Below are 54,725 nucleotides of genomic sequence, written 5' to 3' on the forward strand. Positions count from 1 at the left end.
TTTTCTGTACCTTTGGAGAAGCTGGGAATGCTGGCCCAGGGCAAGACCTTACACTGGCCATCGAAGGATGAGGGAGTGCTGCATCACCCCTCCAAAACTCGTCTGTAGTATGCAATCCTGCTGCTTACTGGGAAAATAAAGCATTAAAATAAGAATTTTTTGAGTGTCAGGGAGCTCAGCCCCTCACAGAAATCTCACTCCCTGCATTGTGCCATGCCCAGGTGGGACAGCTTTAATTATAGCCCTAATTCTTCCTTTTGACAAGCAGATGGAAGAAAGAGGGATTGTCCAAGGAGTCCAGGATTCATCAGCCGCAAGCGGGATGGGGTTTTTAATGGCCTGAGACTTTGTTTACACAACTTCCCAACCACAGAAAATGCTTGGGAACTGTGGAGGTCTCCTGTGGGCACCAGGGGCTCATTCTCCTTTGTTATGGGGGGATTGAACTAAACAATATTTTCAACTTGCCGGGCCTCTTCTGAGACATATTGTGAGGTTGTTTTTGAAAGGATCCCCTCTTTCTATTAGGATTTGCTCACTGTGGTTTTGTATTCTGGTCTTGGTGTGTTACCTAGAGGAGAGCAGGCTCCAGGGACACCTGAGAGCCCCTGCCAGGGCCTGCAGGGGCTCCAGGAGAGCTGCACAGACCCTGGGGACAAGGCAGGCAGGGACAGCACCCAGGCAATGGCTTTAAATGGACACAAGGCAGGGTTGGACGGGATCCTGGGGAGGAATTATTCCTTCTGAGGGTGGGCAGGCCCTGGCCCAGGGTGCCCAGAGCAGCTGTGGCTGCTCCTGGATCCCTGGCAGTGCCCAAGGCCAGGCTGGATGGGGCTTGGAGCAGCCTGGGACAGTGGAAGGTGTCCCTGCCCATGGCAGGGAGTTGGAATTAGTTGGTCTTTAAGTTCCCTTCTAATCCAGATAATTCTGTGATTGTGTGATTGGCCTGACACTGGGGTTCACTGGCACTCAGCAATTCCCAGTTTGAAGCAGACACACAAGGATGTGGAAGAAACAAAGCAGGAAAGGTTTGGGTGTTGTTGATCACGGGCCAGCCGGGGACAAAGCAGAAGCCCTGCCCAGCTGCAGATGGCATTTCATCAGAGGCACCAGTCAGGCTCCAGGAGCTGTGCTCAATTCACAGCACCTACAGCAATGGAAAATGAATTTGACAGAGCACTCTTGTTTGTTTTCCCAGCTCTGATGTGGCTGCCCTGGATTCACCCGAAGCTGCCAATGCAGCGAGTAAGTGTAGAAAATTATCTGAAATTAAACTTCCAGACAGCTTTCCCCCTGCCCACTCCAGCTTTGCCCCAAGACTGTCTGAAAGATGCTGCCTTGCCAGTGGCTGGCACTCAATTCTAATTTTAAACTAAATTGCAAACCCAGATGACTAACCAGATCCATGAGAAAACTTCCAAGGGGTATTTGTGAATCAGCACTCATCAGGACTCTGAGGATTGAATTTGCTTTTCCAAAACTCAAGATTCAGACTGGGGGGATCCATGGTTGAATCCTTGTCTGCCCTTTAGCACCAGTAACAAGAGGATTTCACCTTATTTGCACCAAAGTTGTCAGTAAGTGCAGGGTTTGTGCATCCCAAGCTTGCGTTTTGCAGGCATTCTGCTCCTTCCCTGTGCAGGCAGAAGGGAAACTGCATCCCTGGGGTGCTCTGGAGAGAAAGCCACAGCAGCTGACATTCAGAGATGACAGCCCCGAAAAGGAGAGGCAAAACTGGCAGAGTTTCAGCCAAGGGAGGTGATGCCTTCAGCAAAGAGCACCATTTGCAGATTCTCCAGGGAGCTGGGGAACAAAGCCACTTTAGCATAACCCCTTCAGTCCCCATTTCAAGGTGGGCAAACCAAACCTTCAGCCACAGAATTAATCTGAATTGCAACCAATTCACTGGGGGAAACACAACACAAAATCTAACCTGGTTCTGGGCAGTTTTCATCAGTTTTTGTGTTGCCCCAGAAATAGCAATTCCCACAAAGTCAAATGGCTCCTGCATAAGGAAGTGCCAAGAGCCACAGGAGGAATTTTAAATTTTCCATCCAGTGTACCCTGAAGCCTACAGACTCTGGGTATCTCTTGGTGATAGAGAAGAACAGATTCAGCACATATTTTATCTGTCCTCTTCCCACATCTGCACCAAACTCCAGAACAGGGTTCTGTTCTCCCTCAGCTGCTGATAAACACAAAATAAAATCTGAGATTGGTTGGCTCTGCAATGACCACCAGGCCCAGATTTTGTATTTTCAGGCTTCACAAATGCCAACGACTCAGTAAGGCTGAAGACCAATTTACCTTCATTATCCATATTGGTACTTAAAATACATGGATAAGTGTTCTTCCTGATCTGCACTGGGAGCTTTCTCACGTGATAAATACATATAAAACCCAGCAGAGGCACTGAATTATAATCATTATTATTTTTATTCCTATTCCCATTCCCATTTTGCCTGTGAGGGGGCTGGCAGGCAGCAGGACCCCACGTTCAGTACAGGGCAGTTGTCCTTTATCATCCTCCTCTTTACTTGTGGCTCCAAATTCCCCCACACAATTTTGTGGCTCTCTGAACAGTGGCACCACCTCCCTGGCCAGAGAGGAGCTGCCCTGGAGCATCAGCCCCTGAGCCAGGCAGTGCCACTGACAGCAGGAGGTGTCTGGGGGATGGCACAGGGGGATGCAGTCACAAAAATAATGGTGGGAAGGTTGCTCAGACACCTGAAGGACTCAGGTGTGTGGGGAGGTGGAGGCTGTGCTGAAACTGCATCCCTGGAGGGGATTCTGCAGGGCACAGTGAGCCCCAAAACAGGGAGGGCAGGGAGCTGCTGGGGCCAGTGCAGAGGAGGCCATGGAGCTGCTGCCAGGGCTGGAGCCCCTCTGCTCTGGAGCCAGCCTGGCACAGCTGGGGCTGCTCAGCTGCACCAGAGAAGCTCCAGGGACACCTCAGAGGCCCTGCCAGGGCCTGCAGGGGCTCCAGGAGAGCTGCACAGCCCCTGGGGACAAGGCAGGCAGGGACAGCAGCCAGGCAATGGCTCCCAGGGCCAGAGGGCAGGGACAGATTTTGGCACATTGGGAATGAGGAATTGCTGGCTGGGAGGGTGGGCAGGCCCTGGCCCAGGGTGCCCAGAGCAGCTGTGGCTGCCCCTGGATCCCTGGCAGTGCCCAAGGCCAGGCTGGATGGGGCTGGGAGCAGCCTGGGACAGTGGGAGCTGTCCCTGCCCATGGCAGGAGGTGGAACTGGAAGATTTTTAAGGTCCCTTCCAACCCAAACCAAACTGTCCTGGGATTCTGTGACGGGCAGCAGCCACTTGTCACTGGTACCTGTACATCCTCTGGCAGCAAGGCTATGGGGAGAAGTGTCAGTCCTGCCCTGGTCTGAGATAAAAGGAAAGTTTTGCAGCCAAGAAATCACTTAAACATTCTGGAAGTGCAAAATTACATGTGTTACAGCAAGAAATACTTCTGAATTTCAGCAACTGTAACCCAGAATTTACAAGTTTAATTTGTAGATGTGACAAACAGCAGCATATTTGATGGAAGTGGAAGGAAAAAAACCCCAACAAATCAATATTGTTTAAATAATACACTCTATTTTATTTTGTCTTAAAATAGTTTAACCTTTATGCTACAGACTTGTTTCAAAAAACAGAAGGTCTCATCTTGCACCAAAAATATATATATTTTTATATATATATATATATATATAACACTCTGTTTTATTATTATTTCTCTCCAAAGACCATTAAATACTAGATGGAAAATGAGAACTAAATAGTGAGTGTCGAGAAGAATCGAATTTTATTTTTAACTAGAGCCGCACATTTTAAACATTTATATTCCGAGCAATGATTTGTCTTCACTACAGAAGATTGCTAGCTCACACTCCAGCAATTCAGGAAAACTGCTAAACCCTGAAGGGCTCGAGCCAATGCACACTGAGGTCGATGGGCAGCCCCACACCGACCCCAGTGGGTTCTGCTCCAGGCCCCAAGTGCATTGGTTCACAGCCATACAATGGCTAACTTCTCTCTTTTCTGCTGAGAAGAGCAAAAACCACCCAGGCACGTTTTTGCTCTTTTTACAAAGAAAAAAAAAAAAAACCCAGAAGTTTAAAAAAAATTAAAAAAAAAAAAAAGGAAATAAAACCAAACTATTTTCTACCTATATCCAGTGATTGCTTTTTTCAGATCACTAGCCTTGAAATTTGTTAAGAGAAAATACATAGTGTTTTAAATAAAAGAAAACCTGCATCGGACTACCATACATGAGCTGTTTAAACAAACACAGTGCACAGTTGGAGGAAGTCTGGTTAGGAGGCAGTTGTTTTTATGTACACGTGGAAGTCACATCATATACAAACTGCAAAACAAGGAGAGATCGTTTGCATTTCTCACGGAAGGGCTGCAGACGGGGTCCCTGCAGCTTTCCTCACAACCACTCCTCAGGAGACTCTGTGAAACGGGAAGCAGCAGCCACGGGAGGCTGTTCCAAAGTTACCTTTACAGCAGGAGTGTGAGCCCACAGCTGATGGAAAGATGAGCAGAAAGGATGGGCAGAGCAGCACGGGCCCTCTCCCTGCTGCGGGGCCAACAGGATCCATCCATGCTCCCCTCCCTCCCTCCCTCCCTCCCTCCCTCCCACAGAAAGGAATTGGTCACTGAAAAACACCACAGGTATTTCTCTGGCCATGCAGGACACTTATGTTCAATGTTCTAGAAAGCTGGAAATGGGAATATCAATCCTTACCTAGCTGATGTGTAAAGTGCAGCATGAGCTGTTCTGCTTACGGAAGAAACAGATGTTTGTTACTAAAGACACCCCCCTGCTGGGCTGTTTTACCTTTATGGGACAACACAGGTAACTCTATTTGAATTTTTTATTTTGCCCACAGATAAAATTAAGGGAAGCCAAATAAATTTTGAAAACCAGCCAGTACAAAAGGAAAGCAGAACTTCCCATGTCCTGACCACCCTTTTTCAGCTTCAAATAGTGAAAAATCTAATGGCAGAGCTGTACAAAATTCCCAATAGAAACATCTGGAATATGAAGGAATGTTTCAATTGCACAGTAGACATTTAAGGTGAATAATAACATCTTGTCAAAGTTTAATCTTTGGTTTTTGCCTTGGGAAAGGCTCAAAATGACAGATGAGGGGCAGGAATTTCCATGTACACCACAGAAACTGCAGCCCGCTCAACTGAGTGGTTCCACTGATTTTGATAAATATTCTGGTAGAAGTAAATATTCTGAATCTTGGCATTTCCAAAACTAGCAGGAGAGGCATGATTGAACGCCAGGGAAATGGTGCAGATTATTAATTTAAAACAAAAACAAAGTTAAAAACCACAACCTTAGTTTGTGACCCTGATCCTGCAACATCTTTCAGGACAGAGTTTTAAGCACTTGAGTGGCCCCACAAATTCCACGAACAGGTCCCAGCTGACCACCCCTTTGCCAGGCTGGAGCTTTGGAATCTGCTTGGGATTTGTTTTCTGTTTTCTGAGATGGTGAATGACACAAACAAGCAGCAGTAGAGATGGGGACTGTGAGTAAAACATTTAATTCCTCTTCTTCATCTACTCCAGGCAAAACTCCGATAGAGGTAATAATAATAATAAGCTATAATTAAAAAGGAGATGGATGCTGGGCCTTTTTATTACCTTGTCCTGTGCTTTTGCAATGTTCAGCTGTTCCAAAGTCACTACTATTACTATTTTAGCCATTCCAAGCTGCGGGAATTGACCAGTGAAACACAGTAGTCAAGTGGACAGAAGACTCAGCACTGAAGAGTATAAACTATAAATTACATTGAAAATAAAAAATGTTTTAATTAAAAGCTGTTCAGTGCATTTTTATGGGCCATTTGCATTAAAGACAATCCCTCCTGCTGGTAACATAACCAAATCAGTTTGGGTAAAAATACTCCTGGCCCAAATTTTGGAAGTGTTGAATACCCCCAGTTCCACTGAAATCAGTGAGGACACAGCATTTCTCAAAATCACTGATGCTCACACAGCAACACACTAACTTCTACTAACAAACTCAAGATACTGATAAATTAAAAAAGTCCTGGAGTCGGGAGGTGGGGAGCGTGGCAGGACGTAAGTTTGCACGCAGTTATTTCGTTAGGTGTACACGCACACGTTAGTAACTGCAGATGTGTTTTAAATTTGGTGCTGTTAATTCTGGGCAGGAATCCTCCTTGGAGAAGGCAAAACCCTTTGAGGTGACACTGAAATCAGACTACATTCCTGTGTGGAGGTGGCGAAACGCCGTGGGTTTGGGCTCTTGGTGCCAAGGACGGGGCTCTGGAGGTGATGGTGTCACCGCTCTGTGCCAGGGAGGGCGGGAGGGAGGGGGCAGAGCACAGTGACACGGCCTTACAGGAGGTATTTGCGCCTGGTGTCCTCGTCCAGAGTCAGATCCACCACTTCTGGGGGCGAGGACCAGTTCTGCTGGGGAGCCACTGCTGTCCATGGCTGCGCGGGCTGGGCGCTGCCGAAGGGCGAGCCGCGCTTCCAGGAGGCCACGCTCTGGATCACCCCTCCCCTGGGATGCACACACCTGCGTGAGGAGAGGGACACACACAGCCTCAGGGACACTGCCCAGCGCACACAACACACCCCCTCCTCCAGCTGCTTGTTGTCTGGTCAGCACTTCCCTCTCCAAACTGGACTCTCCACTTGTACAGTCCGCGGCACCTCAAATGCCCAGTGAACAAAGCTGGATTTAAATTTGGGGATTAAATTATTCCAAAGGAATGCTAGTGAGTGTAATGTGATCTGTCGAAGACATCTTTTTATGAAAATCCTTTCCTTAGGATTTTTTCATCCTGAGAAGCTGAGAGGCCTCAGGAACAAATGTAAACATTGATTATCTGCTGCTGTGGAATGCAACAGGTGCATCTGTCATTGGTCTCATTGGTTGTTTCTAATTAAAGGCCAATCACAGTCAGCTGCCTTGGACAGAGAGTCTGGGGCAGCTGCCTTTGTTATTCATTCTTTTCTATTCTTAGTTTAACTAACCTTCTGAGATGAAACTTTTTCTTCTATTCTTTTAGTATAGTTTTAATGTAATATATATCATAAAATAATAAATCAAGCCTTCTGAAATACGGAGTCAGATCCTTGTCTCTTCCCTCAACCTGAGACCCCTGTGAACACCATCACAGTGATTCTCCTTAAAAAATATGTGCATGGATCCCAGTGATCTTGAGGAAGCCTCCGCCACCATGTGTAATCCCATGCACAGTTTCCTGATGCAGCTTTACCCACTGGACTTTTTAGAAAGTCAAAAATCTGCAGTGAGGCTGCCTAAGAGAAAATGAAAAGTTATACTGCAATATTAAATCAAAGCCATATTAAAACAAGGAGGTAATGATACTTACATTACAATAATTGCAAAAGAGATCTTGCTAATTATGTTATTACAGTCGTTATGCCTGACTTTTTTTCTTTTGGTCTTTTTAACTGAAAATTACAAACTCTCTGGGAAATGCTCACTGACAACAGTTCAGCCCCACTTCAGCAAAACATTTCATCTTTAAGTGACTGCAGCCAACGAGACTAAAAGGTGTATTTGAAGATAAGGCTCCAGTGCCCTGCTGAAGCACGATACACAGGTACCTTCCACACAGCATTTTTACCTATTATATCCATAGTAGATACGTGACAAATGAAGCTCAGGTTAAGAGCAATTAGAAAAAATAAATGCAAAACGAAAGGTAGAATGATTTTGTGTATGATGAAGTGATGACAGGAATTTATTAGAGGCTTTAGGATGATCACTCAATTTCCAGCTGTAAATCCTACACAGGCATTAATAAAACTTGATATCTAGTGCTACAAAATTCCAAAAATAGTTTTGCTCTTGTAAGCACCGGTAGTGGCTGCAGCTCCTCCTGCCTGCATGGATAAACACGAGGTGCTCTGGCTGCTGGGGTAACCTTTTCCCATTTCTTTGTGGAGGCACGTGTATTTCAGGGACTCCAATTTCCTGCACTGATCAAATATCCCTGACATTTACGTTTTATTTATTCCAATTTACGCCCGTGCTATTTATTTTCTCCAAAACTACATAGGTTATGCTCAGCTCTCTTGGTTCTGGTTGGAGTTTTGTGAAATAGAATAAAAAATCTCATTCTCTCAGCTGTAACTTCTCTGAATATAAATGTCTCATTGCCTTCTCAGACACGCTGCTTAGGTTTAGATGTGATGTTCAGAATGGCTCTTTTATTACTTGTTCTGTCATAAAAACACATACTTAAAGTATATATCTACAAGGAATTAGCAATAAGATCCTGGAAGTCTAAAAAATGTATGGGATTTCTTTCTTTTAAAGCTCTCTTTTAAGGAGAAGTATTTTTAAGCTTAACTGGTAAGAAAATCTTGTAGGCAGAGCAAATTAAATATGATGTTTGGTCTCAGGAACTGTGGTGGACCATTCTGAGAACAGTCCTCAAGTGTTCAGGCAAAGCTAAGACTAACTTCTCTTCCTGAAGATTATGAAAACAAGCCATAAATTATCTCACAAAAAAAAAGATACCTCTGAAAAGTAAAAGTGATTTCCCTCAAACTAGTCACACAAGCAGCCAACAAAACATTGAGTCGAACATGCTTCCAATCTACAGCTAAGGGAAGATACCAAGTAAAGGCAATAAAAAGCCCAAAAAACCTCCTAGGAAAAACTAGAGGAAAACTGGTTTATATGCATGTATGATAAAAAAAAAATTCTATTGGTGAAAAATTAAACAAACTGAAAAATAGGACTCGGTGTCCTAAGCAGATGCCAAGGAATATCCCAATGATGAAAAACAGCACCAATTCACTTAGAATCTGAGAACTACAAACAATGGACAAACTCCAGGGAGTCACAACTCACACCAGACATGGATTAGGGAGCATGATAAAAACCAGGATCCAAACACCACACTAGCTAAGTGTGCAGAAATTACTGATCAAAAACCTAACTCCTGTCCAAACAACAACCCTGCCAGAAGCCCATCAATACTTCATAACTGCAAGCCTAGACCTGCAAGAGAAATAAAACTCTAAATAGGATTCAAACAAGTGAAATGTGTGAGTGAGTATTCCAGGGAGGCAGTAAATACAGGTCTGCAGGAGATGGGTACAGGAACAAAGGAAAGCACAGGAGAGTGCTTTTAGGCTGATTTGCTGAAATAATTTCAGTTTTTATCTACCAAAACTCATTTTAAACAGCAGCTCTGCATTTAGCTCATGTTTGCATTCCCACAGAGAGTGAGTGTTATTGAGGCAGCAGCATGGAAAGCTTTCAAAGAGGGGCAGAGGCACAAGGGTGCTGTGTGCAGAGCTGCACAGATTTGCAGCAGCAGCGTTCAGGGTGAATCCACACCCTCAGCACCAGCACAAACGCCCTCCCAGCCCTGGGTGCTGTGCATCAACAGCAGGAGAGCTGCTGCCTAAGGAACTACCATCCTCCAAAAGAGCTGGCCATGCAGGGACCTTCTCACTGCTCCAAAAGCTAGGATTAAATCCTCTTTCTGGACCTGAAAATTTCCTTTTTTTCACATCCAACAGCACTGGGCTGTGCCCACATTATCCACGAAGTTTCCTGCCTGGGAAATTGGGTCCTGGACACTTTCTTTCTTCCTTCCTCAAGGAAGATGCAGTGAAGGGACAAGGAGCCCTCTTCCATGTTCCTCACACCCTTTTCTGCCTCCAAGCACCCACTAGGCAGCAGAAAATTTTGGAAGCAGCTTGTCTGTGTACTGTTTTAACTTGGTTTTATTCCACCAAATTCACACTCCACACTATTAGAAAATGTCAGTTTTGCTTAACTGCTTCATAATATTTTAAGCCAAGGAAAGACTACAGACTAAAAATGATGAGTAACATAAAAATAAATACCTACCAGGGAGAACAGCTGCACAGGTTTCTGACTGAGAGAGAAACCTCTGGCACCCTTACCCTCACTACTTTGACCTATCTTGAAATAAACCCAAGATTCAAAATTATCTGATTTTTAACCTAAAGGGGATATCTTATGACATTAGCCATTGAAAAACTTATAGTATTTTTACCCCTGATGACTAATTAAATAAAGTGGAAGCTGTTAAAAAAACTTAATATTTCAAAAGGAAATAAGAACCCACACTAAGATTTTCACTTAGTTATTTGTATATTCATGTATTCCATTAAAATCTGAATTTCTGATGTATGTACACTTAGTATCTCAATATTTGGTATTTTTATACCACACATCTTTTAGCCAGTTACAGTTTGATATTGAAACACAACTTTAATCTGAATAACTATCAAATTGGTCACTTTCTAAAGAAAAACACATTCCAAAATCACCATGACCAGCAAAACAGAAAAAGAAAAGTGCAACACTGCTGCCTTTTGGGCATCACTCATGGATGGGTAACTAGAAAAGTGATGGTCAGTAGTTTTTTCTTTATTGATTATGGTATCTCAGACATTCTGATAAAATGAAATTAACATTAGAGCAAGAAACAATAATTCATACCTGGCATGTTCCTGAACTCCAACAATCTCCACTTCGCTATCAGAAGAGGCAATGTTAATTTCTTCATTGGCCTGGGCATTGCCACAAGAGGTTTTGTCACCTGCAAGGAAGCCTGGATCCAAACGACCTAGAGATGGGGAAAATGGGAATACAGACAGTGTTTAGCAGCTTACGTGACCCAGAAATCAACTGGAAAAGGAGTTCCCAACCTAACAAAAAACCAAGTTTTTAGACCAAGTTTTTCAACTCACAATTAATCACCTGATACAGGAAAATCACTGGGTTTAGCCAGTGTCAGCAGCTCTGGTGATGGTGCTGGCACACAAATGTGAACAAAGCCTGACTGTTGCACCAAGAACAACCAGAATTTACAGCTGAAATGTTATGGCAGTCAGACAGACTCTCATTATAAGAGTCACTGTCCCTAAACCTCCTTGACATTAAGAAACAAAACAATGTAAGCAAACACAATGATACTATAGCAAAAAAAAGTCAATAAGCTGGACAGAAGCATCCACACATCAAGGAAAATTGATTTAATTTCTTTAAATAAAAAACTAGGGGAAACTGGTCAGCAAAAAAACACAGCAAACCCATCCATTTCTGGCAGTGCTGCTTCACACATCTGCTCTAACATTATTACAAATACTTGAAAATAAAAAGTGGTTTATTTAATTCCCATATGCAGCAGGGCTGTTTTTTCATTACAGTTCCTCAGTGACATCCAGTTTGTCAGTCAGTCAAACCACAAGCCCTCTCTAAATACTCACAGCAAGTGTGGTACATCTCTGCCTTTTCTGCCAAGTGCTGCTAAGAAGGTTCTTCACCCCAATTAGTGAATGTGTTGAGTCATACAGGATAATACTTACATAGGAAACACAAAGCAGCCGAAATTATTATTTCTCCCACAGAAAATAGATTCCTTGAAAAATCAGTTAATTAAAAGATATAACTTCTACTCTTTTTTTTGTCCCTCAGGAAAAAGAGAAAATTATTAATTCCACTGTCTCTCTTTATCATTAGCCTGAGGGATGCTGGGCAGCCTTGAAGTAGCTGATCCTGCCTACTTCTGAAAAACCACTTGGTCAGCTGTACTACACAGGGCAGAGTCATTTGTTGAGCAGGAAATTTGAGAGTAGGTGAATATTTTATGTGTGTCTAGTTTGAGTGGACACCTCCACAAAGATGAGAGGAGGAGGAGAAGCAATAATGATCCACAGGATTTCAAAGGTGTGTGAACAAGCAGAACTGATTATACCCCCAGGGACATTAAATGGAAACAGAAGAAATTAAACCTGAAACAAGTGCCAGGGAAACTTTCTAATGAGTGCTTTAAGCATGTGGGAAAGATGCAAGCAAATGGAATCACAGAATGGTTTGAGCTGAAAGGGGCCTTAAAGCTCATCCAGCGCCACCCCCTGCCATGTGCAGGGACACCTTCCACTGTCCCAGGCTGCTCCCAGCCCCATCCAGCCTGGCCTGGGACACTGCCAGGGATCCAGGGGCAGCCACAGCTGCTCTGGGCACCCTGGGCCAGGGCCTGCCCACCCTCCCAGCCAGCAATTCCTCATTCCCAATGTGCCAAAATCTGTCCCTGCCCTCTGGCCGTGGGAGCCATTGCCTGGGTGCTGTCCCTGCCTGCCTTGTCCCCAGGGGCTGTGCAGCTCTGGTGCAGGAGCAGAGAGCATGCTGTGTGTGCCACTTCTGGAAAGCCAAGACCCTTGGTGACTGGATCAGGGTTAGCAAGGGAAGGGAAAGGAACACATGTGCTGCCAGGTACCCAAAGGAGGAATTTTCACCTCACAAGACAAAAAAATATTGGTCAGCTGAACTTAAAACAAATTAATAGCCCAGACAGTCTCTTCTTAGTATTGCAGTTGAGCTGAACACTTACTGGCAAACATCACTGACTGCCAGAAAGCCCAAAAATGGGTCATGGGTACTTCTTGAAGTGGCTGGGCAGACTGTGAAACATGAAAGGAAAGTGCTCAGAGGCTTTAATTCACTTCCCAGGGGCTTCACATTGCCAGAGGGTAGGACTGGATTGGACATTGGGGAGAAATTTTTCCCCATGAGGGTGGGCAGGCCCTGGCCCAGGGTGCCCAGAGCAGCTGTGGCTGCCCCTGGATCCCTGGCAGTGCCCAAGGCCAGGCTGGATGGGGCTGGGAGCAGCCTGGGATAGTGGAAGGTGTCCCTGCCCATGTCAAGGAATGGGAATGGGATGGCCATAATATTATATAATAAAATACCTATTAATATAATATCTATTGTTTTACTGCCTAATCACCCTTCATTATCTTGTCAGGGCAATGTCTGGCAAAGGAGCAAAGCAGACCAGCTCCCGAACAGCCCCAAAAACTATCCCCAGAGGTATAAACTGGAGTCCTAAAAGAGCTTCCACATATTACCACAGCTTTAAGTTCAGACAACAAAAAGACAATTAGCAGTAGCAAAACCATGATTAGCAGAGTAAATACTGCAAGAGTGTTAATCAGGATTATAGCACAGACAGACAGATTTACAGCCTCTGGCCATACAAATTTTATGCCCACGCTGTTAATTTCTTTGCACAAACATTAGGATGACGCCCAAAGTGATGTTTTGTTTGCCCTACGCCACCAGGGCTTGCAAAAGAGCCCCAAATATTTGCCCACGCACAAAGATGTGATAGTGCAATAAGATTTTTCACTTTGACAGAGCTGCTGATGTTGCTGTTTTCTCATGGGAACACATTCTTTTAAGTCTGCTAAACAAGATGCTGGCTGAAGATTACACTTGTGAACCAGATGCAAGATTTGAAAATTCTGCTTTCCCAATGTGCAGCCCTAGAGCTGGCAGGAAAAGGGCAGCACTGGCAAAGGTGCAGTCAGATGTGTACTGAGGCTGCAGGGAAAGGTGTGTGCAGAGCAAACAGAGATTCATCCTTTCAGCTGCTGACATAGCCATACAACCAGGACCAAATCCATATCAACATTCCCAGGGATGAAGAAGTCTCTTGATGTTTCCAGTTGTCTTTTACCTGCAAGTCCTCTTGGATATATGTGGAGGAAAGAAAAAAAAATTCTACCTGCACTGCAGCATTTCAAGAGAAAAGTGGAAGAAAGCTTGGTAAGAAACATTACCTTTTATTTCCTTACATTCATTTGGTATACTTATCCATTAGTGCTATGTAATACAGGTGATTTCAGCTGTTCTAATTGTTTAACAAATCCCTTAATAAAGAACTGGGATTTCTAGAGGTCAAATAGCTATCAGTCAGCTGCTGTCCTGCAAAAAATAGCAGTGAGCTTGGAAAACAAAGGCAAGCTTCAAAAACAACATGGATGGAACAACATCCAGCCATGGACCACAGAGAAAATGATGCACAGAGATTCTCATACTCAAATTGTGCACTTGTAGACTCCATAGTAATGGAGCATCTCTTTACAAAGCACCACCTAATTGTGTTTCTTGAAGCCTTGGAAACAGTGAAAAGCATCTCAGAGCCTCCACAACACTCCCCATGTGGGTGCCCTGTGGCAGGAGACCTTAGGGAAACAGCATGAAACACAAACCTGTTGTGCTCCACCAGGCAAGATTTATGTGTCTAATGCAGCCTGAAATCCTAACATGGGAGTTAAGAAAAGAAGTGAAAAGGAAGTAAAACATTGGCATAAAAAGTTGTGATAAAGCTGATAGAAAATTATCCCTGCTAACATCCACAACACTGTCCAATTTTCTGAGTGGTATTGGAAATGCAGATGGAATATGGGAAGAATTAATGATTGTATTTTACAGATACAAAGAGAAAAACAAAAAAAAAAAGTTTAAAAAAACCCCCATACACAGGCAATCCCAATCCTGAAAATGAGATTAGGACCAGTTGACTAGCTGGTGGCATGGGTTGTCATAATCAATCATTCAGTAACAAGATTAGGTCACTTTCATTTAAAAAAAAAACACTACCAAAATCCCAGATCTAAGCTCCCTGTAGTAATTAGAAGGAAAAGAAGAAGAAGAAAAGTAGTTAAGAAAATTAATGTCAAAAATATATTGCAGGAATATTTGTCAATTTTTATCATTTGTATTTTGGAGTAAATGTCAGATCTTTTTAATAAGCACCCATCCTGTTTTCTCACAAAACCCACATAGGGAGCTTTTACAGCTGTATAAATTACAAAAACACTGAAAGCAAGAAAGGGAGACTCACCAACAGCACTGCAGGCACAAATGTCAGAGAATTTAAACAAACCTGTATCAGCACTCATTTCATTCAGCAGCCCTCTGGTTCTCCAGGCAGATCCTGAGTCTTGGTTTCCCAAAGAATTATTGTGCTCTTGAACTACTGCAGCCGCCAACAGATTGTCCACATTTACCACTTCTGGGTCTGAGTTTGTGTCTGATATATCATAGTGAGCCACCACAGGAGGTCCATCTGCAGGGGAGAAAAGCAACATGGGTTAGAAACCAGCACAGACCTCAAAAAGTACAAATAATTTGTTTAAGGATTAATGCAACATCCTACATGAAGCTCTTAAAGTTACATAGTGGTAAATTGTATGAATTATTAAACTTCAGTTAATGAACATAGCCTGAGATTACAGAGACATTTGACCTTTGCATACACAGAAAACACAAGTGTCAGAAACACACGTTTATCAGAGTATCAGTTATTTGTGTACTGTCTTTTACATTAACACATAAACATCTCCGTATCTGACAAGGTTACATTTACAGTCTTTAAAGGATAAAACCTCCAGTTAAAAAAAAAACATCATCACAGGACATTAAATTGGGCAGACAAGATATTTATCTAGAGAATTTTACAGAAGTCAAGCGACAGCTTACATTATTATAGGGTTGATTGAATAAAACTAACTTTTTCATAAAACTGATCCAGTGACAATTAATTTAACATTAGGCAACTTTCTTTTCATAACATTCACCTGTCAAGAGCAGGAGAATTTTTAAAAATTGCGATTTTTTTGGTGGTGTTTGTTGGGGTTTTTTATAAGGTCAAGAATAACAAGAAACAAAATTATATTTTACAGTGATAAATATGCTTTTCATTCAACATGACTGTCATTTGAATTTTTGGCCACCATAATGAAGGAGAAAAAGGGAGATAAAACTGCTTACATGATTCTGTCCTTGAGGAATAACAAAAAAACTATTTTTGATCTGTTTTGTTAAGACCAACTAAATTCTTTGTGATGAATGAAAATAACTTTTAACTGGAAAGCATGCTAGAAACACAGGAGGGTCAGGAAAAAAACAGGCAAATTCAAGGCAAAGATTGATGTGGAAGCAGAGAGAATGGGTAAGTAATGCAATTCTGAGAGGATGGGAGCGTTTCAGCTCAAATGCCTTGCCCCATCTGCAGCTTACTGACTCAGTGTGGATAAAAGTGGTTGGAGCTCCCGCTCCCCAAATGAGGATCAAAACTTTATTTGGAGCAAGGCTTCATCCACACAAATGAGCATGAGACACAAACACAGGCTGGGCCAAGGCTCAGCATCTTGGCAATTCTTTAACTCCAAGGAGGTTCTTGGAGTTCTGCAGCTGAGCATCTGCAGGACCTTTTGTTATGGGTGTGATACATGGAGGGTACAACTTGTATGGGATAATATAAAATAATCATAAGCTAAGAATGTGTTCAGGAAGACAGGACTTTCAGAGTTACAAAATGACTAATGAATATTTTGAAGTGATAAAGAATAAAATGAAAAGCCTTAGGAAAAACTGGTTTCTTTTCATAGTTTTGAGTGGCTGTTGAAGACTGAAAGAACATGATGAACTAGAAGTTTCAAATTTACTTCTCTGAAAGGCTGTTCTTCTGAGGTTTTTAAAATGGATTTTAGTTTTAGGGGTTTTTTGGAGGGAATGTTTTTTAGTAATGTGGTGCCTGAAATAAAATTCAACTGACTATTTTCAGAAACCCCTACTTTGTGATTAGCAACACAGCTCATCAGAGAGTGACATTTTGCTTAAGTCGTACTAAAGATCAGTTTTGCAACAAGGTATGAAGAAATTCGCAAAATATTTAGGCTCAGACCTGCCTCCAAAACAACAGTTCCATGAAACAATGTTACATTACAAACTTAAAACAGACCCAACAAAAATAAATGAGTAGTTAAATGCCAATGTATTAAAGACCAAACTGTTCGCAACATGAAACGCTGATGATTATGACTGGAACAGAATTCCTGATAATTAACTGGAAGGCAATCTTTGTCTTTTTAAAAGGCAATTACAAAATAATGGAATACCGAGTTCAGAATTAAGCTGGCTGATGTTCAGTTAATTATTTGTGACAGCTGATGATTAAATTACATGCAGAAGTTAGGGCTGGACTGAATCATGGGAGGCATGTTTTCTTTCAGTCTTATCATCAGAGTTCAGCGTGAACATATATAATGTGAGCTGTAAAAATAAACAGTCGAGTGCAGAAGATACGAGGGTCAAGTACAATATTGACTATTTGACCATTTTTTCAACAGGTTATCTAAGATTTCAGGAGCTTGGGACTGTTCCCTCAGGCTTTGTTTCTCTCGCTTCTGACTCAGACCTCCAAAAGCAGAAGCGAAATTTGATTTTTAGATAGACGTGTCCACACGAGTAAAATTGTATTTGGACAAAAGGCACCAATAGTCTCAAGTCAAAATTGTACCACTCCTACATGTATAATCATGCAAAAATGTATCATAAATGTATATACATGCAGAGTGATATTCTCATCACCTACCCATAGAAATAACTTGTGTGAAAGTCTTCATCAGTAGGAAATACAAGCATAAACTTGTTATCTGTAGCTCCACTCTTGTATCTTCCACACTTCCAAAGAGCACACCTTATAACTTAGCTTAAATTCAGTATACATCAAACAGACAAAAATATTTTCAATATAATTTATACACTGTAATTATATTTGTCAGGGTAACAGCCACCAATTTAACAATCTGGAAAAAAGAACCCCAAACAAGATGCCTATTTACAAAGCAAGCACAGCAGAGATCTGTTTTTGCAGTTCTCAGCCTTGCCTTTCAGGATCAGATCTGGAAATTTGGAAAGGCCCCCAGCACCAGGTTTATCTACACCTATCACCAGTAAATGACTGACAAAGCCAAGATAATGGCCACCAGACTGCAACAAATCCTCAGATACCCCATATTTACAAAAAAAAAAAAATAAGCATAAATGCTCACATGTGTTAAATAAAAAGTCAACAAAAACCAAACAAAACCAAACAATAAAGAAGTTGCAGGCAACAACAACTAGATGGAAGTTGCAGTGAAGGCATATAAAAAAAAATCATATAAAAATCCTCTGTTCCCAAAAGCTGTTTCCTTTTCAGGGCTGCATGGAAGGGACAGGAGTGGTTAAATCTGGAAATAAATAATACTTCCCTAGCCAAGTACGTGACCATCCAGTGATGTGATGCAAAGTGAATGAATGGTACCAAGAAATAACGACAATTGGCTTCAGCTAGGAAATAAAGTGAAAAAATGCTTTCAGGTTGAAAAGGTAAAAAGAATTAACTGCAAGCATAGGTTTAATTCATCATCTTTTCTTTATAATAGAGACACTACACATAATTACTGACCCTAACAGGATTTCAAAAGATTAAAAAACAGACATCAAGACAAACCATGCCAGAACCAAGACTTAATGTAGAACAGTCAGGAGGTTCCCTGGTCAGTAATTTAAAGTATCTACTTTAGAAAAATTACATCTTTTGAGAACCCAAGGTAGCTGGAAGAAGTACATTTCCCTGGTGACAAGCACTAATTCATTTCTAAAGCAATGAATGCTTGAAAAAGGCAAGGCTGAAAGTTAATAAGTACCAGCAGCAAAATACAGCTGTTGACATTTAATGCTACAAGGGGGAAGGGAAAGCCTGCTTTTTTCTCTTCCCCAAAGAATTCAGAGGCAGAGGTCATCACGAGGACAGCATTTCCAAGTGTCCAACTCTCCCTTAATTTACACAGCTCATCACAACTAATTCCACTCTGAACAACTGAATCAGAACTCCCATGCACAAAAATCCAGGTCTACACAAACCAATTCTCATTTTCAACTTGCAACACAGAAAATTAAAACACTTCTCATCTGCTGCCTGCTCCCTTGCTTTTCTTAGAGCCACATCTCAACACTCAGCAGCCTAACCCACACTGTAAGATCCACACTCCTATTATCCCTTACTTCATTATAGCGGCAGCACAAGCAGAAAGGGGAACTCAAGCGTAAAATTTCAGCTGTAGGTTAAAAGCAGCCATTCCATAAGAAGCACTGTCCCTTTGCACTGCATGGGCTGCTTATCGCTGCAAAGGAAACACAAGATATTCACTGGCAGAACCTGAGTGGGGAATCAAGTCCTTGAAACTTGTGGAGACAGGCTGGGAGCTGAGGGTGTTTGGGCTCCAGGGACACCTGAGAGCCCCTGCCAGGGCCTGCAGGGGCTCCAGGAGAGCTGCACAGCCCCTGGGGACAAGGCAGGCAGGGACAGCACCCAGGCAATGGCTCCCAGGGCCAGAGGGCAGGGACAGATTTTGGCCCATTGGGAATGAGGAATTGCTGGCTGGGAGGGTGGGCAGGCCCTGGCCCAGGGTGCCCAGAACAGCTGTCGCTGCCCCTGGATCCCTGGAGTGCCCAAGAACAGGGCTTGGAGCAGCCTGGGATAGTGGAAGGTGTCCCTGCCCATGGCAGGGGATGGAATGGGATGAGCCTTAAGGTCTCTTTCCACCCAAACCATTGTATGATCACAAGTCATTATTTCTCTTCACCTTTCTTACATTTAGGCATGCTGAGCAGAGCCCATCACCTAAACTCCTTCACGCTGCAGCCAGAGAGAGGAAGTTCAGAATCAGACAAACTTAGCCTGGAAATTGCAGCTTGGAGCACCAAGAGCACCACCTTGCTCATCCCCATCTGCCCTCCTTCCCCAGCAAACAGAAAAAGCTTAGACACCACCTCAGCCCAAGCACCTCAATTTTACAGTGCTCAAGTTCCACAAGATGAATTCCAGCCTCAGGGATGGGATTTAAAATTTGCAACGTTTCCTCTACAAGTAGAGGAAAAAACCACTGAAATCTCCAGAGGACTATCCCGACTAAAATAAATCCAAAATTAAACCCCTAATTTTGGTGGTCTGAGCTGCTCATTAGTGTCCCTGCAAGGAAGAGACACGGAGCCATATTTAGGTATGAAAATCACCCCAAGTTTTCAGACACAGAGACCAGTACAGTAATAAAAGCAACAATAATTACAGCACTTTGTTCTTATAAAAAGCTCTCCATTGGTGTATCCTGGAGAACTCCGAGGTGGTTATTAACCTCCCCTGTCCACGAGGGAAACTGAGGCAGGCAGCAGCCTGCAGCTTGCTCAAGGCTAAGGAGCAGAGGAGCTCAGCGTGGCTGAAAACAACATTCCCCTCCAATTACTGGGCTATTTTTAACTGCTGAATGTTTGAGGAGTTTAGAAGCAGTGCTTAGGAATGCTTTTGGGAAAGGTGCAAATGCTAAAAAGGCTGCACTGGGAGACAGAGCCTCTGCCAGCCTCAGCTCCATCTCCTGGCTGCGAATGTGAGCACTGACGGCCGCAGCCTCACTACTCTAAATGAATTTATTTCTATCGAACAAATGAGAATACTGACATGTTTTAGAGTAATTAAAGACCTAAGAACGCCCTCATTTACACTGTATGCTTAAATTTAACAGATAGCTCTCATTTACTTCCAGATTACACAAAACATAAAATTGACTTTATTACCTATATAAATTTTAAGGTCAGATGACCACAATCAAAATAATATACTGATACAAAACCTACAGGGTGAAGTGACAGCCTTTTTGTTTCAGATAAGCAATACAAACCTGGAATTAATTAAAACATGACCCAGACCTTCCATTTCAAAAGTATGTGCAGCTCAAATGGCACAAACTACCTTAACCCTCAAATAATTCCCAGAGGGGAGTGGGGGGCTGGAATTTATGCTTTTTTGTGTTGTTTAGCAACATGGAACACTTCATTGCTATTTAGGTTTATTTATTTATTCCAGGTTACAGTAGTTACATTTCAAAATTTACAGGGTAAAGCAAATAATACATTGTAAGTACAATAAAAAACAATAGCAGTGTAACAACATTCTCTCTAAAATCATAAAGGGAACTTTATCAGTGAATCCACTTTCCTGACATTTTCCTTTGTTTCACACAGTAAAGCTTTTCTGTTTGGTGTTTCTTTTAACCATAATAATAAAATAAAATCAAAACAACATGATCAAACTATTATTTGTTCTCAGACTGGATACTTTTTAATATATCACAAGAAAAAAAAAATTCCAAAAATTCAAGTCTTGCTAAACAACATTCATACTTTCAGGCTTTTTGATGACTGGATGGAAAATATCTTGGATTTAATTTAGCAAATTATGAATGAAGATAACAAAGCATTTTTCACTGTGCGTTAAGCAAAGGCACATGGAATATGGCTATGGATTGAGAACACTGGGAAGTGGAATTCACTTTGTATCTCTTTACAGGAGTTATTTTCTGCGACGCTGCCTAACAACGCAATAATCATGGTAGCAGGTATATCAACCAGATCTCTTTCCCAGTTTTACTTGGAGAAATGTCTCAGGAGGGTTTTGGAAACCGCCACATCCTTACATAGCCATGGTAGTTAAAGGAAGTAAATAATTTCCTGTGCTAACACAACTTCCATTAGGAAAAGGCAGATAACATGCACCCCTGCAGAATATATCCTATTTTCCCCAGCACAAGCTGCACCTTTCCATGGAAGGACTGATGCAGCCTCTGATGGTCCAGACTAATTCCCTGCTCCATTGCTCTACACTTGAAATCCCTGCTAACTTATTAAGCCTATTTTTCCATGTGCCTTCATTTTGCTGACCTAACACCAAGCAACTAATGAAATTTGTGAGAAACTTCTGGCTTCGTCTTTCGCAAGGTACTGTCCATCTCTATCAATCAGCCTGATTATTTTGGCTTCTACAGTACAAATCACACAGTGCATTTGTTCTAACACATGTAACTGCAGTGGTCACAGTGCAGACCTCCATTATTTCAAAAACATCTACTCAACTGGCCTGATTCACACACCCCCATCAGGCTAAGGCTCCCCTCAAGGTCAGCTGGAGGATTCTCTGGACAAAAAACTGCAGAATAAGTTCAATTTTTAATGAGATTAAATGCCAGCCCCATTAAAACCAGTAGAAAATTTCTACTACTATCAATGGGGCTAAAGTTTAATTCTTAATGCCCCTGAAATATTATTTATAAATTTATCCACATACAGTATGTGGATACAGAAAGAGACAAAATACATTAAAAGAGAAAACAGTGATAATAAATATGTTCTAATTTGTAACATAACTGCCAAATATAATCCCCTTTCATTGAAGTTAAGATTGGTTTTTCAGTCTTTACCCTAGCAGCTCAGATAAAATAACCCAACAATCCTACACAAACACTAAAAGACACTGAGCTTAAAAAAATAAATGTGTATTTCTGCCTGAATTATTTTGTCCTAGTACTGTTAAAAATGACACTGAAAAGTTTTAGACTTTGACTTTTTTTTTCCCTGCACTGTTATCTTTGCAATAGAAAATCTGAAAAAAAGTTTCATTGCCTTGAGTTTGTTTAATGTATGTAAATTTTTTTTCCTAAATAAAACCTGACCGTTCAGACATTTATCCCTAAAGACCTTCTTCACCAAACCCCACTGAAAGGAGCATGAATGCCTTGGGAAGAACTTGCAGGCAAGCCTGCAAAAACACTGCACACTGAAGCCCCTGGACTTCCAGGAACTCCTAAAAAGGGACTGATCCTAGAAGGAAGTCCTTTTACTGCAATGTCATTTTGACATTTAGTGAAATTTAAACTGAGCCTTTTTATAAAGGCTTACTTCTTGTGCACGTGCACAAAAACATGAAACCAAAACCACTGTGTTTCACCTGCTGCTAAATTCCAACTCCAGGGTTGTAAAGGTGCCGCACTGTTCCCAGGCTGGAACAGCTGCCATATTAAAAACACATAATTCAATATTTAAAGTGATAATATAGGAGCTGAACCAGAGCAGCTGTGGCTGCCCCTGGATCCCTGGCAGTGCCCAAGGCCAGGCTGGATGGGGCTGGGAGCAGCCTGGGACAGTTGAAAGTGTCCCTGCCCATGGCAGGAGGTGGGACTGGATGAGCTTTAAGGTCCCTTCCAACCCAAACATTCCATGATTCCGTGAACAGGCCAGTTAGGTTTAAACTGGCACAAAATCCCTGGAATTACACCAGTCTACACCAGCTCACCTGACTCGATGCATCTGACCTTTCCAAGCCAAAAGTAAAATTCCTTAAAGAAACTAAAATGTTTCTTCACATTATTCTGAAGTATAAATCCTGGGGCAATTAGAGAAACTCTAAACTTCTGTGGTTCTCCATGTCTGTGCAAAACTCCTACTGATTTCTACTTGTTAAATATGGTGGTTTTGAAGTAGTTTGATGAGATATGAGCATAAACACACATTCAAAGTGTAACTCAGGGTTAAAAAGTAGATGAGCTTTCTTCCAATAGTCCTAAAGTAAGTCTTAGATAAGTCAGACTGTTTCCATGAGATACAGAATGGGTAAGATAAAAATTTATGTTAAAATTTCATCTGAAGAAATTTTAACTCCCTGAGGGTTTCTAGTCGAAGCCCTTTGAAAATAAGAGCTTATAATGGAAATCATGACAAACTCAACTGCAGCCATGTCATAAAAATATAGTGAAAATTTTCCCAGGAGGCAAAAAATATAAAATCTGAAACTATGTGTTGGGAACCTGTTTTCTCAAAGAGATGCCAAAGACTGTCACACACAGTTAAAACACAGACTCATCACTAGTGTTGGTATCTGGAGGTTGGCTCCTCCTGGATTCAGAATTCAGAGCAAGAGGAGAAATGCTCCTGTTTATGGGCAAATCCTTCACCAGGCAGGTTATGCTACACCTGAACTACAGAAAGGTGGGGTGCCCCTCTCGGTTTCAGGGCAAACACGCTCCCCATGTGGAAAACCAGCTCATGGAGCAGTGGAAAACCAGCTCATGGAGCAGTACCCAGCTGTGCACATCAGTGCACACTTTTCTTTTCAAAGGAGAGGGTTTGTGACAAAGCTGAAGATTTGGCTCCAGTTGTGAGCCAAGCCCAAAGAGTGAGGAAAGGAAATATTATTTACCACTTACAAAACAATTTACAGCCACTGATCTTGCACAAGTGTTTTTAGCCTTCAACTAGGTAGTTTTCGGGGGGAAATTAAGCTGAAGTTATATCTAACAGGAACTGTTCCCAGTCTTCTGGAAGCCTTGAGATAATTTTATCCTAGAAAGAGTACAGCTTTAAAGTTTGTGTGTTCAACTTCTGTCATCTTCTGCTTATTCTTTTATGCTCACAGCTGTTTGCATTGAAAATAACAGTTAGCAGTGATGGAAAAAATAAAATGTTTAAATTTTTGCCTCCAGTAACCAAACACAAATTTTCGTCTATTCATACACTGAATTATTTCAATATTTTTTCTTGTTTTTTCTTTTTTAAGAACTACCTGACTAAAACATTGAAAATTTGCAGAAATTTCACTGGCTACATATGTAATTAGGTTATTATCCATTTATGAGATACATATGTAAAGGTGTTTCAGTCTGAGACATAAATAAGTTCAACTGAACTCCTTACACAATTTGCTCTGAAATACCTAATTGTTCCATTTATACTATTTTACAAAAAATACTATGGGCATGCTTACAGACATTCACATTAAAATAAACCAGTCACTGCAAAAAGCTGCTTCTGCATGCACGGGAAGATTTGTAAAGTTGTCATGCTTTAGAATATTCTGCTCTTATTATCATCATAAAGAGATTTTTTAATATATATATATATTATATATATATTATATATATATATATATATATATAATCTATGAACACCAGATGGATCCACTTTGGTGAGGGTTGTTTTATCAGCAAATACTCTTCCCTGAAGAATCTTTATAAACAGATGAGGATAAGCTTTTAAATTGCAATCAAACACAGAACAACTTGTTTAACTTTTACCTGAAATGCACACAATTTCAGACACGGGAGTTTTCTAACAAGTTCGTATCAAAATCTTTGTATCAAAATTATGCATGAAGGTGATCTGAAAAGACTTTATCCCAGTACTTAAAAATTATCTCCTGCATAGTCCTTCAAACAGATACTCTGAAAATAACACAGGTCTCTAACCTAATTTTTTAAATGAAGGCATCATATACTTAAAAAAAAAGTCAGTCTAGGGCAAGAATAATGTTAAAATACCAGTGTAGATATTATACTGATAACAAAAAGTATTTCTTGAGTTCCTGTTACAGGTTTGATCCAAACTGTCACATAAATTGATGGAAAAACTCCCATTGACTTCAGGGAGGGTAAAAAAAGCCTGACCTACAGAAGATACTGTGGTTACTCCCAACAGAAGAAAAAGAAAGTAAACTAAAATAATTAGGGGAAAAGTGACTGTGGTTTAAAAAGCAGAGTAACTGAGCTAAAGGAGACCTAAGTGTTTTCTTTACTCAAACTGCAGGCTTTCATTTTCCATTGTAAAAATTTTTATTTCATTTTCATTAGAAACTTCTATCAAGTTCTACCTGATTAAAAATATACATTTTTTTGGTAGCTACAGAGAAGTTACTTCACATGAAGGAAGGCCTTATTGGAGAGGTGACCCAAAAATCCCTGTGTGTAGCAATAATAGTAAGAATTAAATATTTCTAATATATAGTTTAAATTAATCCTACTTTAAATATTAGTTTCAAGCCTGCCTATTCAGGATAACTATTAGTACAAAAAAAGAACTGACAAAAACAGTAAATTCTTGCCTCACTTAAATGAACCTGACGCTGTGGCATTCCCCATCACAAGTAAAGAATGATTTCAGTGGTGCTCAGGCATGGTCCAGTCTGACCCAGGCCAGCAGCTATCAGACCACCACGGTGTTTGCTTATCAAGCCTTCCTTTAAATTCCTGTGCCAAGGCTCAACCCATCCCTGATGGCTGCTTATCTGAGGGCAGACAGGATTGTTTTTATTCCAGTGTGAAGGATGTGGCTGGGCTGCATTCACAGGAGGAAGCAGCAGCTGCTCTGTGTGCACAGGCTGGGGTGACTCATCTCACCCCAAGTTATCTCTTGGGGACCAGTGACAAGCCAGGTTAGGGACAACTCATGGGAGAGAAAGACACTGCCTGGAGGCATCCTCAGTGAGCCTCATCTCTTCCCACTGAGGCCCAGGGAAGAGCAGAGCAGGGACCTGGAATTGGGGAGATGATCTGCACACCGAGCCGTGCGTGAGTGTGCCTGTGTGTGCTCACAGGGTAAGGCAGCCACCTCCATAAATACACCCTGTGCAACAGAGCAGTGCCATTGATAAAAACCCTGGACAGAGACTGAGCTGCTGAATGGGAGACAAAAAGGAATTAAATCTGCTGGGCACGCTTGTTATGGACAGCCACATTTTTAGCGTAATCTTATTTATTAGTTCTGCCTAAAAATCAATAAGCTAACGTGTGGCATGGTCAAGCTGCAAAACTTGAGAGTAAACAGAGAGTTAAGGAAATGTCATGGGTCTGGATCTCTAGAGTGATTTATCTCTTTAAATATAAAACTTATTTCCTTATACAAATGTTTTAACATGCAAAAAGGGCATCTGGATGAATACCCTGAATGCTCCTATTGTAGCAAACACAGCCCTACTGCTTTTGGGGTATCTAGACATGGATTCTAAGTTATACTGTCCCGAGTTTGGTGATGAAAGCTTAGGGTGGCATCCCCCATACACCTTTAAAGGTGTTCATTTATATGTGTGTACTGGCACATGCAGGTGGGTATACTGTGATTTTTTTTTTAAACTACATATATTCACTATAAATTAAGAAAAACAAACAATATCGTGGTAATAAAACCCAAAAGAGAAAACAAAACAAACACATACAAAGAGAAAAGCAAACCTCGTTTTTAGCAGAATCCAAAATAACATCAAGATTGCAAACTCAGATTTATTTTTCTTTTTAATTTTTTTTTTTTTAAAGTTTATGATTTATTCAGATCAGGCTCTGCCATATTCCCATTCTCTGGAAAGACTGGTGTAAAATTGTTATTAAAAGTCACTGGAAACTCCAGCGCGGCATCGGCATTTTGATAGCCCACGTACGAATTAAAGGGCTGCTGAGGAAGCACTTGGCTATCAGGCATCTGCACGAAAGCCCCTGACTGGGTGGTAGGGGGGATTCTTTGGCCAACTAGTTGGATTTTAGGTTCCCTGGGCTCCAGTTGCTGCTTGCTTTCTTCGTCCGTGTCAAGGTGGGTTAGCTTTTCTATCCACATGCGGAATTTCTCCTCTGTCTGCCTCTGCATCTCGGCAAAGCAGTTCATGGCCTCTTCCAGGACATTGCCTATGCAGTTCCTATCCCACACGGTGCCCCTGTCAAGCAATCCTGGAATTTCCCTGGTCGCTCCTCCAGATCCCCCAGCACGACTGAAGCCAGCTTTAAAGACATTGAGGCCATTTGATAAGACATCATTAAGTAACAACATAATATTGTTTATTAAGGCATGTTAACTGAGGAAAACAACTTTTCTAATTCTGCCCCTTGGATACGACAACAGGAGAGGAATTAGCATATATTAACCAACAGTATTGCTCTTATAATAAAATTTTACACCCACTGAGGTTATAATAGAAATTTTGGCATCATTCTCAAAGTCTCAGACAATTCTGTCACAAAGGTCTCTTTTTTTACCAAATTACTCCAGTTCCCTTGCAGTTTGTTTTGAATTCAACTGAAGGTGTCAAAAACATTATACAGTAACATGTTTAGTTCTATTAAGCTGCAATCCAAAATGCTATTTTTTAACTGACAAACCTGAATAATTATGTGTACTTTGCTTTCACGCTTGGACCCTTTTATAAACGGGCTGTCAAACACAGGTGGAATTGGCCCAAAGCCCTTGGCCTGATTTTGGGAAGCACAGAGAATGAGGAGAACACAGGACACAAAACACAAGAGCACGGGGGGGTTATGTGAGCGCTACGCTGGCACAGGAGGGGAGAGCATCCTCTGCCAGGCGTGATGGACACGGCTCCATCACAGCACAACCCGCACACCACAGAGCCCTGAGCAGCCTCACACCAGCCAGGACCCTGCCCTGAGCCACCATTCCGACAGCCAGTCCCAGGCAAGGCTGAAAACAGGGAATGGTTGGAAGGAAACTGTTCTGCTTCCAGCTATCCATCAAAAGGACAGTGGAAGTGTCTGGCTTTGGGATTATCAGGAAGAACTGCAGCAGCCAGAAGAAAAGGCCAATCCTCATGGCCTTACTCTACAGATCAACAACAAAAGGCAGTCGAAATTATATTTTAAAGTCTAGAGTTCACTCAGGAATCATCTAGGAAGCAATAAACCTCAAAGAAAATGAGGCTCTGTACCCGCTTGAGGAATAATAAACAGTATGTGCCTGCCATCCAAACACACAAATGTCACCTAAGGTAATACCAAAACAAGACAAGCATCATATTAAACTCCACAAAGGTACAGAAGATGGTAATTTAATATCTAAATGTGAAACCTCTAGCCTAAGAATAATACAAAATACCCTAAGAATGAGAGAAATCATTGCATGACCGAAGTAAATATTTACTAATAAAAACCTAAGGCACTAAATCTTTATTGGGATTTCACTGAGTACACAAAATTACAGTATCACTTAAACACTACATTCTTTTTGGGAACTGTTTAAATGAGGTATACACAGATCCTACAGGAACAGCTAAACTAAGCCCTGGGTTATTCTCTCATTTCTGAAGGGTAGTTTTTAAGTCTTTCTTGCCCATCTGTTTACCTATCAGACATGCTGGAAATTCAGCATTCAGGTCCTCTGCTAAAAATATTTACTTTATACTAATTTACATCCCTCCAACTGCATTTTAACGAAAACAAATTAAGTAAAATGGTATTTTTTTTCTAAAACATGGCTCCTTTTGTATGTTCAATAAAAGAAGTATTTCTTCTGTTCATTTACTTCTAGTACTGAACATCCAATATGATTCAGTTTCTTTGCCTCTAGCCCAGACCTTAACTTAAACTCAAGGAACTAACTTACAATCTTTCTGATTTCCATAGACATTCAAATAAGTAATGTTAAGTTTTAATTGCAATTTAAATAAAAACTATTGATGTTGATAAGTGAGACAATCTTTTCAAGTTTTTGAAGTTAAGAATGAACTAGAGTGGTCAAAGTTGACAAAACTGTTTTGTAAACTGAATAAAGTATGTATTGAAATATATATAGCCCTGCAATACAAATTCTAAAAGGCATCATAGAGTATGATAGAGTATCTCAAATTTACAGCAGCAGCAAAACAATGTTTTAAATGCTTCCTGTGCAGTTACTACAACAAGCTGCATCCCATCTTTTTGTTATTTAAAAAAAAATCCCCAAGCCTAAAAATGTGGTTTTTACATATTAAAAATGCTAGCATTTATTTAATTGGTCCCTCTTCTCCCTATAAACTTTAAACTATAGTTTTCTAATTATGCTTAGTTTAAAGGAGAAGAAATTTGAGGTCACAAAGGGGTCAGAATCAAAGATTCCTCTCTCATTTTCAAGACGACACCTCCTGCAAAACAGCGCCCAACAAATGTCCCAATGTTGTCATTTTATGGGATCTCTTAAGTACAATCTAAGTAATAACCAAATCCAAAGAAATTTAATTTAGTAAATCTGGCAACATAACAATGTAAGATATGCTTCATCTTCATTCTAAGTAGCAATGGTTGGTTCCTCTGTGTTATTCTACTGCAGACACTTCTAAATTAGAATCTTACAGCAAATCATTCTTAACAGACTAATTATTTTTCCTATCTATTAACTATAATTGCCATTCAGAATTCATCCTTTGCAGATGCTTTATCCAAGATCTATGCACAGTTCTTAGGAACCTATCCCCATCTCTTTGGGTTTACTGTATATTTTAAAAGACTTGCCTTTTTTTTTTTTCAACAAAGTGAGATGTGGCTTTTTCAACATTAAGCCTCAAACTTTTTGACAGATTTTCGTGATAGCCTAAAACATAAGTAATTCCCATTTCAATTCAGATTTTTCTGAGTTGTAGAAACCACAATGGTGGTAAAATACAAAACATTTTTCTATATTACTTGAATATTTAAAAACCTCTTGCTTCTTACAAAAGTTAAGTGTTTACACAGCAATAAATATTGATTCCCAGACTTGTTCTCATGCCAATTTCATCCAGAGTTAATTTGCAGCATTACTTGGGAATTGTTTAAAGGAAAAACTTCCTACTACAGCAGGAAGCCTAGCAGAATCTATTTCAGGACTCCCATGCCATGTTTATGTGGTGTTGAAGAATGGCAAAATTTTAGATGCCAACAGAGAGGCTCAGTCATTAAAAGGTAAAAAGTTGTTCCTCATCTGCAATAATCCAAAAATCACAGCATTCCCTGAAACAAAGAGCCAAAGATTATGACTGCTCATGCCAGTGAAAAGGCTCTCTGGAGCACCCCTGAAGTTTAGACTGAACCTGTATTTTCAGGTGTAAATTAACACCACAGGATGCATTCACAATTCCATAACTTGCACTGTGCTGAGCTCCTGTGCAGCTCACAGTACTTGTTTTGAAATATCACCAGTAAAATCTCAACTCTTCAGTCTTCCTTGAGGAGAAAAACAAGCCTGGCACTAATTTAATCCACAGTACCTTTAAGGTCAGCAGAGAGACCTGACTGTCTATTGAACAACTGCTCTGTTTGTAACTTAATGGCGTCATCATCATCATCATGTATTTCACTGAATATTTTCTTTACCTTACAAATTTAGCCAAATGTATTTCAGAGCCAGTGATGTGGATGGTTTAAAAAAAAATATTTATTTAAACTATTGCACTATTTAAATTGAATAGTTGTAGTGACACAACATGAAAGGTTACTGTATTCTCAAATGTGGCAATTTAATCTTTCAGATCACACACAAGCAAACTGCCTACTGTTAACACTACCTGTGTTGACAGCTTAAGAGTCTGTGTAATTTCTGTAATGAGGGCCAAATTACCTGTCACTAAATTTTTTTAAGCATCTCTGTTGGCAAAGCTGGGTTTCAGGCAACAGAAGGCTAAAAATGAAAATTATATGCAAATAAGTGATTAAGTAAGTAACCAAGACTGCAGCTGAATGTCCAGACACAGATTAAGGGGAACACATGCTGCCTGTAAAAAACCTCTTCTGCATCAATGTGTACAGGTAATTCTTTTAAAAGTAAAGGCAAAAGCTTTCCATGTTTATGTCCTGAAACTGAAGTCAAACCTTTCAGCTTTCCACTGTGTGCAGAGAGCACGGGCAGAATGAAATTCCAATAACGCTTTTTGACACCCTGCACTGTCTTCTATCTACACTCAATTCGGCCCCTCAATTTTGAGGCTATTCGCAGTGTTTTGCTAACTGCCCTGAAATGTCTTTCTAGCCAGAAAAAGGAACGGAGCCCTTTGCCAGCTCCAGGCAGAGGGATGGCAGATGGCCTGGGAGCTCCCGCAGGGATGGAGCGCCGGGAGTCCGACCAGACTCGCAGCTCCACCGCAGCTCTCACAACCACAACGTCTCCTTCGCCCAAGAGCGGCACAGGATGCGTTTTTTGGACGAACCACATCCTTATCTCTACAGAGGGTATTTTTCCCTTGCACTTGGAAGGCATTCCCCACAAAGCAAAGCCATCTCTATTTGAAGGAAAACCGCAATGTGGCAGGCACACATCGCACCCCATTGCACCAAGGGGGCAGCTCCAACCTTTTAACGTTTTAAACACAACTCGGCAGCGAGCAGATGACACGTGCTATGAAATCAGAATAAATGTTCCTGTCCCTCCCTCAGGATGGTTTGGGCACTCTTGTACTGCAGGTAAAGCTGGGCCTTGGTGTAATCATCACTAATAGACAAGCTCTTGATGTGATGGGATCCTTCCACCAAAAGCATCTCATTCGTGGTCAGGACCGAGAATCACATACAGAGGCGCCCAGGGATCCACAAACAATATCCTGGAATGGCCCATCAGGTCCCCACAACGGCCCTCAGAAACCTGAAAATACCATGTGGTGCCATTCTGGGTCACAAGGTACTTTTATGACTTAAAAAAAGAATGTGACCTGAGAGACTTATTCTGTGTGTTTTGGGGTTTTTTGAGAGGTGGGGAACAACCTGTCCCGAAAATCAGTGAAATAGTTATTCTTCAACAGGCTTTAAATTAGGATTGAATTGCCCAAAGTGTAAATATTATAAATAAAAAAGCAAAAACTCTGACAGATACAAGACTAACTACTAAATTGGTAAAAATAATTTTAGATCTCTACTAAAAGTTTACTACACAATATTTATAGGAGGATACTATGCCTTTTCCAGACATTCTAATAATAAACATATACTTCCTTTGTGCAACCTGCTTCCTAGCAGGTGTGGGAAAAATGCCAGTTTTCATGGTGACAACATCATCCACCATAATCAACTCAGTTAAGTCAGTTATTTGTAAAATCTGTTGCAGTATTTTAAATAATTAATCTAGAAAGCATTAGTTCAGCAACTGAATATTGCAGTTTTCCTTTAAATGTTCTTGCCCTATGTAATGTTATTTTTCTCAAAAAGAAAAAGCTTCTAGCACAACAGGCAAAAAGGCATGTAACCCAGTAAAAATTGGCAAGCAAAAAAAGTTTATTTTTATTTTTATGGATTTTATTTCTGATTGCCATATGATGATGGTTCTATGGTATAATATGCTGCAAGAATAATTCACACAAAATCCTGTCCACAGCACTTGGACTAATAAAATAACAAAGACTCGGCAGACAAAAACCTTGAAGAATTAGACTTTCTTCTGCTAATAAAATGACACTAATAAAATGAAAAGAAGGCCCCTATAATTTGCTGCCTTCCATCTTAACACAGCTGCATCAGAAAGTTTAAAATGTAGAAATTATTGATCCTAACAACATAGGAAAATTGTAACAACTTTGTCTAAAATATTGAAAATTTAGGTGTGAATATAGCTTGGGCACCTGTGTAATCATATCTGTATCCTAAAATAGGTGACCAGCTGCAATCTGAAAGAACTTAGAATAAGGCTAAGCAGGTATGTCATGCACTGACATGTTGAGCTGAAAGCACAGAATAAGTGCAATAATGGCCAGGGCCTTACTGGTACACAGGCAGGAGGTGTGCCGTGCCATTTCTAACACAGCTGCCAAGCCGTGGGCTTTTTATATTAAAGCAAAGCTGGCCACTTATCTTAAGAATTAGATTATCACCATCTAAGGGGATTTGACAGCACTGACATGAGTTCATATAGGCTTACAAAGATCTGAGAAATCCAGAATTCAAAGGTAGTCCTTCCTCCCATTTACCATATCTACTCTTTGTTGGTGTGCAAAAGTGCACAGGAACCTCACAGAAGAGATTTTTTTAAATTTGCCCACGTCTTGTTATTACACTGCAGTCTTCAAATTTACACAGAGCTGCAGTTCTCCTGGGTTTTTCTCAAGTGTCACTCATCTAACTTAGCATGACAGCTGAGAAAGGATGTCAGGCGCGTTACAGTTCAGTTTAAAAAACATCCTCTACCTGGTATCTCTGCAGTGATTGTCTTGCTGCTCCCTGAAACCTCTTCGTCGTCGTCTGACGAGCTCGTGCTGGAGTCACAGGTCAGGTCACTGTCGCTGGTACTGCTGTCCTGCAGCAGGTTGTACTTCTTGCGAGCAGCCGCCTCCCGCTTCTGCCTCAGCAGCCGGATCCTCTCTTTGTGCTTTTGGCTCCGGTGACCCTTCACCTTGGGAACTCGGCCGTTCTGCTTATCGCTAGACTGTCGGTTTTTCTTGGCAGCCATTGTTGAAGTCTCACTTTCGGACCTGGATCTCCTGGATTTCCTCCCGACCGCAGCTCCGGACACTGCAGAAGGATCTCCCTCCGCGGCGGCTTCAGCTGGGCAGGGCTCGTTCTCCTCCGCGGAAGACAACGTGTCTGAATCGGCCAAGTGCCCGCTGGAGGAAGGCGAAAGCATGCAGTGGTTAGAAGAGTCACTCTCATAAACTCGGCCGCCCGCTGGCTTGTCGCTCTCCGTAGATGCCAGCTGAGACTCCGAGGAGTCCCGCCTCAGTTCCATCAGCAAGCAAGGCATGGAAGAGAGCACTGCAGAGTCTGCTGCAGTGGGCGCACTGTCCTTCTGAGGCTGTGTCTCAAGTTCTATAGGCCTGTCTTCATCAGGAGCAGTCTCTTGCTTTTCAGAACTCTTTGGTGGAATTTCTGAATCAACAAGTTCTTCTGCTTTTCCTACTGCCTCCATCTTCATTGCAGAGCAAGGTCCTTCCAGTCTCAAAGCATTGAGCACGTTGTCTAGGAGGCTGGGTGAGCTAGACGTGGTCTCCAGCAATGCAGCACCCTGCACAGGAACAGAACAGGAGGAAAGAATTACACAAGCAGCTCAGCCTGCTCTCCACAGTGTTACCATAAACAACTCACTGCTTTTGGTTGCAGACAGAATGGGTTTACAGAGCCCCAGAGTGGTTCCGGTTGGAAGGGATCTTAGAGATCATTCCATTCAATCCCCCTATGCCATGGGCAGGGACAGCTCCCACTGTCCCAGGCTGCTCCCAGCCCCATCCAGCCTGGCCTTGGGCACTCCAGGGATCCAGGGGCAGCCACAGCTGCTCTGGGCACCCTGGGCCAGGGCCTGCCCACCCTCCCAGCCAGCAATTCCTCATTCCCAATGGGCCAAAATCTGTCCCTGCCCTCTGGCCCTGGGAGCCATTGCCTGGGTGCTGTCCCTGCCTGCCTTGTCCCCAGGGGCTGTGCAGCTCTCCTGGAGCCCCTGCAGGCCCTGGCAGGGGCTCTCAGGTGTCCCTGGAGCTTCTCTGGTGCAAGTGAACTCTCTCCCAGCCTGGCTCTACAGAAGAGCATCTTATTGCTCAGCATCATGTTGGCTTTCTCAATTTACCAAGTGAACTCATCGTTTTACACCAAATTATTCTTTCATTTACACACCCACGAAAAATGGTATAGGAGTCACACTGAATGGGGTTCCCAGTGGAACCATTCTGCATGGGAACCTTATATATCAAAGACTTATTAAATAAAGAAGAGCTACTGAATTGTCAGAGGCACACTACAGGCTCTGGCTCCAGAGGTGTCACACAGATTGCTCTCACCAGAGCACCACCACGCTGGTGAGTCACACAAAGATGTTTTAGGAATATCTAATACACCACTCAGGAAGTCCTTGATTGTCTCCCATACAAGCCCTGTTTATATGAGAACCTCAAGGCTGATTTAGTTTCTCTCAAATCTGCCAGGAAAGAAGCATTAAATAGTAGGGGCTGCAAGCAAAAAACATTATCTACCCACACCAGTATCCGACATTTTACTTCAAGTCATAATTTAATAAATTGCATTGCTTCAGTGCAAATAAAAAGACCAAGCTATTTATCTGATTGATAACTTGCACATTATCTACCCAAAACTACCTGAAGCAACTTCATAGAAATTTTCTTGGAGAGATCAACAGTTACCATTCTGTCTTCGTTATTCACACTTTGCCTTTCACCTGAATTTTCTCTTGGAATACAACACAGAATAAAGATTCTTCAATTACCACATTCACTTACAGATGAATGGCATGGAACAAATCCTTTACAGCTTCAGAAGTACAGTAAATTATAAATTTATGGCACTTCAAAAAACAAAGTGTAGGCAAGAAAACGCAGCAGTGAGATCTTATCTGAAAAACTACATTTCTGCAGAGGCGGCCAATCAGCCCTTGAGCACCCTGAGGAAGCAGGGATGGTTCAGAGAGATTTTTCTGTACCCTGAGAATCCTTCTTTGTTTTCCTGATCCATCCCAAGCTGCCTGCAAGCATGTAAGTGTACACATGTATGTAATACACAATATAAGGGTACTTCCCTGCTTCTAAAGGTGCTGTGCCGAGCTCAGCACTGTCCTGTGTGCCCTAACCCACTCTGAAACTTTTTTAGAGAATACTAAAATAGAGTTCATGCTTCCTTCAGGCTAATGATGAACTGCTGTACAGGGCAAGGAAATGATGAAAACACTCATGGGAGTGAAACACCAGCTAAGGAAAGAAGGGTTGGTTAATATCAGACATCACAAGAAAGATGGACATGGCAAGAACAAACCTGCTAAATATGAGGAAAAAAACCCACAAACCTGAAAGCCCAAACAATAAACTCAGCATATCCCTTCCAAAAACCAGACTAAAATGCATATTGTGGAAAAGAGGAACGTGTATATCAGGAAAAATATTTGTGCGTACTTTCGCTGAGTAACCCTCTCTTGAAAGCAACTTCAAAGAAGACTTTCTGGAGACAGTAATTTCATGTAAGCAGCAAACATCATGTAGGAACAATTTATTTCCAAGGCCACTGCAGAGCACCAACAAACCTAAATGATGAATACACACATTCAGAGACATAAATGCATCAGTAATACCAATATTTGTAGGTAATTCACTCACAAATCTGTATTATCAAATAATTCTCCTATTACACAGGTAAGTAAAACACAGATTTGATGATGGAATAAGTGGAATTTGTATTGTACCTGCTAGTGCAGCTCCTAGCTTTCCTCTGGCCATGAACTTTAAAATGAAAAATATCTTCTCTGAGAGTTTTGAAATGTACACACAGGGAAAATATTAGTTGCTCAGACACAAACCAAGAGCATTAGCTTGGCCAAACGAAAACATACTTAAATATTCATACTAATTACTGCAGAACAATTTCTGCACTGTTCAACCTTTCAGCCTGGGGAGCACAAAGAACTGAGCTTGACATGAAGCTAAAGGGCAGCGAAAGTCAGCAGTAGACTTTTTTTCCACAAATGTCCTATTTGGAAACATCGTTTACCTCACAGCTCCCAAAGGGGCTGTAACAACACCTGCCCTTGCCTTTCCACCTCTCTGGTCTATCAGCCAGAAAAAAATATGTTTCATCTGCACATTGCCACCTTGCTAACAGCTCAATTAAAATGATTTTACTGGATTTTTTTAATATTAAGTGGGATCTTTAACTACTCCAACCACACTGGTTCGATCCCTCACACAGTGACTTTCAGTGAGTTGGTGGTAGAGGAGGGAATAGTAATTTCATGGCACTGATGTGTTTCTGTGTATATAGGAAAACCACATGTTTGGTAAGGTTTGTACTCTACAGGCCCATTGAACTGGCTCTTTAGACATCATCAATTCCTTTATATATATATATATATATATATACACCAGAGCTTTGCCTTTCTCTCAGTGGGAAAAAAATAACCCTACCATGACTCAAACAGACTTTGCTTCATGGAAGAATACAGCCCATTTGGCCAAAAATATCTATGCCAAGGAAATCCTTGTCTCAAAGAAAGAAAAAAATGTCTGTATTTAGTTCCCTCTGAAAAATGTACAGAACAGCAAGAAGAGACCTTATTGAAAAACTCCCACTCCTTTCTTGCCATTCACCTTTCTAGTAACATTACTAGAAGAGGAAATCTCAAGGTGGTGCAAGCAAAAGACCATTTTTCTACTGAAATGGGAACACAGCACTGAAAATAAGTTGCGATGCTTACAGACACAGATGGATACTTAATTAGATGTTGATCAGAAATGGCATTCTCCTTTTACTGGTGAGCAGATATTGCAATGAAAATTTTAAAAGGCAATTTTGTAAAAACTTCTGTGCTCGATTTTTCCAATAGAAAATGTTATTTTCCAAGTCACACATATAACACACTAGTGCGAGGAAGCCATTAAATTATCCTGAAAAATATTTTCAAATCATGGACTCATTTGTAAAGGCACACAATTTGTACACTAGGGAATCTGCTCTTCAGGGAAGAAATCCAGAAGGATTTTGAAGGTCAGGTTTGCAGAGACAGCCCAGCCTCTCTGGGTTTTGTCCCCATTCTTTCCCCACCTAACTGTGACTGCACCATCATATTCCCTCCTGTGCACACAACTGGCCCACCCTTCTGTGTGTAGATTCCTTTCAATAAGCCAGCAGAAGTGAAAATGAGAAAGCAAGTGACATTTTCTGCCAGAGCTCGCAGGAATGAGAGAAGGGAGAGCAAGCACAAATCATCCCTGTTAAAAAAAAACCAAATCTGATTTAAAGCTGCTTGCTGTTTTGTATCATCACACCCTGAACTCAGAGGTTCTGCCCAGAGACAGCAGAAGGTCCTGAGCATTCCTTCTCAGCACCATTTGCTCTGGGAAGAGACTTTTGTAAATTAAAAAAAAAAAAAAGATTAAGAGCAAAAAGCCTCAGAGGTGATAGCAGCTTCCTAAATAACATTTTTCATGTAATATGTACTACAGCACAAAGACTTGTATTAAAGACAGCAGGCTTTTCAGAGCAGAGTTTCAGGCATCAGATTATAAAAATAAATAATTTAACAACGTGTTAGAGCAGTAGATAAGCTGTGTGTTTCTGGAGAGAGACCTTGAACAAAGAAATCCCCAGGGAATTACAGAATTTAGGCACCGGCTCCTCACCCATCTTGCCTGCACCTCTCAGTTCACTGCTGATTTTTACAGCACCTTTCTGGGTCCTTCTCCATGTCCAGGCCACCCAACCCATGAGGAACTGCAGCTGCTGCTGGTGGTGCTGCCTGCTGATCCCTGGTTTGAGCCCCTGGTGCCTCTGCTCCGTGGCACAGCACAGGGACCTACAAAAGCCCTCACCCAGGTAAGCAGTCCACAGCAGCAATTAAAATATCCATTTGTTGCCCATGTCCTGCCCACAACACAGATAAAACGCAGCTCTGTATCAGCTTTTAGGAAGATTAACTAAATTACACAGCTTAAGGCTGAAGGCTTCATCAAATCCAGCTACTCAGGCCAAGCAATCAACATACTAAATCATGTGTCATATATTAACAGCTAGAATGTTACTCATTCTACTTACAACTTACTTACTTCAGCTGAACAAGGAGTACCTCTCAACAGCCTGAAATACTTAATAAACCCCATGACACCCTAACCTTAATTGTGCATTGTCATTTTAGGTGTTATTGAGCTGACTAATGATAAAGAATGCCTAGCTTGTGTGCAGCAAGCCAGGTCTTCTTTTCCTGAACCTATGGACGGGACAGATTCTTGTTTTACAGGCACCAGTGTTTTCACAGCAGCTTGCTGGAAAACTCACTTTAGCTCATTACTGACACATTTCCTCTTAATCACAGTCCAACAGACCACTTCTTTTCCATGCTTATGGTCATATAACCTTCTTATGCCAATTCTAGCAATTGTTGTAATGAAAAAGAATTATCTAGAAGAACACTGCCTTTTAATGCCCTTTCAGTTAGTGCTGAAAGAAAACAATTTGAACAACCCAACTCCTCTCACCACTTACCATTCAACTGGAAGCCATTTTTTTTTTAAATGAGAAATTGTACTGATATTATTGAAGCAAATAACATCATGTACATTCTTTAGGCATTTGTGACTACATAAATGAAAAGTTAAATGGCAGTGCTGCACACAAGTCATTTGTTCAGAGTACAGAGTTAACTAGAGATCCTTCCAACCTCACAGCTTCGGTGCCACAGAAGTCAGTTATTTTCATGTAAATATGAATGGTTTGATATTTATAAGGAACTAAATGCTATAATGGCTCATTTTTACACAAACAATTATTTCCATCTCCAGTGGATTACATTATATCACATTTATCCAACAGAGATGGAATAAATCAGAGGTGTGAGAGAGGTAACGACAAATGCATAAAATAGAGGGTAATAAAATTATGTAAAACAGCTGACTATTTTTAAAAATGTAAACACACAGACAAGCTCATTAAGAACTCTGACTGGAACGCTTGATAGACTGTGTGTCTGAGGAGGGTGGGTTGGGAAAGGAGAGAAGCTGCAAACAGCCTGGGTACTCAAGAGTTGACTGTAATGCATGGATGCTTCAGAACACAGGTTAAACTGTTGGCAAAAAGCAAAGTCAGGCCCTCTTCTGACAGAAGGATGTGTAACTCTGAGGATGTGAAGTGCTAATGAACCTGTCCACTTCTGAAGCTTCACCAAAACCCTTTGCCAGTGTAGGTGTCTCGTTCATGCTTTCTTTCTTCTCAAATCACCTTCCTTTCCATTGAAAATGAACACAGTTAATCCAGTGAACTCACCAGTGACATTTCAGTACAAAAAACACACAGAGCTATCAGAGAATCACAGAATGGTTTGGGTTGGAAGGGACCTTAACGATGATCCAGTTCCAGTCCCCTGCCAAGGGCAAGGACACCATCCACTGGATCAGGCTGTTCCAAGCTCCATCCACCCTTCCCTTGGACACTTCCTGGGACAGAGCATCCTGTGCCAAGGCCTCGCCGCCCTCACAGCCAAGAATTTCTTCCTTATCTCTCATCTAAACCTACTCGCTGTCAGTTTAAAGCCATTACCTTACGCCAGAGAGCAGAATGCTTCATTAACTAAAAATGACTAAATTAAAAAAATCAGACATCTATCAGGAAAGACCGATCTGCACCCAGACAAATGCAGAAATACTGACACTTTCTGGGCTTCCCAGCTTGTTCAGCTCCTCCTGAAGATGCCACACATTCCTTTTCATCTTCTTTTAAGTCTTACACAAACCAGTGCACTTAAAACAACACAAGTGAGACCAGCACTCAGTCAATTTAAGTCAAGACAGTTGACTCAGCTCAGTGTGGATGTGTGTGCACGATGCTCCACGGCAGATTTTTCATAACACCGAGCCGCCCCCACAGGGATACTGTGTAATTTATATAGCGTTCCTTTGAAAATGCTGCCCTAAAGCTGACTCACTGGCATGCGATTCTACCTAGGGCACATTTCTGGGAGTGGAGCTGGATCTTTATCAGATGATTCACAAATCAGGCCTGGTAGCAACCCCAAAGAACAGGACCCTTTGGAACAGACAGGTTAAGAGAATTGCAGTACAAAGCAGAAGAAGAAAGGATTAAATTAATTCTGTGTTTCAACTGGTTTTGCATAAATAAATGAAGGTTAAAAACAGGCTGCTCCTACTGAGTGCTCAACAGGCTGCATATACAAATTACCAAGGCCTGAATACAAATTACAAGTGTATGTGTTAATACAAAGCTTTGCAGAGCATCCTTTGCGATCTTGAAAAGCAACATTTTTTTATCCTACATAAGAAGTAAGACTGCACATTTAAATACAGGTTTTTGCATTGTAATGCTTAATGCACATATCCTGCCTCTTTCCAAGGACAGGCAAGTACCAGCTAAGGTTTATTTCACAACTCTGCACACAGGCTTCCATAAACATTCCCCAGCTGCACTTGAAACCCCACAATAAAAAAAATCACAGTCCTTGCACACAGATAAAAGCAGGCAGGGTTGGCTGCACTTAGCCTTCTAAGAATCTCCTTTCTTTCTCATAATGAAACCATTTTTTCTCAAGGGCACAACAATTTAAAGTCTACAAAGGCTCTCTACTCTAAAAATTAGAGAGGGCATATCTTTATTACTACCTGTTCCTAAAACTTCAAATGACTCGCTTTCATATTTTTTCTTTCAATAAAACAAGTGGGAGAAATCAACACAACAAAAGTTCCCTTTTCTCTTTGCTACACATTAGTTGCACTCTACAGAGGATCATCACCTTTTTCCAATATACTGAGTTTAACAGGTTTTCCCACTTTATCCATCCATTTCTGTTTCTTGAATGAAATGGGCTCTGTGCTTCCCCACTACATACAAACAGATGTCCTAAAGAAATGCTAGTCTGTTGTTCTACCACCATAAAAGTAACATTCACGTAAAAGCCACATTTCGAATTGCTTGAACACCGTGTAACAAATTAATCCTAATTTTCAGAGCAGAAGTTAGGAACAGTTACCTGAGCTATACTGAAATTAATCAACATTGTGTCATTGCCAACAGCTCCAACTGGCAGACCAGGACAACTGCAATGCAACTTCCAAGTAGTAAATACATCTCAGCAGAGCCATACTCACAGAATCATAAAGGTAAGAAAATACCTCTAAAATCATCAAGTCCAACCTTCAACCCAGCACCACCACCAAGTTCACCACTAAACCATGTCCTCAAGCTTAGTCCTCAAGTTCACCAGTAAACCATGTCCTCAAGTGCCACAATCCACAGCACTTTTCCAGCATCTCCACGTCTCCCCAAAAGCTCAAGGCAGTGAACTAGACTTGTGTGAGTTTAGGAGAGCCCTTTAATAAAGACTACTTATGAGATACTAAGTAACTCCACAGTTTGTAAATATTTTATGGTCAGATGTTTTTGCACATCTTTGCCATGGTAAACAAACAAATCCGACCCTGAGGTATTTTAAAGTTTAAAATGTTCTAATTCAACACCAATGAATACTTTTGCCATCAGGCAGTAAGATACCCACTCTATGGTCTGACCATCAGATGACACATCCAAATTCTACAAAAGGGCTGAAAAGGAGCTGCAAGCCCAATAAGCCCTGATCTCAAATAATTTTCTTATCCACATAGCTACTTATAGTATTCACTTGCTTCTTTAATTTCTGAGCTAGCAGTATCAAATCTAAATACTGCAATAGAGATTTACAGGAGGTATACCACAGAAAAATAAATGGTATCAGGACACTAAAGTCATGTGGCATTCAAATGATGAAATTTAACAGCTGTTGGGGTGTTCTTGTCACCAAGTGGTGCCAGTTGATTTCAGCACCCACCAGCTTGCTAATAATCACAGTGCACTCTTTACGTGTCCAAAGTGCTCCTAAAAGAGCAAAGGATTCACATCCCAGGTCTCAGTAGGAGGCAAACACAGGTTGGCTCTACAAATGAACAAAAACTGCTTTGTGTATTTAAAAAAGAAGAACAGACTGGGTCAAAAGCCAGTCACGTGTGTGATAACCAAAAGTGCCTCTAACATGGGCTTTACTATCTTTCTACAGTATTCACTTCCAGTTGGCAGAGGAGAAGAAATTTGAGCTCTACTTCAAGAGAACAGACAGACCAGAACGCAGACACTTCTTTCCCACAAGACACAAAAGACTTTGCGTGTATTTGACTGCAGAAATTAAATAATAGTATATAAGAAGACACCAAGTTACCAGCGACATAAAAAGAAAAAGAAAATTAAAAGGTAGTTTTCAGCAGAACCCTGTAAGCAAGTACTGTCAAGATAAAAAAAAAATTAAAAAACCAAACATTAATCCCCTCTTTCCCCCCCTTCCCAAAAAACCTGCAAACCAAACAATCCTTAAAGTGCATCTTTTACCCTAAAACTGCTTCTTACATTGTTATTCCTGTTTAGGAAAAAGTGGCTCAGGTGGCAGAACTAATGGTTAGCAACAGGAGACAAACTATATAAACAACCTTCCCAGTAAAAGGGGAGATGGAAGGAAAACACCAAAAGAGCATGGAGCCTGGATTATCAATTCAACCTCATTCCATTAATTCAACACAGCTTTATTGCTGCTGGAGCTTGGAGAGCTCCATTCAGACAAACAATGACACCCACTACAGGTGTTAAACAGCAAAAAAACCATTTTGATCTTGTAACAAACAAGGGAAATCAGGTGTCTGTTATCAAACTCACTTAAGGTTGAGGGGAGATTTATAAGTAATTATTGAGGGCTTATGAAGGTAACTCTGGCAAGATATTCAATGAACTTCCTTAGCTTAGTTTTATCCAACAATTCCTGGATTTTCTTTACTACAGTGAGTGGATCCAAAGTTTGTATTCTGCATTTAAGATGACTTGCAGACACCAGTAAGTGGAACCATGAAAAACAGAACTTTACCATTAAGGCCTTCAAAGCACAATACTCAAAGAAATACGTGGTTTTTTGTAACTCCTCACAGATTCTGCACAGTGCTACCAAAAGGTGTTACCTCCTCTGGATGAACCTTAGTTATGGGAAACAGAAATTGCACTTATGGGCTCATGGGCACTACTATCCAAAAGACCATTCTTTCCTACAAGGGCAACTTCATTTCCAAAAAGCTTCTCACCAAACACGATGAGGACCCCACAAGCATTTCACCCAACTTTCTTCATTAGGAGGCAGCCTTTGAATAAATGCATTTCCAACCACAAGCAGACAGAATTAGTAGACAACTTTCCTGATCTACTCTTTACCAAGATTTTTTTCCCGAAATTGCCAGATTACTTAGAAATGTCTTTCTGGCAAGATCTGGCATTCCAAGGGAGCATGAACCAGGAGAGTGAGCTGAGGAGCCAGGAGAATTACCAGCTGATGAGAAATCCAAAGAACAAGAGAAGGGCACTGGTTCAGCCCCACCTTGCTATCAGAACAACCTGATTATTTTTTTTTTCTTCAAGTGTTTGAGCACCAGCCTCACACTGGAACCACCAAAATGAAATAGTCCCAGTGGAAAACAAATTACTGAAATGGTAATTGTTTCATCATGCAGACAACTGATATTATAAAGTCTGGCTCTTTGCTATTCCCAGCTCTGTTACTGTGAGTCACTTGGCCTCTACCCATGTTGGATGAATGGAACTGAAATCTGCCTTCTCTAAAATAAGTTGTGAAATGTTAACCATCAAGCATCATGAAACAAGACACTAGAGCAAAGAGGTAGCAAGAGGAACAATCAACACCTGGGTCTTCCTGCTCATTTTCAGGAAATTTTGAAGCATCACACAGAAGAGCATCTTGCAGGACACTGCAGAATCCTCACTATAATGTCAAATCCACAATACACACACACTGAAACAAGAATGTGAGCTTGAAGAGGTCTTCAAAACCTTGCATTTATTTAAAAAGTGACCACCGTTCCACTTACGCCTCAAAAGTTGTCAGGCTGAGTATTAACAGCTTCCAAGCTGTTTTCTTGGAGCCCAAATATCACAAGGCATGGTAAGGCTGAATGAAGTGTGTACACTATTCTGCTACTTAGATCATTTATGAGCATTGGAGAGACAGACTGTGTGGTGAAATTGATACAAAACCTCTGGACACCTTCTTAAATAATGAGGTGAATCATTCTGAGCATAAAGCTGACACACCTCATGACCACGGGCAAGTTACTCGGCCTCCTGAGCAGCCAGTAATGCATCTGACACGGTGTCACTGCAACACCTGCGCCTCATTTCCAGCGCTGTGAGGAACCCGTGTGTGCCCAGCTGCAGGGAGACAGCCACATCCAGGAGAAACTGCTACAGGCTCCACTCACGCTGGTCAGGCACCGGGAGAGGCAACACGAACCAGCGGGAATGGGCAAGCACAGATTAAACCTGAAGACTTAAACAGTAACACAGAGCAAGTGATGAGGCATCAGTCACTCAGCTAAGCTGAGAGGGACTGTGCCCATCAGAGCAGGCAACAGCACAGGCTAATGTTTAGACCATATGCACATTTTGATTTACAGTCCCTTTCATCCAGTTCTCTTTCTGTTCGAAATTGCACATTTGTGGACGCTGTGTTCTAAACCCCAAGTAGCAGACTCAGAACTGCAATATGCATTAAAAACCTGGAACAAAGATGTGACAGAAAGTACTGTTTCTGTGGTGATTTGTTGTCCAAGTTCTCTGCAATTAACATCTGCTGCCACAGATTCCAGTATCATAACTCTGGCTGCTCCTGAGTAAGAGTGATAAAGGCTGAACTCCCATTCATGTGCTGAACATTTACTTTGGTTCTGGAAAACCAGAAGCTGTTTCCCTTCCACATAAGGTGATCTCAGAGCAGCGACACACACTGTACCATGTTGGAGATTTTTTCAGGGATGGCCTAGAAGGCAGCTGTGAGGAGCAGATTCTCACAGCCTGTTTCTGTGACCAGCAGAGGTTCTCAGGTTATTTTTAATTACAAGTAAAGGTGACAAACATGAAGGCCTTGAGAGCCTTGCACATCAGAGTTCTCAGACAGCTTTCTCATAACAAGTGGATGTTCTATCTTCGGCTGTTTTGGGAAAGCAAGAATAATTTTGAGAACCCAAATCTTGGTATTGGAAACATAAGGAGGGGTTGGTATGTTATCTCTGACCTATTGTGAGCTCAGATTTTGCAATATGCATGAACTTGATTAACACTATTATAAAAAGTGCCTGATCGATTAATAAATCGGAGTCGATGGCTGACCAATGCAAGGTGGGTCGTCTCCCTCCAACTTCAACAGTACCACACTTTATCTCAGAGCTCTTTCCCAGCACTATGCCTGTCCCCCTCTCCCAGTGCTGCTTCATTTTCAGCTCCCATCACCACCAATAATGTTCAAGCCAGCAAAAATATTCAAGTTCTAGTAACTCTTTTCCAGAGTACAAGTTACATGCTGGCAATTATGATATTTAAATCTTTTACTTTGATCTAGTACATGTGTTATTAAATCTGTTGCTCAGTTTCTGTCAATGGTTGCAGTTTTCTAAGCCATTCTGCCAGCTGCAGATAAAAACACAGAAGCTGAGATTGACCACAGGCCCAATTCTATCAAAAAGTACCATGAACACAACGAGTTTGAAATGTTATAGACAAGTACGTGTAAGTCACTTGAAACTACTTAGTAATTTGAAAAACTTTCCAAAGCTTTCATATCTTTAGATAATTGGTGGTATTTTGGTCAGAGGTAACCAGAGAGTTGGATCACTCAGTGTGCAGCCCCTTCCCCGTGTGGTACATACAGACCTCCCATCTCATTAGCAGATGTTTCAGTGAGATGTTGATGCACAGGCAGGTCAAAGATGCACATACATCCTTGGTGATGCAGGGAGTTGATGTGATAACATACGAGGGAAAGGGAAGAAAGTGAACAGGATCCAGGCAAAGAATCCTGCATTTTAAAGGTAAATATACAGCAAGGAGGAGGAGGTCAGGACAGCCAAGGCAATTATTTCTTGCTGCTCTCATTGAGTTACACCAACTTATCTCCCTAATGTTTGATGTTCAAAGCCCCTCATGATAATCCACATTTACTCTTTGTTCACTCAACCTTAACTTGCCCCATTAATCCCACCCCCTCCGCAGTGCCCATTTGTCAAAGGCACCCAAACATCCTTCCTGCCTGCTCTTTATCAGCTAGAGCAGGGCAGCATTTTCTGTGGGCTGTGGCTGTTCCCAGCTGCCCCGTGGGTGGCTCCAGGCTCCTTCCCGTTCCCGCTCCCTCCACAGCACCCACTCCTGGTCAGTGCTCTGCGATTCCCCCCGGGGCAGGCAGAGCTGCACTGCCACACACCTCACACGGCGGGACGGGCAAGGCCACAGCCCTTCCTCCTTCCTGACTTCTCCCTGCACCTCCTCACCACGCCAGCCAGCAACTGGGCTGCAGAGCAAACAGAAAATAGTTGACACAGTGTAATTAAAAAATTCGAGTGTTTCAAAATGAGTCAGAACTGCTGCCCTCATGTACTCGAGCAGAAATACCAGCTGCCCAGACTCACACAGCGCCTTCCAACACCTGCTGCATCCCTGCCCTTGGCTCCCCAGACAGAGCACCAGTGTCCCTGGAAAGCCAGAACCACAGAAAACTGCTTTTATTGGCTTTCAGCAGCCACACAACCACCCCCTTTGGAGCTTGTCTGGACAGCACCAGCCTCCTCTAGGTCACTGGAGGTGAGAAACATCAGAAAATTACTCTTAAGAACAACTGCTGCTGGACAGATGAGTTCCTCACACTTCCCCTCACTGCTTTCCTACCGTATATCTATTTATACTTATCTATCTATATGCATGTGTATATAAATGGGGGGATGCCTGGGTTTAACAAACACATGACAAGCACCTCACTGCTCCCTTGGGAGTTTGCTACAGACCTGTTTGCTCCACAGAGGCCACGTCTGCTCCTCCAGGGCAGCAGGGAAAGCTGTGCTGCCCTGGCAGGCTGGCATCTAGCTCTGGAACTACGGGAGCAGCAATTGCAGGAGCACTGGGGCAGGAGAGCCACACACTGGGGAGCTCAAGGGATCTCCAGGGAAAGCTGTGCTGCCCTGGCAGCCTGGCTCCCAGCACTCCAACCTCGGGAACATCAATTGCAGGAGCACTGGGGCAGGAGAGCCACACACTGGGGAGCTCCAAAGAGCACCACGCTCATTTTCCACCTCAAGGTCAAACAGCGTGTTTTTAACAGACTTAAGCAAGTTAGCACGCTTTGAGAGAAACATTTTAAATGTAGCATTTGTTTCCTGTTCCAAGGGGAGAGGCATTACTGTTTGTACTTAAATTTTTAGCTCGGAGAGGGGAAATAGTACAGCTCTTCAAGCTGTAAGTGAAACTATTATTTGGTCTGATGCTGGGCAAGTACCAGAGAAGATCTAAAACCTAATAAAATACCTGGGAGGGGGAACGAAAATAAATTTTACATTTTTAAAGGGATGCTCAAGGGTTCAAAGATTTACTTATTCACTTTTAAAAGCTAGAATTACTTGTCAGGGGAAAAAAAAAAGTCAAACAGGACTGACTCCTGCCATCTCGACACACAAGTTTTTTTTCAGCTTTTGAAGTGTTCTTAGGTACTTTGTGCTGGTTTAAAGTGCACAACTAGTTACAACCACTACCTTGCTTAACTAAGTTATTACAGTTATAGATTCACCAAGGGACCCACAAACTTTGAGGCAAGCTGCCTTGTTACACGGTTAACAAACTAAGACATAAACACACCTTGATGCTACTCAACAAAGGTGGGAGCAATGTAACCCTAAAAATAAATTTTAAATTTTTAAAAACCCAAACAAACAAAACCAAAACAACAAGTCTTTCAGAAAGTGGCCTTTGTTGTCCAATAAGCTCCAGGCAAATAAAGTTACAGTACTGGAACTGGGGAAACAATTAAAATATTACAAGTCTGTTCAGACCACCTTGTTTCGCTTTTAAAAAGGAACCAGTAGCACAGTTAAGTTTTTATATTCCCCTCGGATGCCTGTGTGGCTCGGAGCCACATCTGCAACCCATTAGATGTCAGGAGCCCAAGGGGAACCCGGGCTGGATCCGCAACGAGCGACTCGAGCGTCCTTCCCATAGAAAACACATTTTCCCACCAGAGGAACACACCGTCCAAGGTAAACAAAGATGCAAAGAAACCCCTGGAGAAGCACAGAAGGAACCCTTGGAGAAACAAGGGCTACTCTCCAACCCTCCAACAGCTCGCACGACTTCAAAAGTCGTTGCAGGAAGAGCAAAAAAAAAAAAAAAAAAAAGAAAAAAAAAAAAAAAAGAAAAAAAAAAGAGGCACGTTACAAAAGTCCCGGGAAAGACAAAGCGGCCCCCGAGCTGCTCCAGGAATCTGTGGGGAGTTTGGCCCCCGCGGGGTCAGGGCAGAGGAGGGCGGAGGGGCCGGGGCAGGAGCAGCAGCGGCGGCGGCAGCGGGACCACCCTGAGGGGCGCAGCCCCCGCCCGCGCCCGGGGCGGCCGGGCCGGTACCGCCCCTCCCCGCGGCCCCCCGCCCGCCCGGCAGCGCGCTCACCTGTGCGAGGCTGGGCCCCTCGCGGCCTGCCCGGCGCGGGCAGCGGCCGGGGCATGGGCAGCGGCCGGGGGAGCCGGAGCCGCGGGCGCAGCCGGAGCGGCCGCCGGGAAGCGCCGGGAATGTCACCGCGGCCGCCGCGCCGTCACTTCCGCCCGCCGCGCCGCGAGCGCCCGCGCGGGCCGCCCGCGCCCCGCAGCGACCCCGCGCGGCCGGAGAGGGAACGGCGGGAGCGGCGCCGGGGGCGCGTGCGGGGCTGCGTCCGTGTGTCTGTCCGTGGGTCTGTGTATCTGTGTGTCCGTGTGTCTGTGTCTGTGTGTGTGTGTGTCTGTGTGTCTGTGTGTCCGTGTGTGTGTGTGTGTGTGTGTGTGTGCGCTGTGTGTGTCTGTGTGTCTGTGTGTGCGGCTGTGTCCGTGTGTGTGTGTCTGTCCGTCTGTCCGTGTGTCTGTCCGTGTGTGTGTGTGTGTCTGAGTGTGTGTGTGTGCGTCTGTGTGTCTGTCCGTGTGTCTGTCCGTGTGTGTGTGTGTGTCTGAGTGTGTGTGTGTGCGTCTGTGTGTCTGTCCGTGTGTCTGTCCATCTGTGTGTCTGTGTGTCTCTGTGTGTGTCTGTGCGCGCGTCTCTGTGTGTGTGTCTGTGTGGACAGCCTGGTTCAGGCATGGCTTAAAGAAAGAGGCCATGAAACGATTCAGCTAAAGGAAAAAAGCAGCCTTTCCCAGGCTTGATCCTGTAAATAATTAGGTTCTCAGCCACCTTTTATATAAACAACAAGATTCTCAAACCGTTCTGTCCTTGGCTGCTACTGGGAGCAGACAGTCAGTCTGGGAACAGAGATGAAAGTTTTGAGAACTCTCCATATCAGGGTGAGAACACTGATCTTGGTTTCAGTAAACTAACTTCTGGTATTGTAAACAAAAGGTGGAGCTGAAGTTTTCTCTACAACCTATCAGGAGCTCAGATTTTGCAATATGCAGGAACTTGATTAACACTGTTATAAAAGGTGTCGGATTGATCAATAAAGTGGAGTGATGCTGATCAATAAGGGTGGATCTCTCCCTCCGACTTCAATATGTCTGTGTGTCTGTGTGCATGTGTCTCTGTGTCTGTCTGTGTGTGTGTGTATGTGTGTGTCTGTCTATGTGTCCGTGTGTCTGTGTGTCTGTGTTCGTGTGTCCATGTGTCTGTGTCTCTGTGTGTGTCTGTATGTGTGTCCGTCTGTCTGTCTGTGTGTCTGTGTGTTCGTGTGTCCATGTGTCCGCGTATCTGTATCCCCTTGCTACCATGTCTCTATGTCCCTGTCTCTCTATCTGTGTCCATGTGTGCCCGTGTCCCTGTCCCTGTCATTGTGTCCCTGTCACTGTGTCTGTCCCTGTCACTGTGCCACTCTCGCTGTGTCATTGTGTCCCTGTTTGCCTGTGTCCCTGTGTCACTGGGCTACTGTCACCATCCCTGTGTCACTGGGTCACTGTCCCTGCTCCTCTGTCAGTGTCCCTGTGTCCCTGTGTCCCTGTGTCCTTGTGTCCATAGTCACTGCCCCTGTGTCCCTGTGTCACCAGCCCTGTGTCACTGCCCTTCTGTCAGTGTCCCTGTGTCCCTGTGTCCCTGTCCACCCGTGTCCCTGAGTCCCTAGTAACTGTCCGTGTGTCACCAGCCCTGTGTCACCGCCCCTGTCACCGTGTCACTGTCAGTGTCCCTGTCGCTCTGTCACTGTCCCCGTGTCCCTGTCCCTATCTCTGTCCCGTGTCCCTGTCACACACATCCCCCAGCACCCCGAGCACACTGCGAGCACGTTCTCCCACACCGATCCTGCGCTCCCTGAGACCGCAGAATCCCGGGATCTTTGGCTTTGGGAGGCACCTCTGGAGACCCAAGCCCCGGGGGCTGCTTGGGGGGAAGCTGCGGTTCAATCACAGCACATTGTAATGCCCTCTTTAAATACTGTAATGCACATTTCAGTCATTGTAATGCACATTTTAACACGGCAATGCCCTCGTTAAACGCCATCCAGGTGTTTCAGCGCCCCGCGGGTTGTCCTGCACAGCTGCAGGTGTTACCCGAGACTCCGAAAGGTGGAAGGAAATAATTTCAGCACAGTCTGTAAGCCTTGATCAGGGCTAGGAGCGCCAGGGAAATTCAGGATTTAAGCATTCCCTGCTCATGGCAAGACTCAGTGCCAGGGCTGGTAGCAGGGAAATGTGTGGGAAATCCACCTGCACCACCACCCAAATCGGGGCAGGGACTTGGGAAAAACAGGCATTGTGCCACTCCAGAAACATTTGTCATACTAGGAGAGATGGAGAGATGCAGCTGGAAGCAGAGCCATGCATTCAGGTTTCTACAATTATTTTTTAAACGGGTACTTTGCGAGGCACTTCTCACAAATATGTAAAAAAATTGTCAAGGAAGGTGAGTGCATCATTTGTGATGTCAGCACCAAGGAAAGCAGTAAACGGGGAATAACATCCAGAACCTGCATTTCCTGGAGGGAAAAAACATCCAGAACCTACATTTCCAAGGGGGAGTGGAGGGAAACATCCAGAACCTGCATTTCCAGGGGGGAATAACATCCATCACCTTCATTTCCAGGAGGGAAAAAACATCCACAACCTGCATTTCCAGGGGGAGATATAACATCCAGAACCTGCATTTTCAGGCAGGAATAACATCCATCACCTGCATTTCCAAGGGGGGAATAAGATCCAGAAGCTGCATTTTCAGGGGGGAAAACACTCAGAACCTGCATTTAAAAGGGGGGAATAACATCCAGAATCTGCATTTCCAAGGGCAGGAATAAAATCCAGAACCTGCATTTCCGGGGAGGGGGGGGACAACAATCAGAACCTGCATTTCCAGGGGAGAAAACATCCAGAACCTGCATTTCCAGGGGGGGAATAACATCCAGAACCTGCATTTCCAGGGGGGGAATAACATCCAGAACCTGTATTTTTGGGGAACAATGTGCTTTGCCTCCTGAAAGACACCTAGGGGACACCAGGCAGCTCACAGGCAGTCGGGAGCAGTTTTGGATGGAGTACAGGAAAGCACAAGGACAAGGATGGAGAGCATCTGCCTTGGATTTGCAGGAAGAGTGACACACGGGAAGGAGCTCCAAGACTCCGCGGCTGAAGGAATCGGCAAAAAGAGAGGAAAAGGAATCCCGACTGCCTTAAGCACCGCGGAATTAGTGAACTGAGCAGGGAGACAGCAGTCATGTGTAAATGTCTGGATGAAGCAAGTGGCATCAAGGGAGAAGGCTGGGGATACATTAATTATTTTAATGGGGTGAAATTACAGAAGGGCATGTCTAAGCTGGGAATCCATGTGGAAAGCTTTTGAATGGAGAAGAACAGGCTGGAAAAATCGTCTCCCTAAGGGAAGTGGTGAAAGCTTTATTGCCTGAGATTTTAAATGATAGATTAGGGGAAATACCAAGGGACTCATTCTGAAACATCAGGGAGATTGCACTGAAAGATTATGAAGGGAAGAGGAAAGGCTGGAGCTGGTGCTGGCTCCAGGAATTTTGGGAGTACAGCCCAGCACATCTTCTAGGCTCCTCTGGCTCCACGTTATCGTTCTGTGACTGTGTCTGCCAAGAGTGCAATGATTTCAGCGTTAGTTACCCCACAAGGATGTGATAAAACTCCCCCGCCAGGAGGAAACACGTTTGAGCAAAGGGAATCTCGGCACCTCCCCAAGGACAATGGGAGGAAATCGGCTCAGCGCTGGAGCACAACCTTCAGCCACATTTTCTCGTGTTATGAATAAGAAGCTTGACTAGGCCAATATTCAAGCAGCAATCAATTTATTATTTAATATGGTAAAGTGTGAGCAATACAGCGCTGGGTACAGTGGGGGAAGTTTCCCCTACAACTGCACTCCGATAATTGATTGTTACAGGTATTTATAGGGGTACTCATCAGGGTTTTTTCAGCAGTTTCTATTTCCAATCTTTTACTCATCAGCAATTTTTATTCTAAATTATTACATAACTATTCTATACAGTATTGTGATTTTAATTTCTCCCGATCTATCTCAAAGGATTATCCCCAGATGGTGATGGTCCAGTTTCCGAAAGAAGAAAAACGAACCCCATCTGGTGAAGTCCAGCTCCCCAGATTGGATTGTGGTTTTTAATTGCAGAGACTATAAATCTCATAACAGTGATGTCTAGCTTCTCTTTGGTCAAAACCATAAACTTTTGAGGTGATGTTCATCTTCCTTTCTCAAGCTGTTTTTCTCAGCTTCAATAAGGCATGAGATAAGGATATTTCCTTTATATATATTCCAAAGCTATAGTTTCAAGGATACAAGTAATATTCTAAAATTATACTTCAAAAGGTTATTATTGCAGAGCTTTTTATGGATTAAATGCAAGCAAAAAGCAACATCTTTAACACTTTAATTCCAATGCTCCTAAATCAACCAGGGTTAATTGCAAACAAAAGATAGCTTCAAAGGCCTTTTTCCATGCTTTATTTTCCTCAGTTATTATTAGAATTCGCAGCTATCTCATTGTCAGTGTCCACACATATCGCAATCACAAGTACACACGTCGCCTGTTTGTACCTGACACGAAACACAGCTTTGCATCTCACACTCGTCAAGGTAAAAGTTGGTTGTGAGAGCATTTTGGATCATCAGGGCTCCCAGGCTGGGACACCCCTCTGTCCCTGCTCCCTTCTCTTTCCCAGCCCCAGGCCAAAAACTTCCCTCCAGCTCCAGACTGAAGAATGACTTTTCAAGAGCTCATCTCGGAGGCATCCATAGGCACGTTACCAAGCATCCTCTGCAAAGGAAGCTTCACCTTCCGAGCCACATTTGAACAACACCCATTTTCCAAGTCTGTGGAATCGCCAATGTGCAGCTGAGACCCAGCCAAGCCATCCCCCTGCTGCTCCTGAGGTCACCCAGGCTCTCCTGCAGCCACAGCAGTGGCCAAACTGGGACCATGGAAAAGGTGTCCAGAACACCACAGTGTTCATCCACCCCCGAGGTACAGCCAGAGTCTCCTTGGGAAGGAAAGGAAATAAAACATTTCCTTGCTGCTAGATTTTATCAGCCAACATAATCAAATTAACCAGCACAGCTGCTTCGTTAGGATTAGAGGCATATTTATCAAGGGGCTAGAGGAAGCATTTATTAAATTAGCTTGCAACTTTGGAGCTGCTGGATGGTTTTTTTACTAGAGTTTACACGGTTCAGGACAGTGCAATGCTGAAGGACTTCAAGGCAGAGGGAGGCAGCTCCGTGTCCTCCTCCCATGTAGGTGGTGCCTGGCAAAGACAGAAGGAATCACAAGTCTCACTTTAAACACTCTCACTGGTAAAGGCCTCTGCTTACTCACATGTGGTGTTGCTCTGTAGGAGAAATATTTGTGAATTGGAGAAGCAGAAACACAGCCCAGTGCTGAAATTCTTTAGAGAAGTGAGCATTTAACAAAATAAGAAATGTTTCTAAAGTTGCTTGAAGTTGCTAACAGTGTCTGCCTGATTGCAGGCAAAGTGAAGGATTTCCTGCAAGGTCACAGAGACCAGGATCACTATTGTTTCACTGCTGACCCTGTACTTTAAAAATTCAAAGAATAGCTCAGAAATACAAAACATTTCCCAGAAGTCTAAGACCCATTCAGTTCTAAATGTAATTTGAAAGATCTTTTACACACTTACCATTTGACACATAAAATTTTGCTTTTAAGTACCCAAAACAACATTGAGTATCAAGATATTTGGAGTGTTTTA

At 42.6% G+C, this 54,725-nt stretch overlaps 1 protein-coding gene across 2 annotated transcripts; it reads right to left on the reverse strand.

The window, feature by feature from the left end:
* Window positions 1-4,649: 4,649 nt before the first annotated feature.
* On the reverse strand, window positions 4,650-49,091 carry ARK2N (arkadia (RNF111) N-terminal like PKA signaling regulator 2N). Of its 2 annotated transcripts, XM_064735609.1 has the most exons (5): window positions 48,994-49,091; window positions 33,192-34,005; window positions 14,750-14,932; window positions 10,519-10,645; window positions 4,650-6,573 (listed from the first exon to the last, which is right to left on the reverse strand). In XM_064735609.1, the coding sequence occupies exons 2-5, from the start codon at window positions 33,913-33,915 to the stop codon at window positions 6,390-6,392; spliced, it is 1,218 nt and encodes a 405-aa protein (XP_064591679.1). In that variant the 5' UTR covers window positions 33,916-34,005; window positions 48,994-49,091; the 3' UTR covers window positions 4,650-6,389. The 2 variants fall into 2 exon arrangements, with proteins under 2 accessions (XP_064591679.1, XP_064591680.1); XM_064735610.1 differs by lacking the exons at window positions 4,650-6,573; window positions 10,519-10,645; window positions 14,750-14,932 and adding an exon at window positions 26,521-27,059.
* Between the last annotated feature and the right edge of the window lie 5,634 nt (window positions 49,092-54,725).

The sequence above is a fragment of the Zonotrichia leucophrys genome, chromosome Z (assembly GCF_028769735.1).
Source record: "Zonotrichia leucophrys gambelii isolate GWCS_2022_RI chromosome Z, RI_Zleu_2.0, whole genome shotgun sequence".
Taxonomy (NCBI): Eukaryota; Metazoa; Chordata; class Aves; order Passeriformes; family Passerellidae; genus Zonotrichia; species Zonotrichia leucophrys.

Bases quoted from the DNA above. Each gene is read 5' to 3' on its own strand.
- ARK2N (XM_064735609.1), bottom strand. From the start codon at position 33,915: ATGAAGATGGAGGCAGTAGGAAAAGCAGAAGAACTTGTTGATTCAGAA. The intron at 14,933-33,191 runs GTAGAGGATGTT...TCTCCCCTGCAG, and splicing joins AATCACTGCAGAGATACCAG to ATGGACCTCCTGTGGTGGCT. The intron at 10,646-14,749 runs GTTTGTTTAAAT...CCCCATCTCTAG, and splicing joins TGAAATGAGTGCTGATACAG to GTCGTTTGGATCCAGGCTTC.